The following is a 72,089-nucleotide window of genomic DNA, read 5'->3' on the forward strand; positions in this document are numbered from 1 at the left end:
TTGAGCAGAGAGACACAGCTGGAACAAAAAGAGACAGAGTCAAACAGAGATTAACATTAATAAACCACTTCAAGATTTTACACAGCAGGACATCAAAATCAACAAGGATCAATCATCTGATGTTAAACTATTATAGTTCTCATTACACACCTCACATTATCTTGCCACATAGTTTAGATTCAAACTTGTGAGAAACCAAGCAAAAAAAGCCTGAATGCAGATTTAAAAACATCTGCATTAAACATCTAATATGTTGGATTAGCAAACTCTTTTAAACCCCTCTTCTTTAGGGAAAACCTGGACAGGACAAGAACAACTTTGCAAGATCACAAGCAAATGCGATATTGTCATTGTTAACTCACTTCAGCAGAACACTACCAGTATCAGCCTGTGATGAGCTAAAAGGAATGCTGATATTAACATGTTTAATAACATTAACCTCTGCAAGCGTGCACAAACATGAAACTCCAGGTGCGGCCGGGAGACTCAAGGTACCAGCTGGCTAGATGAATAACGCATGTTTATTCACAGGACGTGACACTCCTGCTTTAAATATATCTTAGCACGCTGCGGGTGTCCCACAGTTTAACGGGGAGGTTTGTCCTGAATAGAGTGTGATGTGCTGAGCTGTTGACTTAATTAATGGGACATTCATAAAGCACAAGGCACTGAGACAAAACATCATCTCAACATTTATCAGAGCAGGAATGGATCACTGTCCACCGCAAGATATGCATGCAAAGCTGTGACCAGGACAGGGCCATTTATCTGTGTCACACACACACACACACACACACACACACACACACACACACACACACACACACACACATACAGAGACACGCTGTGATGTCACACATGGATGTCTGCACATGTCTGTCTGACTAGCTCTCTACAGTGTAGCTTCTCTGTTTCCCTCTTTTTCTTTCTTCTTTCGTCTACACTCTCACTTAAGTATAGAAGTAGCCCGTAGTAGTCAATGGGAAGTATCAATCACTAACAAGTATCAAAAGTAAAAAATATTCATCATGCAATAAAATGTCTCCTCTAATTGATTTATTATGACATTGACATATGATCTAGGAGCCAATCCTAGCAGACATTGGGGCGAGAGGCGGCAACCTGTGGTCGCCAGCCAATCAGAGAGCTGACACATTCTACGGAAACCCACTGGGTACGTCTGCGATGTGTTCCGGCTGCGGTTCGGTTTTTCTCCGTTCTCAGCGCTGTTGCCACCAGGAGCAGTGCTTTCTACCTAACTGGCTACTTGACTTGATCAGATTTAGTTGATTTGATCATTTTCCTGTGATTTTCGTGCTTCTAGCATAAACTACATTTCCTATTTTGTTAGCTGTGTTTCTTGTGCTGTAGCCTACAGACAGCAGCTAAAAGTGAAAGTGTTTTCCTCATCCAAGATTAACCTCTGGTTGTCCATGATGTTAAAACCCCTCTGACTGGGCTGGTGTCACAGATTATTAAATAATATTGATGTGCGGGTGGAATGCATGATTGAAAGGCTGCTCTGGTGCTTTGATTTTGAAAACTGAACGGATTCTCTGTGCCGTTTGTTTATCAGACTTCCTGTCCGCCTCATCTGCTCAATGGGGATTAACAAGCGAGAACAGGCACGTATCTTTAGCGGAACAAGCGTCGAGCCGCTTCTGGGACACAGTGCTCTCGGTCATAAAGCCTCGACTAGTGGGCGCAATTAGCTCCGGCAGCCGGAACGAGATGGGACGACGGGCTTTAGCTTCCAGAGACAGACAGCCAGTCACACTCACACCTACGGGCAATTTAGAGTCACCAATTAACCTGACCTGCATGTCTTTGGACTGTGGGAGGAAGTCAGAGTACTTCCATGCGCGCACGGAGAGAACATGCAAAGTCCACGCAGAAAGGTATGGAAGCCAGTTTCCGTCAGTGAAAAAAAAGAAAAAAAGATAAAAAAAAGTCATAATTACGAGATAAAAAGTCGAAATTACGAGATAAAAAGTCATAATTACGAGATAAAAAGTCGAAGTTACGAGATAAGAAAGTCATAATTACGAGATAAGAAAGTCACAATTACGAGATAAAAAGTCGAAATTACGAGATAAAAAGTCATAATTATGAGATAAAAAGTCGAAATTACGAGATAAAAAGTCGAAATTACAAGAAAGGAAATGCGCATGCGCTTCAGTTGTACCGACAGAGAAAGGGGTCCATGAACGCCTCGCTTGTCCAGCTACAGCAATGACGCTATCCTGTGGTTGAAAGGTCGCTATTACAAGAAACTTCATGACTGCATGATATAGCTTTGAAATATTAAATTAGTTCATTGTTGCAGGGAGCAAAGCAAGTTGCGAGAATCTCTTTAATGTGGCTTTGAAATGATCTTCTAATGTCTAACTCCATGGTCTTCGTTACAGTGCGTCTTATTCTTTCTATGCCAAAGGTTCTTCTTGCTTAAAATCCTTTCTAGTTTGTGTTTGCACAGTATAATCCCATGCAAATCAGAGAGTAAATGAAGTATTTCATCCGTTGTAAAGCCCCGTTTAAAGTAGTCCTCAATGTACTGGTAGTCCATTTCTGTGTCAAACTATACAGGATTCATACAAAGAACTGCTGCTCTGTCGGTACAACTGAAGTGCATGCGCATTTCCTTTCTCGTAATTTCGACTTTTTATCTCGTAATTATGACTTTCTTATCTCGTAATTTCGACTTTTTATCTCGTAATTATGACTGTCTTATCTCGTAATTATGACTTTTTATCTCGTAATTATGACTTTTTATCTCATCTTTTTTTTTTTCACTGGCGGAAAAGGGCTTCCATAGAAAGGCCCCTGGCTCAAAGTGCAAATCGCATTTCTGGGCTGTTGTTTGTACTGAAAGCGCTCCCTCAATTATTCTAATGTCATGTCTTCATTCTTAAAACTGTGATTTGAATGAAACCATGTGAGAAGTTTAGAGGGAAACTTTCTCTTTGGTGGAACAACTCTAGACATCTGAAACATGAACAGTCCCACTGCTAGACAAGTTTTCACTGGAATCACTGATGTAGTCTTTAACAATGTGCTGTATTTTAACTTTTTTCTTTTAATGTAAAATCATCATCTACAAAGGAACTATAGCTGTCAAAGCTAAGTAAAAAAAAAAGAGCATCCCCTCTAAAATGTAATGCAGTGGAAGAAAACAGTGTCATAAAATGGAAATACCCGGTTAAAGTATAAGCACTCCAAAAGTGTGTGTGTGTAATCGCAGTACTAGAATTAATATTCCAGTATAATTCACACGCACATGCATTCATACACAAACACATACAGTGAGTTCTGAGATCAGCAGACAAGAATACAGGTGAAACCCCCAAACCAGTGGATTAGAGAAGTCTGGCATCAGAGAAAAGCTGTGATAGTGATGTTTCCTGTGGCTCTACTGTAAAACCTCCTGTCTGTTAACTCAAATGTACATTCTGCTGAACAGATAACAGGAAACAAAGGCCTGTTTCACTCTGACTACATCTTGGTGGTCTTGATGACAGCCAATTCCCACATCAACTTAGAAAACATAATTATTTATTGAAATTATTGACCAACGTTTATATTGGAATATGAAGACATAGAGAAACATTTTTGCAACATTTGGTGGAATGTTAATCGTGGCCTACAGCTTGTGAGTTAACTGATATTAATTTCTTTTTGAATAAATATATACATAAGTGCATATATACAGTATATATATATATAATTGTGAGACAAACTTTCAAGCAAAATAGCATCACGTCACACTGCATGTCATCTGTATACAGGGGTGGTCATCAGGACCTTTTCAGTTCAGCACACCCCTCTACAGGGCAACGGATGACCTGAACTCCACAAATTGCACAAAGAGAAAACGCAACAACACCTGCACTGCAAATATAGACTGTGAATCCATCACATGAAGGCAGCACATCTGTAACTCAATCGCAACACAACAGATGGAAATAACTCTGAGGTGATTATATTTCTGAACAACTATTTGAATTAGTTATCATGACAGTTTCACTTATTTCAGAAGGGTAACTGAATGTGTCACTGAAAGATGATCATTTTTTTGTTGCTACAGAAAGTCAGCGAAGCGTGAGAAACTGTTGTGGAAATGAGTGGAATTATTCCATCTATTTGGGCAAAAAATAAAAATCAACATTGTATAAGAAAAGTTAGACTTATGATATACTTAGTTGCAGGCTTGCATTTTCCTCTTGTCTGTGTAATTGATAATCAACAGTGTTGATTACATTAAACTGAGGTTTATTTCTGGCATATTAGTTCTGGGATGGACTGATGAGAATATCCCATTTTAGTCCGGGTATAAAAGGAAACCGGAAAATGTGCTGTATTTGTTGTTGTTCCCGCCGTGTGCCTTGCCGCCATCGAGTTTCACATAAATCTCATCCCCGGAGTCCAGATGCAGAACCACGCTGTTGCTGGCGTAGTCATAATTCTGATCGGCGTCCTGCGCTATGGCGCTGGCTCGGACCTGTAAAATAAGAGAGAGAACTGAGACCCAGCAGTATATGCCCCCCCTTCCCCTTACAGGTATGTTTAATTTACAGCAGGACCGAGAGAACAGAGGTGCGCGAGGAGCCTGAAATAACTCAAACCATAAATCCCTGACCTTTTTGTCAGAATTCACGGTAACGCGTGAGCATGGCAGCCTGCTTTCATTTAGTAACACAACGGGATTAAATTGAAAAATTCAACACCACAGCCATGGATGTTAGATGACTTTCAGTGCGTAATTCCTCTCCATGGCCCTGTTAGTCCCAATGGGGAGATGAGTCACGCATTTTGTTTGATCAGCTCATGCAAGTATTTAGGGTACACAGAGGCTATATTTACCTGTCCATTTTTGCACAAGTCTGCCCACATGCTTGTTCCATCTCCGCCGCGCATCAGCACATGATAAGTGAAGTAGTAAATTCCAGAAACTTGGCATGTGAACTTGCCGGTTGTCGGGTCGTAGTGGTTCCCCAGGTTAGTGACAACGTCGTCGAACTTTAACACTTCATATCCCTCGTGAGGGTTTTTCAGACCCACATAAAACGCTATCTTTGCCCCGCCGATCGCAGAGCCCAGCTCTCCGCCGGTCTCAGTCCGCGCGGTGCCCACCACACCAGGATATCCCGTCTTTCCAGAATCTCCTCTATCCCCTGGCGGCCCTCTCGGACCGGGTGGTCCCGGTTCACCTGGCGGCCCCCTCGGCCCAGGTTTCCCCGGTCGACCAGGCTCGCCTTTCGTCCCTTGAACAAAGGACGGAGAGGGAATGGCACTCAGGTCCTGCATGACCTCCAGAGCCGTGGCGCTCGGTTTGGGATTGTACGGGTCACAGATCATCCGACAGGTGCCCATCATCTCGTAGTGCGCATCTGTCTTGGAAGTTTGCACCAGCAGAGGAATCGCGATGATGAGAGTTAAAACCATGACGATACCAACCACAGCGGCGACGATTCTCTTCCTCTGGAGAGTCCGAGAAGCAAGCGCTAAAAAGTCCGTTTTGCTTTGGGACGTAATGGTGGAAGGTGGTGAGAGCGCTCAAAAAATGGCAAAAAGAGAGTGGACCAAACCTGAGCCACTCCGTCCCAGGATTGAGAGAGAGAGAGAGAGACAGAGAGAGAGAGAGACAGACAGAAGCGCCTCTCTAACCTAAAGCCCGGTTCACCCTGCAGTGTTTAGCGTGGTGCCACTGTCACTTGGCTTCACACAGTTGACAGGGGAAATATTCGTTTTGGCATGGCTAGACGCGGTGGATCTCCAGGCAGACAGAGGCTTCCAGCGGTTTTTGTTCGTCTGCAACAAGCGAAAGGGGAGTCGAGAGCTCGTGACGTAACAAGTTCAGGGCAAAGCCTGTTGCAATTTGGATTAAGACTGCAACAATAATCATGCCATCTATATGTATGAATTATAAATCCTTATGAATCGGATCAGGAAGTATTACTGACACTTTAAATTTCTAGCAGACTGTGAGGCATGTCCTCTTTTCTCTCCCTCATTTTAGAAAAGTAATCATAATGCTGGCTATGTCTTTGAGATGAGGGGCTGCATTTATTACTTTAGATAAAGCCGTTGTACCAGTGTACAGTCTGCATGAAAAGTTGTGTGTAAGTGAAAATACAGAAATGTTCTTTCATCTTAAAGCAACTGTCTGAACTTTACTCAGGACATTTCCAAAATTGACTCAGACATTTTGTGCTCAGATAAAACACCCTTATTTTACATCTATGCTTATTTATTGTTTGTGTCAACTAAAGTTATATTAGAGAAGCTTATCCTGTGGGACATTTCTTGTAAACAAATACAGAACTTTATTCTGAACCAATGAAGTATAACTATATGTGTTGATGGAACAGGTTATTTAGCGTGCCTACCAAAATTCTTACTAAACAGATCTTTTAGTGGAATTGTTCAAATTTCTATCCATAGCACCCAGAGAAAGGGGTAGAATACATGAATTTCATTAGGTAATTGCAGTGTTACCGCAGCCATGTGACATAAATCACACAAAAAACAGCATTAGGAAACTTGAAGTAGTAGTGATGTGAAATAACAGGGTATGCATTTATATGCAGTCTCTCTCTCTCTCTCTGTGCATAGATTGCACAATTGCATAGATGAATATTGATAATGACTACACATTAAATCTCTATATGCACTCAATAATGTGCAGGTATATAAAATACAAACAACAAATTGTTTCCACAGACACGTTTAAAAAATGCACTACAGAATTATTTCCTGGTTGTATACATCTGTTTCCTGTTTGTATATAAATAACTGCAAATGTATATTCTTTGTTTTATTTTTATCTGTTGCAATTATTTGTGTATTCATTCAATATTTGTTTAGCATTAAGGGACCACAACTTTCATTTTGTTGCACAATTTTATGTTGTAAAATGACAAATTAATGATAAATGATATCTTCATATTTTTCTGTGTGCAGATAATTTATGTATTATACCTGTAATCATGAGGAGTAATAGTCAGCCTGCGAAAACCGTTGTAGAATGTTCTCTTTCGCTCTGGAGGAGCTTTGCTGTTTCAGTCTGACAAAAATGGCCTTGATTATGTCACCAGGCTTACCTCAGCTCCTGCAGTGTTTTAAGAGAAAGACTGGGTTATAAACTGGAGGTGTGGAATTTGATTGACAGATAATGTGGCCCTCTCCAAATAATCAATTTGCGGCACTGCAGGTACTGTATGAACAATACAAATTATAAGAATGACTTCCCTCAAAATCAGGTTGGTGAAGATGCTACTGTATATTAAGTTGCATTACGGGGAGTGTAGGATCCAGTATTTCTCGTGCTTCATTTAAATCAGAGAATAATAGTCAGGATATCCTCCATCCATTGTTTATACCGCATGTCCGTGAGGGTCGGAGGAGCTGGAGCCTATATCCCAGCTGACATTGCACGAGGTAGGGTATGATATGTGATATGATATATCTGATACATGTACTTTCACCTTTGTTTCTCCCTCATCTCATGAGAGGTAAGACTGCTATCAAAGGACACACTCCTTTTGTTTCCTGTGACCCTGCGAGAGGTTGGCCATTAGTCTTACGTCATAACGAGAAACAAACTGCTGAAAAGTTTGGTCTTGTTTAGGCCTGTGGAGTCTGCAGCTTTTACACTTCACCAGAGGAAATCGAAATCTCCTTGTGTGTTTATCATACACTGGCTTGATTCATGACGGATCTTACATCATCTGGCTTCTGGTTTCAAATTAATTCAAGCTCAGAGGTCCCTTTCTGGAGGACACCATACACCCCTGGGGGCCTCTCCCTGCCCCTCACCACCACCTTTAGCTTCTGGGTGGGAAAAAGTCTGTATAGTTGGAGTCATCTAAAAGTTGGCTGGTGCCCATTCTCTGTTTGTCTAATCTGTTACAGAAGCACAACTTCCCTTTTGTTCAGCTAATCCTTATCTCCAAAGATCCAGGATTTAACATCTCATTTCCCCTTGTCTCAGCAGGCTAAGCTAGCAGCTAACAAAGCGCACATGTCATTTCCTAGGCACTCCCCCACCCTGCTGACAGTGCCAGACACACACACACACACACACACACACACATGAGAGCACACAAGCACAGACACAAGCACTGTTGCATAACACAAGCAGATCCATGAACACAATCTATGCAGACAAGTGGACTGTGCTGACACACAAACAAGAAGCCACAAAGCCCCCATGGTGTTAGCACTCCCTGATGGGCACAAATGAAATCATCCTATGTTAGTGATTAGCATGCTTGTGGATTAGGAAAAAGTTTACATAAAACAGATCCACTCTCACTATGATACTTTTAAAAAGCATTTAAAATTTTCAAATATCATTTAAAAGGGTAAACCACAACTAAGGGAAGAATACACAAACATGCAATCAAAAATCTATTTTAGTACAATACCAATAAGCTAGATTTATGTTAAGGGTTTTTAAGATACCAACATTAGGACTAAGACCAACGTTATACATATTTCATTTAAGTTTGTATTTACATCGAGACAATTATTTCCAACAATGCTCAAACCCAGAGAAATACATAATTTTATTCAAGGTAACGGGTGATTTCATTTGATCGCTTGTCAATGACATCATATGACCTTAACCTCCCAATTTACGGTAAACACCAGGATTATGCTCACTACCAGTATGATAAATATTGTGTCTGTTTTGATTAACTGCATTCCATTTCGCATAATAGTAGTCACCTATATTAATGATACGTTAATTCAATATCGATCTAGCTTACTACAATGTGCTACTACATGGCTCATGCCAGCCACCAAGCTAATGTGTATGATAGATTTGAAATACAGGTAAAAGAGCTGCTCTACTCCACCACTATATATATATATATATACACACACACACACACACACACACACACACACACACACACATACATATATATATATATATATATATATATATATATATATATATATATATATATATATTCTATGACAACATATCACCACTTTGAAAAGTTCAGATTTATATATGTATATATACACACACACAAAGTGGTGATATGTTGTCATAGAAACAAACCCCCATGCGGTGTTTTTTTGCTCTCACCACACTACCTGACTTACCATTTCTTTGAAACAGATGTTGAGTAGATAGGTAGTTTAGCCCCTATAAGCATGTTGGAGCACTGAAACATATAAAAGATGCGGGGCAGTGAGCCCCCAGAAGCAGGTTTGGGAAACACTGTTCTATTCTATTCTATTCTATTCTATTCTATTCTTAGCAAAGATAGTGTTGAGAAAGGTCCAGGCAAGGCAAGGCAAATTTATTTATATAGCACCTTTCAGACACAAGGCAATTCAAAGTGCTTTACAGCGACATAAAACACAATACAATAAAAACAAGACACAGAAACATTAAATTGCATGTAAAATATAATAAGAGCACAAGAAAATAAATAGTTAAAGCTTAAGGGAAGATGCATTAAAAGACAATAAAAGCATGTGCATAAATAGTTACAAATTAAAAGAAAGTCATGTAGCTCTATTATTAGAAAGCCACAGTAAACAGAAATATTTTAAGGCCTGATCTAAATGCGTTGACAGTGTCAGCAGACATTAAGTGTTCAGGAAGCTTGTTCCATAGGTGGGGAGCATAGAAACTAAAAGCTGCTTCACTTTGCTTGGTTCTGTTTCTGGGAACGCTGAGTAGACCTGCACCAGATGACCTGAGGGGTTGGATGCCTCATACCTTACAAGTAAGTCAGTTATGAATTTGGGTCCAAGACCATTTACTGCTTTGTAGGCGAGTAATAGAATTTTAAAATCTATCCTTGGAAGCCAGTGGAGGGATTTAAGAACCAATGTGATGTGCTCGACCTTCTTGGTGTTCGGTGGTCCAAGTGGTTAACAACCTGCCCAGATGGACCGACAAAATAACTCTCTTAAGCATGGACATTTGTGTTCTCAGGATCACAAGTCAAATGAGATCATGAAAGACCAGCTTTCAAGCACCATTTGGTCAATGTGTCGCACATGATCCTTGATATCGTCATATCAATAAAAGCAGAACTCCCCCACTGTTCTCTCTCTTCTCTCCTGGACCCCCATGTGAGACCAGCTTTGCTGTGTCTTCTCTCCTGGACCATCCTGGGGCTTCAGCTTTGCTGTTCTTTCTCGTAGGGCCATTAACCCAGGCCATCATCTGCTGCTACCACTTTTTACTTATATTAGTCATGTTATTATTATTCATATATCAACTATTGTCATGTTTTTAACTGTTAGTGTATTGCTCATTATAAGTCATATTCCTATTGTTAGTACTATAGTTGCGCCCCCTCTCTCTGTCCAACCCCCACCCAACACGGACCCAGGCAGATAGACGCCCACTTCTGAGCCTGGTTCTGTTCAAGGTTTCTTACTGTTAAAGGGGAGTTTTTCCTGCCACTGTTGCCTAATACCTGGTGCTTGCTCATGCAGGTATTCTTGAATCCTTCATTTTGAATTCTTGAATCGTTGGGTCTCTCTCTTAATTAAAGAGTTTGGTCTAGACCTGCTCTTTATGGAAAGAGTCTTGAGATAACACTGTCATGAATTGGTACTATGTAAATAAAGATTGATTGAGTGATCAATTAACTTCTTCTCCTGGGGCTCAGGGGCCCTCAGCAGCAGGCTCTCTGCCTCAGTGTAGCCTGCACAAAGCTGACCACCTTCCTCATGGCAGGAAAACAGCAAGTCCTGCCTGAAAATAAAAGTTTATTTAGTACCAGCATGTGAGACACAAAACCAGCTGATTTTAAAACAAAACAGGAGTGCAAAAGCAAGTTAGCACTGAGAGGCAAACAAGCAAGGAACAAAGGAGTGACTGGTTTCCTCCAACCTGTGACCAGGACACAGGACGGACAAGGACCACTTTTTGACTGCAGAACTACAACCAGTCTCCAGCCTGGTTTATCCAACACCAGCTAAGGAAGCAGCACACTGGAGTACCTCTCTCTTTTTTCCCTCCAAGGACTGTTAGCAAACGTTAACTGGCCATAGCATGATGTGTTGTTTAGTTATTGTTAGCCACACCACGAAGTTGAAGTTACTGTGTGTTACTCACACAGACAAAAGGTGTTGCATGCAAATTAATCACCTTTTCCAAATCTGGCACCACCATTACACCTACATACATCTACACAAATTGGCCTCAACCTCAACCAGCACATGGATGAGGTGCTGTCACCCCGTTCGCATTTTCACACACACACTCTCTCTTAGGCACATTTTGTTAGATTGTTTTGTAAGTTTTGACTTTGTGTGTTTTGATGTTGTATAAGAGTGGAAACTGTCAACCTGTACACTGCCAAGAACTCCTTCAACTAGCTCTGGTTGTAGTTATGAAGTTAATCATAATTCCAAATTGATAGTTTCGTGTATTTGATGAGAATGAATCAGTCAAACTGGCTATCTTGGTGGTGCCCCGAGGTTGACTATACATTAAGTCCTATTAATCAAGATTGATGAGGAATCCTTCACTTGGTTTACTGGTTTGAATAGATGAAGATTCTAAGTGTGTGAATCCAGTCAGGAACAGGTGCACAGTTTAGCCCTTTAATGGTCAGCTGGTTTTCACTTGCTGAATTACTGTTACATTTACAGGTAAAGACTTTGTTGAAAGATTTTGTGTATGCGGGTATGGTTTTAATGTGGCAGTATCCTAGCTTAATTAGCTAAAAAAGAACAATCAGTAATTACTAGTAGAGAACACTAAAACACAAATAGTTAGGTTAAAGTCTGTACAACTCTACATATATCATGTCAATTAGGAACTGTCATCAATTTGTCACTTTGTCATTTAAGCACGTCAAAGTCAGCAAGGGCACACGTCCTTGGCTCATCCATAACAATAGGCTTGTGCGAGATGAGCCAGGCCTATGCAGAGTCATTCACCTGTGATCACCCCACAATGCATGCTGGTTAGATTTGTGTCTGACTTGATTGTGACTGGCTCTGGTGTCATGCACGTGCCGGCAACAATAACTTTGCAGTTGCACTGCTGCTGCTCTCCACAACTGCAAGTTCCTGTTCCTGTACTGTCAGTGGATGGTGTCGTATGAAGCTGGTCCAAAATTGTCATCTGGCTGTCTTCCACCTCTATTAGTACAGTGCGGAGAACAGTCTGTGACAGTCTCCTCTGAGTATGACTCAGAGGGCAGTTTTGATCAATTTGACCTCTCTCTCCCAAAGCCCACCAAAATTAGGTGCACTGGGAGGACTGAACCAAAATTGTATTTGTTGTTAGGCTACCTCCATTCTCAGTTGTTCCTCCATTGATTTGAAAGCCTTTTGGAGTTCATGATTTCCTCCTGTGAAGTTTGTTCCATTGTCAGAGGATTTCAAATGGTTTGCCACATTGAGAAATCAGACGTCTTAGTGACATCAAGAATTCGTCTGTGTGAAGGCTCTCAAGTTCAATTCAATTCAATTTTTCAATTAAATTTATTTGTATAGCCCAATATCACAACAGAGTTGTCTCACAGTGCTTTACAAAGTTCACTGAAATAAACAAGAAGTGTAAGCGAACAAGCAATCTAATAAAGAGTCCAGCAGTCGATGAGGCCAACGGATCGGTCCGATGGATCAGTCTGAGGCATCACCTGCCCTTTATGACCCTCCTTCTTCGGGAAGGAAAAACTCAAAAAACCCAGTGGGAAAAGAGAAACCTCCGGGAGCACCACAATGAAGGAGAGATCCAGCTCCCAAGGACGGACAGGCTGTAGCCTTGGACAAACGCACATCCATTGGCTGATGGAGAACCACATCAGCGGGACCAGGACCAGGATCCACAGGAACCAGAGAACCACATTAGCAGGACCAGGACCAGGACCCACAGGAACCAGAGAACCACATCAGCAGGGCCAGGACCAGGATCCACAGGATCCACAGGAACCTGAGAGATGAGAAAGCACAGAAAGGCTCCGGGGAAGATAGCAAGTTAGAGGCAGACATTTGACTGACATGAGACATAACAATGGAGAGGAAGAGGAGGAGAGATAATAGAGGAGCTCAGTGCACCATAGGGGTCCCCCGGCAGTCTAAGCCTGTAGCAGCATAACTAGGGGCTGGTCTAAGGCCTGAGCCAGCCCTTAACTACATGCTTTGTCAAAAAGGAAGGTTTTTAGTCTACTCTTAAATGTAGAGAGGGTGTCTGCCCCCCGAACCCAAACTGGAAGGAGGTTCCACAGGAGAGGAGCCTGATAGCTGAAGGCTCTGCCTCCTACACTACTTTTGGAGACTTTGGGAACCACCAGTAGACCTGCATTCTGGGAGCGCAGTGCTCTAGTGGGGTAGTAAGGTACTATGAGCTCTTTAAGATATGATGGAGCCTGACCCTTAAGAGCCTTGTAGGTGAGGAGAAGGATTTTAAACTCTATTCTAGATTTTACTGGAAGCCAATGAAGAGAAGCCAGTACAGGAGAAATGTGGTCTCTTCTTTTAGTTCTCGTCAGAACACAAGCAGCAGCGTTCTGGACCAGCTGGAGAGTCTTTAACGACTTATTGGGGCAGCCTGATAATAATGAGTTACAATAGTCCAAATAGAAGTGACAAATGCTGCATCATCAGTGGATATGATGGGCCTGATTTTGGCAATATTATGTAGATAGAAAAAGGCAGTTCTAGAAATCTGTTTAATGTGGGAGTTAAAGGACAAATCCTGATCATATAAGACTCCCAGATCCCTCACAGTGGAGCTGGAGGCCAGATTAATGCCGTTCAGAGCAGTTATGGTAGTAGAAAAGCTGTCTCTGAGGTGTCTGGGGCCAAGCAAAATAACTTCAGTTTTATCTGAATTTAGCAGCAGAAAGTTGCTGCTCATCCAGGACTTCATGTCCTTAAGGCAGATTTGAAGTTTAGCCAACTGATTGTGTTCATCTGGCTTTATTGATAAATATAATTGTGTATCATCTGCATAACAGTGGAAGTTAATGGAGTGCTTCCTGATAATATTACCCAGAGGAAGCATATATAAGATAAAGAGTATTGGTCCAAGCACTGAACCTTGTGGAACTCCATATCTAACTTTAATGTGGACAGAGGATTCGTTATTAGTATTTACAAACTGAAATCGATCTAATAAATAGGACTTAAACCAGCTTAATGCAGTTCCTTTTATACCAATGAACTGTTCCAGTCTCTGTAACAGGATGTGATGGTCAATGGTGTCGAAAGCAGCACTCAGGTCTAACAAGACCAGGACAGAGAGGAGTCCTCTGCCTGTTGCCATAAGGAGGTCGTTTGTAACCTTCACCAGTGCAGTCTCTGTGCTGTGGTTCGCTCTAAAACCTGACTGAAAGTCCTCAAATAGACTATTAGAGTTTAGAGTTTAAGAATTTAGAGACCTTTAATGGTCAGCTGGTTTTCACTCTTGCTGAATTACTGTTGCATTTTCAGGTAAATAGTTGAAAGACTTTGTACATGCAAGTGTGGTTCTAGAAACAATAACCAATAGAGCAGTATGTCAGTTTTCTACATGTACACTTATTCAGCATAAGTTTGAACAACCATTGAGACAATATACATTATTACCAATATTGCCATTAACAGAGTTTGTCCATGTACTTCTGCTATACAGTTGAAGTCAACTCAAAATAGCATTGAAATATTGTTTCAGTAGAAAACATATCAATGGATTGAGAACATAATGTATCCTAGTTCAATTAGCTAACTGAACAGAGCAATCAGTAATTTAGCAGTAGAGAGCACTAAAATATAAATCGTTTACAGGTTAGAATCTGTACAATGCCACATATAGCAATTCAGTGTTGGGTAAACAGGAATTGTCATCAGTTACTCACTTTCTGGCATTTGCACAGGAAAGTCAGCAAGGTCACCGCAAGCTCCTCCGTAACATTAATTAGTATGTGGTAACCACCCTGACTGTGCACTCTGTGAATAGCCAACCCAGTCTCACAAATGTTTGTGAAATAGAGACGAAATTTAATCTATGAATACCTGTCCATGGTCGCAAATTCATACATTAAATTTCTATCAAATCACTGATTAAATTCTTTTGAATCATAGAATTCATAGTAGCATGGGGGATCTGCTGCTGGTCAAAAACATGCGCTTGATAAGTCAACAATACGACTGGTTAATGCTATGACCATATATATATACCATATTTTATTTTTCCCCTTCATTCCCAAAACATCACGTTTTTTGTCTGTTTGCAGCAGAAGCAGCTCGACTGTTTCTATGGAGGCAAAGACTGTTACTGTTGCTGATTCCTGTTAAACATTTCTCAACATAAAAACAAGACAGTGTCCTTGACAGCTAAATAATATGGCTGACTATTGTTAAGGCCATCTGTTTTAATTATTTCCTTTATCTATCTGTTTTTCATAGTGAAAGTGACATCATTATCCATGAGCCTCATCAACCGTTGCTGTGGAAACTAACACATCCACTTTGCATTATATTACAAAACATTTATTATTACTATGATACTATTACACTGTTTACATATTGAATTAAATCATAGATCATCTATATATATATATTATTACTAATTCAGCTGTAGTATATATTTAATATATTCAATCTTTTAAAAAAGTACACCGTGTTGTGGCCGCGTTTGACCATTGTTTTGGGCCCTCAGCAGTTCCATTTAGAATTACCGCTGGTCAGCTGTAACTCTAACCCAAACACCCCTTTATCTTTTGAGAAGTCAACACGCTGACTCATAGGAGCTGGGGTTGAACCAACATTGAATAAGAAAGCAGCAACAGTGAGGAAAAGCAGGCAGAGGAGGTTGGACTGGGTTGGACCAGCAGAGGGCAGATAAATCTGCTGATGTCTGTATTTAATTATTAATTGTATCTCTGATAATAATTTATTATTTTTGATTGCCAAATTTAATCAAAATACCCCCAATGGATGTTCATTTTTTAACATTGTGTGAAGATTTTCCTTTAACTACGAATGCTAACATAAAGGAATAATAATGGTGTTAAAGTCTTACTTCTTACCTTTCTAATTGAATTTAACTGGTTTAACCATTTACTTTAGCTCTATCTTCACTAGAGCTGACAAAAGGATGCTGTTTCCTGATTCAGACACCTTTGTCTCCTTACTGTAAACACAGAGCACTAGCCTACTGATTTTATGGGCATTACAATTAAAAATGTTATAACAATGTTTAACTGCCTTTGTTTGCTAATGTGAGCTAGTTAAGCACACAGTTGTTATCATTGCTAAGATTGCTAACAACTGTGTGCAGTTACCGTTAGTTTTGTTAATAACGGTGTGCTAAGCTAGCTAACGTTAGCTCACAAATGAAGCAAATAAAGGTGGGTGAATATTAATTTTATGTTATTGATGTTTTAAACTTAAGTTAGGCTGTTGTGTACCATTTGAGGCTGTATATGCATGTCCTTTGTGAATCGTCAAGACATGATTGAGACCGCCAGTCACTTTTTCCCTTGATTTTCATGTCATTCACAATACTACGGTAACAAATTAGCGCTATATTGTGAATGTAGCTCTCAAATGCATATTTCAGAGCTATCATTCTGGAAACTTGTTGTTTTATATTGTACAGATATCACTGAAAACTCCACATTGACATGCCGGATGCGGGAAGCTTGACAAACTAAGCAACATTAACCTTGGGGGTGGGAATTAATGAAGTGGCTCAATTGGCCATTATCATCTATTGGTAAGGTGGAACGACCCATATTTAGGTAGCGGTGCCTTGTGGTAAAGTTATAAAGTCCACATTGGAACACCGGGGTGGTCAAATACAGGACTTTCATCCATCAGACTGGGGTCTGTATCCTGTGTGAAACCAAATTTCAACAATGATTTCCAACAAAATGTATAGTTTTAAAACATCAATCTAGTGTTTATTATTGTCGATGTAACAGACATAAAGCACCTGACATCAATTTATTTACCAACGCAGTGAGGAGACAAAAATACTGTAGAATCAGTGCCCAACCTGTCATAAAGCCCAGCAAATAAAGAGTTCATAACAGTTTATTGTAGTCACTTTCCTTCAGACAACGTTGTGCATGCCCACCGATGAATAAGCTGTTGTCACTGCTGCTCCGCCATCACCTCCGGATCCGGTGCCTCAATACAGAGGATGGAAAGTCAGGACTCAAGATAACACAGCTAACACAGATTATGGATTAACACACATGAAAAGTAAAAGTTTCCTTTCCTTAACTGGAAGGATAGCAAGTATTGACACAGAACAACTCTGGAGGTCAGCCTCACCTAACAAGCAGAGAGGATCCAGCCCATAGCAATGCACAGAGTGGAGAAGATTCAACCCACCCAACCAGACGGGGTGAGGTGAGGCAGGACAGCCACAGCGTCTTCCTTATTTGGAGTGGATTTAGCAACAGGCGAATGAGATCACCGATGTAATAGGTTAAGACACGCCCATCATGATAAATGGTCTGTATTTGTATAACATCTTTGTAGTCATTTCGACTACTCAAGGCGCTTTTACATTACATCCTCATTTACCCACTCACACATCATTCATTCAGGAGGAATCTAAGTTGGCGGAGACTATTCTTTCACACACATTCACATACTCAAGCAAGTGGGGGGGTTCAGTGTCTTGTCCAAGGACATTTCGACATTGAATTTTGTTGCTGCCTGGGATCAAACCACGACCTTGCGATTGGGGGACAACCCACTCTATCTCTGAGCTATCTATTACCCGCACAGCAAATAGATCATCCATCCATCCATTGTGTATACCACCGATCCTTAAGGATCGCGATGGGGCTGGAGCCAATCCCGACTGACATTGGGCGAGAGGTGGGTTACGCCCTGGACTGTTCCCCAGTCAGTCACATGGCCAACATAGCAAACAGTTCAATACTTGTCTATTGCCCCCATAGCGCACAGCAACACCAAAATATAATTCACACCATTAAACAGCAAAAAATTCACAATAAAGTGTTTATCACCAATCACTGTTTGACAAGTCTGTGACATGAGGTCCAATAATTGATAATATGAGATGATATACATTAGCTGATGGCTGATGGCAATTATATACATACATTACCATTAGGTACAGTTGACCCCATCTGAAGCATTCTAATGGTAGAGATAACAACTGATAATGGGGTGTTTAATGGGCCGATCGCATCCGAAGTGGGTGAAATGACAAGGATCTCCATTGGCATATTATATACTTATTGCATTGGCTTGTTGATGTACTTTGCTATACACTGTGTTCCAAATTATTATGCAAGTAGGATTTCAGTTAAATAAACTTTAGTTTTTTTGTTTTTCAATGAAACATTTTGCTTGTGTTGTTTCTCCTGTCTGTTTAAAACACTGACATCAATTTCAGACAGGTTTGATCATTTATTTGGCAGGTGAGCTTAATTAAAGGGAAACTACTTGAGGAGGTTGTTCCACATTATTACGCAAGTCACAGGTTTCATGCAATATGGGGAGAAAGAAAGATCTTTCTGCAGATGAAAAGAGTGAAATATTGCAATGCCTTGCAAAAGGTATGAAAACACTGGAAATTTTCAGGAAAACTTAAGAGAGATCATCGTACTGTGAGAAGATATGTGTGTGATTCAGAGCTGTGGGAAGTATACCTGCCTCACAGGAGGGCACCATATAATGTAGGAAGGTATATATGCCTCTCACTGGGGCACCATAATAATGTAGGAAGTATATATAGGTGCTTCACAACGTGGGCACCAAAATAATGTAGCAGGTTGACTATCATTTACTTAATTAATTAAAAGCTCTCATATCAATAGCGGCACCACCCGTCATTGGACGGGAAATTCAACTTATTATTTTATTAGCACAGATGGCTTCAGGTCTTTAACCTTAAGAATTAAACATTAAACAGTCTCAGTTCTAAATGTGTAAGTTCTCAGTGGCATTGATCCTCTTAGACCTTGTTATGAAGAAATATCCAGGCAGCGAAGTAGCAGTTAATACACCTTTTTATTAATAAATGCTAAATATCAACATAGAACACTAATGACTATAAAGGCGAATAAGACAGAAATGACACTAGACAGACAACAATCAGACAGAAGACTAACATTGCTGATAAACCTTTGGATTGGTGATAGTGAAATGAAACTGAATACGGATTTTACCGGAGGACGAGGGGAACCCGTCTGACTTTAAGAACATTGTAGTTAGAACCACAGAGGATTCACTGACTACTCTCCCTGCAGATTTAGATAGATCTCAGAGCTACACTGACACCAACTTGTGAACTAGCACCAGCTGTTATACTTCACGTGGGCCCTTGGTCCAGCAGCGATGCATCCAGCGGTGGTCCGCAGTCACACAGGCAGGGTCAGCTGTCAGCGTCCCTGGCAGGTTTCCAGGGGAGGAGGAGAGAGAGGAGCTCTCTTTGGAGGCTGAGACAGGAGGCTGGAGGGCCTTGGCGATGTCGGCTCAGTTCACTCGGCACCGTGGTTCAGGAACTTGAAGGTTCTGGGGAGCAGGATGTGCTGGTTCTTGGCGGTGGCGTCTGTCGGTCCGTTCGGACTACAGGACAGCCAGTGGCGTTCAGCTCTTAATAGGCAGGGTGCTGGATCTGGATCTGATGTCGGCCTCAGCTTCAAAACTCGTTTAGAGCTCACTAAGAAAAAGTTGTCGCTGGTCACACGCAACAGTTCAGAGTTATCAAAAACGAGAGTTGCTATCATGCGGTCCGGTTTGGGGACCGCATGATAGCATCTCTGCTTTTTGCGGATGATGTTGTCATGTTGGCTTCGTCAGGCCGAGACCTCCAGTGTGCACTGGGGCGGTTTGCAGCCGAGTGCGAAACGGCTGGGATGAGAATCAGCACCTCCAAGTCCGAGGCCATGGTTCTCGACCGGAAAAAGGTGGTTTGCCATCTCCGGGTCGGTGGAGAGTCCTTGCCTCAAGTGGAGGAGTTCAAGTATCTCGGGGTCTTGTTCACGCGTGGGGGAAGGATGGAGCGTGAGATCGACAGGCGGATCGGTGCAGCGTCTGCAGTAATGCGGTCGCTGTATCGGTCCGTCGTGGTGAAGAGGGAGCTGAGCCAAAAGGCAAAGCTCTCGATTCACCCTTAGAGATAGGGTGAGGAGTTCGACCATCCGGGAGGGGCTCGGAGTAGAGCCGCTGCTCCTCCACATCGAGAGGAGCCAGCTGAGGTGGCTCGGGCATCTGTTTCGGATGCCTCCTGGACGCCTCCCTGGGGAGGTTTTCCGGGCATGTCCCACCGGAAGGAGGCCCCGGGGAAGACCCAGGACACACTGGAGGGACTACGTCTCTCGGCTGGCTTGGGAACGCCTCGGGGTCCCACCGGATGAGCTGGAGGAGGTGTCTGGGGCCCGGGAAGTTTGGGCATCTCTGCTAAAACTGCTGCCCCCGCGACCCGACCCCGGATAAGCGGTTGAAAATGGATGGATGGATGGATGGTTAGTTGGTCATCCTTGGATATTCATGAACATGTGGGTTACCATTAGACAAAAGAACACATTAATTAGCATTAATTGATCTGTGGGCACTTTGGACAGTTCCTTTAACCACATTTAAACTTATAGCAGAAATGGAAGAATGTTCATACAGACTTCCCTCATTCCTCTCCCTGATCAGTCTGGCCTGGGCCTCAGGGGTCCACGAGTAAAAGAGAGACCACGGGGTTGCTCGATTCATAGAGAGTTCAGAACGTATATGTCGATAGAAGCTCTTTGTTAATTTTTGTAGCAGCCACTGTGAGGCCTTTTACACAATACCTACCCAGAGGCAAGCTTTGGGTTCCATCACTTCATCATCTGTCACTTATCAGTCTTTTTAGCGTTCATCACGTTATCATCCAGAACTTGTATACAATGGCATCCTGGATGAGTGGATAAGTCAGTTCAGGGTTAATTCACAGCCAGTACACTGTTAAAGCATGGGTTTGTGGCAAACCCCCCGCCCTTTCCTCTGTCACAGGACAGTCCAGGAGGTCATAGGGCAAGTGAGGCAGCCACACTACTGGTTCGACGGGCTACAGAGCGCAGACGGGTTCGTTCAGATAAAGGTGCATTGAGGAAGATTTTTGTCAAGCAAATACATCATATTAAGACAGCAGCTGTTAAAAAGCCACTGCCTCTGGAGTTCCAAGAACCTCTCGATGCAGGATCCTTCAGAGGCTTGCAGTTGTGCATAAAGCTGTATTTCGGCCACCCCTAACCAATGCTCACAAGGAGAAACGTTTGCAATGGGCTTGGAAATACATGAAGACCAATTTTAAAACTGTTTTATTCACTGATGAATGCCGTGCTACACTGGATGGTCCAGATGGATGGAGTTCTGGGTGGCTGGTGGATGGCCACCATGTCCCAATAAGGCTGTTGGGCCATGGTCGCTGGTGGTTGGTTAGCAAAGAGGTGGTGGATTGATGTTTTGGGCTGGAATAATGGGGAGTGAGCTGGTAGGCCCCTTCAGGGTGCCCGAAGGTGTCAAAATGACCTATGCAAAATATGTGGAGTTCCTAACGGATCATTTCCTGCCTTGGTATAAAAAGAAGAACCGTGCCTTCCGGAGTAAAATCATTTTCATGCAAGACAATGCACCATCCCATGCTGCAAAAAATACCATTGAGTCCTTGGCTGCTATGGGCATAAAGGGAGAGAAAATCATGGTGTGGCTACCATCATCCCCTGACCTCAACCCTATTGAGAACCTGTGGAGCACCCTTACAAGGAAGATCTATGAGGATCTATGAAGATCTATCAAAACAGCAGCTCTGGGAGGCAATTCTGGCATAATTATATGAAATCCAGGCAGAAATTATACATGGACTCGAGAGAGTTGTGAAGGTGCTATTCAAGAAGGGCTCCTATGTTAACATGTAACTTGACCTATAAAGATGTTTTTGATTGAAACAGCATTTATTTTGAGAAAAAAATATCTCCTAATGCAGAGAATACAACAGATTTGCATTTTCAATTCTTTATAACCTATTGAATGCTTTGAAACTCTGTTGTGCATAATAATTTGGAACACTGTATTTTGAGTTATTTAAAAAAAAACACTGTTGTCATCATCTGAAGTTTTGTTTAATAAAATCCTGATTATAACATAATTGTTGAGGATTTAAAAAATCGTACAGTGGACAGACTGTAGCCAGTGTCTAATGAAGCTTAATGTAAGTTCAACCAGGAAGACTGACTGTCTTCATGCTTACTTTAGTTATCATATACCCTCTATCTATCTGCTCCTGCCTCTCAATCAGTCAGTAGACTAAGGGCATTCACATTTTCTTAAACCAGTCAGATTTTGTCATGGCCTCTGTGAGAAATGATGCAAACTCAAAGACAAAGATGAATTTTACAAAATGATTTTTAATGCACTTTTGCACAAGAGACAAGTGAGGAGTCACAGAGAAAGGGAAAGGCAATGAATACAGAAGATAAGAGAGAACAGAGAGAAATTAACAATACAGAAACAATATAATGTTGAAGGCAAAAAGACAAGAGGATATGAGATATGGATATGAGGATATGAGAAAGCAAGATATGGAAATTGTAATCATTGAAATAACATCCATTTTCAGATATTTTGAATTAGATTTTGCAGAGGTTTGATAATTTTAGCCTTTTCTTCCAAATTTTCCAAATTTCCAAGTTTCCAAATTGTCATGTGGATCAGTCAACATTTATATTTACATGTTTGGATTATACATATTTAGATCAGGGAGATCAAACATTTGGAGAGGGGCACAAGTTCAGTTTTTTTACTTTAGTGTTGATAAATCCCTGCACATAGCCCTGGTGTCGACACACGTTTAGTTTGGAGGGCTTATCTAAAAAATTGCATGGACACACAAACTCTCCAGAGCATGTGTACACACTTGTCAGATCTCAGCTCAACTAGAGACTACTGACTGCCTCTGTTCCTTGCTTAAGGGTACAAAGGCAGTTTGGTGGCAATGTAATCACAAGACACCCTTTACTGAACATCACCAGCAGCCAAAGCCAAATGTTAACAAACTGTATCTCACTAAACTTTTGCGTAAATGTCAGTTTGACACGTTCGGCCAAGCAGCGCAACATGCTGCTGGCCAAGGATGCAGCACATTAAGACATCAAACACAACCACAGGCCAGAGGCCAGTTCTTTGGAGTGTGTGTGCGTGTGTGTGCGTGTATGTGCAGAGAGCTCTATTTCTCCAACACAAGCACTCACACATAATGCAAACACATGCTTCATTTTAGTTAAAATGAGTTGAGATGCAATCATTTGTTTACATTTTGGCACTTAGCACTACTAAAATCACTTTCACTTCACTTTGTTCACCAGAAAAGAGACATTTTAAAGATTACCTATGGGAAAGTCAGTGTTGTAAGACCAAAGCAAATAATTGTTTTTAAAGACAACATTGTTGGTTTTAGACAAAAAATTAGCATAGGAAAACAGTTCTTTATTTTTTCAATAGCCAGAATCCAATGCATTCAGTCAACGTGTGAGATCACGTACATTCTGCTGACATATTGTTGGAAGGTGTAAATGAAAATGGACTGAGGTCAGCCTGGCTTGCAGCTGCATGCTCCACTATGGTCAAGCCCAGCAGCCTGATCTGACACAAATAGATACAGCACTGTCAAACATCCATTTTCATTCAAGGTCATGAAGTAATTAATGCTACTATCTCATCCTAAAGGAAGTCAAGTAAACAGGTTTTTCTAGAAAGTCTAATCTTGAAATGCTGGTTGACAGTATATTTCAGCGTATAGTAATTATGTGGACACTCTGTTGGTGTGCTTTTCCTGATTGGACTCAGTGCCTTAGTTATATTGGCATCTTCTACTATCATATACTGTACAGTGTTCACATATTTCAAGAAATCAATTTCTTAGTAGAAAAATACAACAAAAGAAAAAACGTAATACAAAGGAGTAAGAAATTGAATTTAGCTGAAGTCAAAAAATAGTAATAAATAAGGGAAATAAGAAATACATATGATAATATGAAATACACATTCCCTCTCCTTGTCAAGTAAACAATACTTTGATGTCAGTTTCCACAGTTTCCAAAAGAAGGGAAATAAGATCTCATAAATGAGTCCTGTTTTTAATAGAGAACACTAGTTGCCATAGTTCAATAAACCCATTACTGTAATGCAAAATACTCTCTCCAAATGACTGTTTGTATTGTTTGATAACTGGAAACCAAAGCAGAAGATACTTTTTATTATTGTGTAAAATGGGATCCAAGGAATTTTAAGTTAAAATACAGTGAAGTGGATGTAATCTAGCCATGCATATTTTACAGACACAGATCCACACCACATACATGCCCCACCTACAAGAGAGCTTGTGGGTCAAGGTTATGACTGTTCGCCATCAAAAATCTCATTGTTAAAGGACGTTCATCCAATTCCGATGGACAACTGAAGAAAGGAAGAGTGTATGCCTCAAAATGATGAAGATGCAGACAGAGAAAGAAAAGATTATGTTTGTGCCTTCACGGTCTGGAATGATCCGTCATTCATTTGTAGTTTAAAAACGAAAAAAACATAAATCTGTTTTTTTTTTCAAAACTCAAATGGAAAAAAACGTTTTTGTCAGAATTAAAAAAACGAAAGAAAAAAAACCAACCAAAAGTGCCCAGTTTTTTATTCTTGCCAATTCCTTTTATGGTTATTCCTTTTTGACTGAAAAACAAAAGATCCCATGGTTTTTGGTTTTATGTCTCCAAACCAAAAATTATGGTCCGAAGGAGAAAATATGCAATAGTGCACAATATACTGTATAGTTCTATATTAGAATACAGCAGTCCAATGAATAGAAAGAAGATGTAACTTCCTTTGCATCCAACATGTGCTTTTGTTTAAATGTTGTGTTTACAACTTGTTCCCAAAATGAAACTACTGCTTATTTAAGGCCACTCTTTTTTTGAAGTTAATTGCAGTAACATTATGTCAATTTCCCAGTTTCCCACCTCAAATGTGATGCATACCCAGGACCAATCTGATTGGTCAAAATGTTGATATTGGCAAAAAGTTATTCAATTTGACAACAGCAAAGGTCATTTTTCCCCTTCAAAATAACCTCTATGATGTTGTTTGTCAGTTACATGTTATTAAAGGTCATTAGAATTATTTATGTGACTGTATTCTGCCACCTTTAATGCAAAAAAACAGCAAGGTTAAGGTTAGGAAAAGATTGTGGTCCTGGTCATTTTATAATTAATTCAGCAAAGCTATCATTTTTCTGAGGAGGACAAAACTCTGCATTATATTCACTGCTATCAGCCCAGTTAGTAATGGTGAAAAGACCTTGCTCCATGACAACACCACAGATGCTACTGCACTGAAGGGCCAATTTGGTTCTGTGGTTGTGGTTCAATGGTCGAGCAGGTCATCCACTTATCCATTCGATCCCCAGCTCCTCCAGTCTGCATGTTGAACTGACCATGGCCAAGATACTGTACCCTAAATTGCTGCAGGAGCTGTGAGTGTCTGTGTGGATGATTAATTAAGAAGGTGGTTGAAATGAAAAACAAAAGTGCTATAAAAGAACAGTCCATTTACCATTCTGAAGCATTGTACAGAGGCAGAAGCATTCATGAAGCATACCAATAAAAGACCTTGATTCCTTGTAAGGTGAATAATGAACCTTAAAGCTTAACCTTTTTTGGTTCCTTTCTTTGTTTGTTGTTTGCCTGAAAGCTCTAACCATCAGCTCATTGCCTTTTCTCTGCATTTTTCTCTCAATCAACCCTGTGTCACTGCTTCCTTTCCAACTTTCTTTTGAGCAAAATTGGTGTTTCATGTTTTATTCTTCACATAACAATGCAAGGGCTGTTGTGTCACATTTGACATTATGATGTGACCAGTTAAAATGTGAGCTACAGTATAATTAAATTGAAATTTCATTGGTTTGATGGGGTCATATAAACATGCAGCATACAACATGCAGCATCACCCTCACTTAAACTTCATTGGGTCAGTGGACCACAACCTCAGAGCCCAGTTCACCTTGACAGAGACATTCACCCACTGGGCCCTATTCTACAATGCAGATTAGTGTGAGAACAGAGTGGCCCACAGGCCCTCTTCTAGTTCACTGCACTTGATTCCAAAGGTGTTTCATAAAAATTAAAAAATATATAGAGGGAAAAGGTCAGAATTATATAAAATGATTTGGTTACAGTGACTAAGAATGTGTGATGGAATACATAGATACATAGATCGATACTGTGTTGTTGAATATCTACTAAGCAAGGATCAGTTGTTGTTAAGAAACGCTTTGAATCAGGAGTACTATGCAGCTGTTTGTTTTGGCCAATCCTAGCTACATGACACATCCTGCAAAGCAAAATGTATAATATAATATAATATAATATAATATAATATAATATAATATAATATAATATAATATAATATAATATAATATAATATAATATAATATGATATAATATAATATAATGTAATATAATATGATATAATATAATATAATATAATATAATATAATATAATATAATATAATATATATTTTACTAGTAGTGTAATAATTGTACAATTATGATTGCTTTATTTAAATCATACAGGTACATCACAACTATTACAACACAGGGACTGAAGAAAGGTGATCATAGATATAGAAACGTAGATACCTCATTGGCTGCTGCTATACATTGCTGCTATGCATCTACACGAGAGCAGGATTCACTGGTATGTGTATTGAGAGTCAGGACTCACTACAACATTAACTGTAACTTGTTTGAATTATAATTTACTTTCTTGAAATTTGATTTGTTAGAATCGTGAGAAACTGAACAGGATACTGATTATATTCATTTATATATATTATATATATTCATTATATTCAGTTAATGGGGGCGGATCTAATCAGTTCTACACCAAAACATTAACCTTCTGAATAGACACAACTTCTACTCAGACATGCAGGCTGTGATCTCTGAACAAGATACATCAAGTGTACATTCTTTAGAATGTCAGCTTTTGTGAGTTTCTTTATCTATTATATATCTACTATATAAAGCTATCTATTATATATCTATGATAAAGCCGTCTGGTCATTTTTATTAATGATAGAAGATATTCATTAATAAAGTAAAGATATAAATTTTTGCTCCCCATACTTCAGTAAAGAGAAGAACATCTCAAATTTCAAATATTTAATTTTAATCTTCATTAGGTCACTTTCAACATTAATACATTTCCTTGCTACAACATGATACTACGCTGCACTGTAATGATATGATACTATAATACAATACTAAAATATCATATAACACAATGAAATACTATAATATAATATAACAATATGATATAATAGTGGTTAGAACTGTTGCCTCACAGCAAGAAAGTTGCAGGTTCGAATCCAGGTTGGAACCTGGGGTCTTTCTGTTTGGAGTTTGCATGTTCTCCCTGTGCTTGCGTGGGTTTTCTCCGGGTACTCTGGCTTCGTCCCACAATCCTAAGCATGCAGGTTAGGTTAATTGGTGATTCTAAATTGCCCATAGGTGTGAGTGTGAGTGTGAGTGCATTGACTGGCGACCAGTCCAGGGTGTACCCCACCTCTCGCCCAAAGTCAGCTGGGATTGGCTGCAGCTCCCTCCCTGATGGATAAGCGGTATAGATAATGGATGGATAATATAATAATATATGGATGCATGTCACACAAACGAACGTGGTTTCTATATCTATGCGTATAGACCACCAGTGGATCACAGAGTCAGCATCAACTTCAAAATGTCGCATTGATAAGAGTTTAATTTCCTGGAGATAAAGCACCATTTCTGTCAACAAGCAGCAACACAGAAAAGAAACATAAGACAGTTTTATTTTGCTTTGGCCAGATGTACTTTGCTTTGGCTGTCAACAAATCTGGCAGGGGATCAAGGTTGACAGTTGACTTTGCAAACTCACACGTCACCAAATTGACTGAAAGGTTTGTATTGAGTAAATCAGTCTCTCATCTGGCAAAACCTCCCCATCATCCTCAGGTAGTAACAAGTTTAAGTGTCTTTTCACAGTAACTGCCATTAACACAGGTTTAACAATCCGCACATTCTCCCCTGTTCTTCAAGACTGTGACCCACATGTATAGTAGGATTTTAACAGATTAACATGGCAAACCTGAGTAGTTCTCCTACACTATAGATAAACAAGACCCTAACCCAGCAGAGACTTAAGGGTTTGATGAAACCTTTCCAAAGTCCCTTGGCACTGATCCAGATATACCGAAGACTGACTGTGACATTTGAGGCTTGATCACACTAAAACCACCTTTGGAATCCCAAAGACTGAACCAAACAGTGTGATTGCCTTGACCACAGATTTGACAGTAATGGAATGCAAAGGATAGGAAGTATGATATCTTGTACTCTACTGTACGCAAGTAGCTACTCCCAGACTTCAAACGTGGAAGAGGACAAACACAATCTATTATGAGATGTCCAAACGGCTGGGAATGGGAGACAGAGGAGCTGTCAGGAGGCAGACAAAGCACACGTGTCCAATCCAGCACCAACAGCATACAATTTAGACTCAAGGCTACAGGCTCCAACAGACTTTCCTTTAGAATATGTATCACAATCTCTTTCAACCACTTATCCCAATTGTGTAATTTTTACTAACTACTCCTGCACACAATGCTCCAATAACTCCTCCTCCTCTCAAACATTTCTCAACCATAGCCATAACTAGGGAAAACAGAGAGATAAACCTTCCAGCTGTGCGCACAACACTGACATGAAGAGAATGAAAGCACTGTCATGCGAGCTCCAGCAGCCAGAGCTCAGACAGCCCACATAGTCAAAACATTACTGCTGCTGTGTCTCTCTAACTGCCTAAACAGACTAACTAAACCCCTCTCCAAGTCTTCAGGTGCTACTTGTGGTGAGTATTTATGTAACCCGCAAGTCCACTGTTTCAGTTTAACAAGTGACAGTGTTAACTGGCAACTGTCAGCCAAATGCATCTGTGGTTGTTCTAATTATAGCTGTATACATTTTTTGTGAATGCCCCTTTGTGTAGTTAGTTTGGGCAGACACCAATATCATCACACTGTCACGCTGCAGGCCTGTCATAAAACAAATCATACAGCATATAGCCAGCTCTCTCTATTTGGCCGGTAGCGCAGTGGATAATTGCACATGCCATTGGTCTGGGGAACCCGGGTTTGACTCCCTCCCAGTCCCGGCTACCAAAAATGGGCGAGGGTTGCGTCAGGAGGGGCATCCGGTGTAAAAAACTAACGCCAAAATCTACAAGCGGATCATCCGCTGTGGTGACCCCGGAAGGGAGCAGCCAGAAAAAGGATAACAACATATAGCCAACTCTCTCTTATAGACAGGAGGAAGCCAGATCAACTCATGACCACACTGCCCATGCTCTTGACACCATTTTGTTTTTTTGCTCATTTCCTACACAAATAAACAGCCATTTAAAATTAGCTATTTCAAAACGTAATTGTAGTGGTATAAAGCAATGAAGAAAAAGATTTGTTATCAGTTGCATAATAAAAATATAAATGTTTTTCAGACAAAAATGCATAGAAATGAGATCCCTTGCATTGCTTATAACTCAGCCAAGAACACAGAGATGTCAAACAGTTATGGTACCTTTATGCAGGACAGGCCAATATTAAAATTTGAAGAAGTCCTGTAATGGTGCACTTCTACACCCCCATCGAGTATATCCTCAACTCTATCACCATGTGCTACTGCGAATGCCAGGGACCAGGGCAGACTGCAATGTTTCACCCACTGTACTGAGAAGGTGATTGGCTGCAATCTTCATATTCCAGTTCTGGTAATCCCAAACTACAGATACTACTGCCATATTCAATTCAATTCAATTCAATTCAATTTTATTTGTATAGCCCAATATCACAACAGAGTGTCTCATAGTGCTTTACAAAGTTCACTGAAATAAACAAGTGTAAGCGAACAAACAATCTAATAAAGAGTCCAGCAGTCGATGAGGCCAAAGGATCAGTCCGGTGGATCTGTCCGAGGCATCACCTGCCCTTTATGACCCTCCTTCTTCGGGACGGAAAAAGTCAAAAAACCCAGTGGGAAAAGAGAAACCTCCGGGAGCACCACAGTGAAGGAGAGATCCAGCTCCCAAGGACGGACAGGCTGTAGCCTTGGACAGACGCACATCCATTGGCTGATGGAGAACCACATCAGCGGGACCAGGACCAGGATCCATAGGAACCAGGGAACCACATCAGCAGAACCAGGACCAGGATCCGCAGGAACCAGAGAACCACATCAGCGGGACCGGGACCAGGACCCACAGGAACCAGAGAACCACATCAGCAGGGCCAGGACCAGGATCCACAGGATCAACAGGAACCTGAGAGATGAGAAAGCACAGAAAGGCACCGGGGAAGATAGCAAGTTAGAGGCAGACATTTGGCTGACATGAGACATAACGATGGAGAGGAAGAGGAGGATAGAGAATAGAGGAGCTCAGTGCACCATAGGAGTCCCCCGGCAGTCTAAGCCTATAGCAGCATAACTAGGGGCTGGTCTAAGGCCTGAGCCAGCCCTTAAATATATGCTTTGTCAAAAAGGAAGGTTTTTAGTCTACTCTTAAATGTAGAGAGGGTGTCTGCCCCCCGAACCCAAACTGGAAGGAGGTTCCACAGGAGAGGAGCCTGATAGCTGAAGGCTCTGCCTCCTGCACTACTTTTGGCGACTTTGGGAACCACCAGTAGACCTGCATTCTGGGAGCGCAGTGCTCTAGTGGGGTAGTACGGTACTATGAGCTCTTTAAGATATGATGGAGCCTGACCCTTAAGAGCCTTGTAGGTGAGGAGAAGGATTTTAAACTCTATTCTACATTTTACTGGAAGCCAATGAAGAGAAGCCAGTACAGGAGAAATGTGGTCTCTTCTTTTAGTTCTCGTCAGAACACGAGCAGCAGCGTTCTGGACCAGCTGGAGAGTCTTTAACGACTTATTGGGGCAGCCTGATAATAATGAGTTACAATAGTCCAACCTAGAAGTGACAAATGCATGGACCAATTTTTCTGCATCATCAGTGGATATGATGGGCCTGATTTTGGCAATATTACGTAGATGGAAAAAGGCAGTTCTAGAAATCTGTTTAATGTGGGAGTTAAAGGACAAATCCTGATCAAATAAGACTCCCAGATTCCTCACAGTGGAGCTGGAGGCCAGATTAATGCCGTCCAGAGCAGTTATGGTAGTAGAAAAGCTGTCTCTGAGGTGTCTGGGGCCAAGCAAAATAACTTCAGTTATATCTGAATTTAGCAGCAGAAAGTTGCTGCTCATCCAGGACTTCATGTCCTTAAGGCAGATTTGAAGTTTAGCCAACTGATTGTGTTCATCTGGCTTTATTGATAAATATAATTGTGTATCGTCTGCATAACAGTGGAAATTAATGGAGTGCTTCCTGATAATATTACCCAGAGGAAGCATATATAAGATAAAGAGTATTGGTCCAAGCACTGAACCTTGTGGAACTCAATGTCTAACCTTAGTGTGGACAGAGGATTCATTGTTAATATGTACAAACTGAAATCGATCTAATAAATAGGACTTAAACCAGCTTAATGCAGTTCCTTTTATACCAATGAACTGTTCCAGTCTCTGTAACAGGATGTGATGGTCAATGGTGTCGAAAGCAGCACTCAGGTCTAACAAGACCAGGACAGAGAGAAGTCCTCTGTCTGATGCCATAAGGAGGTCGTTTGTAACCTTCACCAGTGCTGTCTCTGTGCTGTGGTTCGCTCTAAAACCTGACTGAAAATCCTCAAATAGACTATTAGAGTTTAGAAAATTACACAGCTGATTAGCTACAACTTTTTCCAGGATCTTGGAGAGAAAGGGAAGGTTGGATATAGGTCTATAGTTAGCTAACACACCTGAATCAAGAGTAGGCTTTTTCAGGAGAGGTTTAATTACTGCTACTTTATAGGACTGCGGTACATAGCCTGTTAGTAAAGACTGATTTGTCATATCCAGTAAGGACGTGTTAATTAGGGGCAGGACCTCTTTAAGTAGTCCAGTAGGAATGGGGTCTAGGAGACATGTTGACGGTCTAGATGATGAGATTATTGAGGTCAATTCGGCAAGATCAATTGGACAAAAACAGTCCAAGTACACATCAGGTGTAACTGCTGTTTCTATGGTTCCTAAATTTGAAGTTGAATCAGACCCTGTTGAGGGCAGGAGGTGCTGAATTTTGTCCCTAATAGTTAGAATTTTATCATTAAAGAAGCTCATGAAGTCGTTACTGCTGAGCTCTAAGGGAACACAAGGATCAATAGAGGTCTGGCTCCTTGTCAGCCTAGCTATTGTGCTAAAAAGGCGGCTCTGGCATTACAGAGGGCCTTTTTATAGGTTTTAAGACTGTCTTGCCAGATTAAACGAGATTCTTCCACTTTGGTGGCCCGCCATGTCCTTTCTAGCCTTCGTGAGTGTTGCTTAAGCTCACGTGTCTGGGAGTTATACCAGGGAGCTTGTCTCTTTTCTTTAATTCTCTTCTTTTTTAGAGCGGCAATAGAGTCTAGTGTCATTCGCAGTGAACCTGCAGCACTATCGACCAGATAATCAATTTGGGAGGGGCTCAGATTAACATGGGGGTCATCCACAGCACAGGGACACACTGGCTGAAATACTGAAGGAATCACCTCCTTAAATTTGGCAACAGCACTATCAGATAAGGATCTAGTGAGGACCTCTCTGTCATATAGAGCATAGTCTTGTAGCAAGAAATCAAATGTTATCAGGTAATGGTCTGATAAAATAGAGTTATGTGGAAAGACTGTTAACTGTTCAGTTTCAACACCATAAGCCAAAACAAGGTCAAGAGTGTGGTTAAAACAGTGAGTTGGTTCATTGGAGAAGCCAATTGAGTCCAATAGTGAGACAAAACCAGTGCTGAGACTATCATTATCATTATCCACATGAATATTAAAATCACCTACTATAATCACTTTGTCCACACTAAGGACTAAATCTGATAAAAATTCTGAAAACTCAGTTAAGAATTCAGAGTACGGGCCAGGAGGGCGGTACACTGTGACAACCAACACTGGTTTTAGAGTTTTCCAGGTTGGGTGTGAAAAACTAAGAACAAGGCTTTCAAAGGAGTTATAATTACGTTTGGGTCTAGGTTGGACTATTAAACTAGAGTTAAAGATTGCTGCAACTCCATAGAAAGACACATCAAGAAAATGGCACTTGCATGCACTCACATACACAGGAGAGGAGAGGGGGGAGGGGTGTGCAGACCTGCCGGATGCCTGACTGCATTTTTAACAAATGTTGTTACATTTGAATATAATTTTCTCATGAGGGTCATCAAACATTTTACCTATTCAATCATTGGGCAGCAGTGCAAAAACATCACACCACTGTCAGAGTGTCTCACAACATGTTTTTTCGACAAAATGGATCAAGCAGTTATTACAAAACTGTTTATTCAATATATCTTTGGTGTCTGAGTCAGACTGCCGAACTCAGGGAATCACTAGTTTGAATAAGTTCATCTCCCTAGAAGCGGTGATGATGATGATGATGATGATGATGATGATGATGATTAGACTGTTGTGCTGTTGAAGCCGCTGCTCTGTACAGTATGTGTTGCTCCAGTTGAGTCACTGTCTGAGCTTGAAATGTCAAACGTTACCAACCACAGGGTTGCTATGAGAGGGACTGAGAGTAAAGGTCAAAACATGGTGGTTTGCTTCAAATAAACTTATTGGGGTTAAAGGAGTTTTCATTTTAATAATAACACACAAGTCTCAAAAATATTTCATTTCCTGAAACAGAATTAAAAACTCCCTTGAGTCTCAAAAATCTTACCAACGGTGATGCTTATTATAACAGTTTTTACTGGGCACTGCCATTTACAGAATAGTGGTTTTGTTCACACACTCACTATTTCTCTCTCTCTGACACACACACACACACACACACAATAATGTGTCTTAAAGTAATAGAGAGAATAAGACAAATGAACTTGTGAACGAGTACAGATTAACTGTAGTATTCCTAAATAAATTGTATGCATTGATTGTAGAAACACTGATATAGTGTTTAAATGTTGTTTCTTGATTAACAGTCTGTTCTGTTAATCTGTTACCATAACTGCTCTGGACGGCATTAATCTGGCCTCCAGCTCCACTGTGAGGAATCTGGGAGTCTTATTTGATCAGGATTTGTCCTTTAACTCCCACATTAAACAGATTTCTAGAACTGCCATTTTCCATCTACGTAATATTGCCAAAATCAGGCCCATCATATCCACTGATGATGCAGAAAAATTAGTCCATGCATTTGTCACTTCTAGGTTGGACTATTGTAACTTCTTATTATCAGGCTGCCCCAATAAGTCGTTAAAGACTCTCCAGCTGGTCCAGAACGCTGCTGCTCGTGTTCTGACGAGAACTAAAAGAAGAGACCACATTTCCCCTGTACTGGCTTCTCTTCATTGGCTTCCAGTAAAATCTAGAATAGAGTTTAAAATCCTTCTCCTCACCTACAAGGCTCTTAAGGGTCAGGCTCCATCATATCTTAAAGAGCTTATAGTACCGTACTACCCCACTAGAGCACTGCGCTCCCAGAATGCAGGTCTACTGGTGGTTCCCAAAGTCGCCAAAAGTAGTGCAGGAGGCAGAGCTTTCAGCTATCAGGCTCCTCTCCTGTGGAACCTCCTTCCAGTTTGGGTTCGGGGGGCAGACACCCTCTCTACATTTAAGAGTAGACTAAAAACCTTCCTTTTTGACAAAGCATATATTTAAGGGCTGGCTCAGGCCTTAGACCAGCCCCTAGTTATGCTGCTATAGGCTCAGACTGCCGGGGGACTCCTATGGTGCACTGAGCTCCTCTATTCTCTATCCTCCTCTTCCTCTCCATCGTTATGTCTCATGTCAGCCAAATGTCTGCCTCTAACTTGTTATCTTCCCCGGAGCCTTTCTGTACTTTCTCATCTCTCAGGTTCCTGTTGATCCTGTGGATCCTGGTCCTGGCCCTGCTGATGTGGTTCTCTGGTTCCTGTGGGTCCTGGTCCCGGTCCCGCTGATGTGGTTCTCTGGTTCCTGTGGATCCTGGTCCTGGTTCTGCTGATGTGGTTCCCTGGTTCCTATGGATCCTGGTCCTGAAACCCACTGATGTGGGTCTCCTTCAGCCAATGGATGTGCGTCTGTCCAAGGCTACAGCCTGTCCGTCCTTGGGAGCTGGATCTCTCCTTCACTGTGGTGCTCCCGGAGGTTTCTCTTTTTCCACTGGGTTTTTTGAGTTTTTCCTTCCCGAAGAAGGAGGGTCATAAAGGGCAGGTGATGCCTCGGACTGATCCATTGGCCTCATCGACTGCTGGACTCTTTATTAGATTGTTTGTTCGCTTACACTTCTTGTTTATTTCAGTGAACTTTGTACAGCACTGTGAGACACTCTGTTGTGATATTGGGCTATACAAATAAATTGAATTGAATTGAATTGAAAGTGAATTCTGAATTCTCTCTATATTAATATTTTTTATATATATTTTAATATTTTTTTGCACTATTTCATCTTTTGCACTTTTCGTCTATTTTTGCACTTTTTCGTTTCTGTTGTTTTTTGCACCGCCCATGAGAGCTGCTGTTTTTATTTCAATTTCGTTGTGCTTCTTGTACAATGGCAATAAAACGAATTCTGATTCTGATTCTGAATAGACAATATTGTTATCTGAATCCGATCAAAATCTCATTATTAATTGGCATGTAAACCACTGCAGAAACCCCTACTCACATGATGCAAGATACCAAGACCTAAACTCAATCCCAAAGCATCTTTGGGAAACAAAGCCCAGATTAGTATCCAGCAGTGAGTGTCATACTGTGTGTTTAGGCCCAAGACGTGTGCTATTATTATTATTATTTCATAGATTACATATAAGAATTGACATACTGACGTTAAAAACTATACAGTATTGGACAGTAAGGAAACTCCCACTGCACTCTGCAGTAGATGAGTGACATCCAGTGGAGAAATATTGCATTACATAAATTGTATAATGTCACATTTGCTTCCCCGTTTTTTTTTTTGGTTTTTATTCTTTTTTCAACATCGTCAAAAATTGCATTTGCCCACTTTCTCTGTTTCCTGAGCTCTGTGTTTGTCACCCTTTCTCTCTCTCTTATAAAACCTTCGCATAATCACTAGAGTCTTTTTCACAGGCGTTATCTTTCGCCGTCAGATGTGATGCCTTTACTTGCTGTCGGAAATATTGAGATCTCGCGTAATCGCCAAATAAAGCCAAGTAGCCTAACCACTACATTATTTACATTTAGTGTTGGCATTTTCATGAGTATGACGCTATGTCACAACTACAGGAATATAAATATATTTATGTTGAAGCATCCTATATCCCATATCCCATCCCAAACAATATTATGTCAGCGCCCCATAGAAACAAAATCTGCAGTAACTGCACACATAACTGGGGGTCAAGGGTATTTAAGTTCTCATTTTGTAGAACTGTTGCTGATATGATATCTTACACTATTAATAGTAATGAATCAATAAATAAGCAGAATTACACTATTTTGACAGGTTGAAATGGAGCTAGTTTGAACTATTTCATAGTCAATATCAACACTTGTGGCTAGCAGGACTATCAGCACTGGCAGTTTGAATTCAATTTTGAAAAATGTAATATGTTTTTTGTTTTGTTGTATTTACTAAGATAGTGAAATTCGTAAATCGGAGCTTATCGGGAACACTTAAAGTAGCATCGGACGTGACATCTTCTACACGTGACAGGCGCAGTCTTATGTCATCAAGGAGAATTAAGTGTCGTCCTGAGTGTAGAACGGCGTTGGCTTAATTACAGATCTGAGGTTTAGTTTTAGACTATGTTTAGTGTGACCTCTTACATGAATACATTTACATTGTCCTTGGATTCATCCTGAGATTATACGGTAAGTAATATTAATTTATCGTTGGCTGTTTCTATGGTCCAGAGGTAATGCTACATTGAATAAGTGTCACATCGGAGTTTTGAATTCTGCTCGGTTTTGTGTCACTCAGCAGTTGTCAGCTTCATCCTTAAAGATGTCGGAGCGCCACAACGTTATTGCTATGTTCCAGGAAGGAGTAGTGTCCTTTTATCAAAGCGGATAATAATCCGCAGATTAACTCAAAATAGTAAAATAAAAAACTTAAAAAAAAAGAGCTCCACCTCAACCAACCCCAAGTAAAATCCCACTTTTCCATGAATGCATGAGGAATGATAATCTAGTGATAAGTACTAATATTTAAAGTCCATATTCATGATTATACTTAATTACTTTTATTTGCTATGGGGTATTTTTACACTGTGGTGTTAATACTTTTACTGCAGTAAAGGATCTGAATGTGTCCTCCACCACTGAATATTGCTCATAGTCCCTTCCAAATAAATAAATATATAATAACTCACTTTGCTCTTGGCTATAGGGGATCATCATCATAATAATCATTGTCATCAATGCCTCAGACCTTCACATCAATGAGGTCATTGCTGTTGTCTTTTCATAATAATGAGAAATATGTATTCACAGGTAAAAGTTATAGCATTTGTTTGCAAAGGCATGACTTCCTATTAAAATACATCTTATATCTGTAGCACAACACAGTTTAGAATTCGTCACTATTGCGTCACTAACAGTTATTAAATATTAATACACCTCTTCATCCCCAGTGGGCCATCATGCAGAGTGACTTGAAGACACCGTTGCTGGCCAGTTTTGCATCACATGCCTCAGAGCCTTTGCTCCAGGGCCATGGAGGCTCTGCGATTGGCATCATCGGCTCTGGAGACTTTTCCCGCTCCCTTTCGATCCGGCTGGTGGCCTGTGGCTTCAGGGTGGTGGTGGTCAGTCGTGACGTCAAACGTGTTGCAAGGGGTCTGTTTCCTGAGGGGGTGGAGTTTCGGTCACAGAGGGAGGCCGAGGACGGCGCAGAAAGGATGGTGTTTGTTGCAGTCTACCCAGAGCACTATGACACCCTTTTGGGGCTGAGGGAGTGGCTGGCTGGGAAGGTGCTGGTAGATGTTAGCAATGCCACCTCATTGAACAGTCGGGAGCAATCAAATGCAGAGAGGCTGGCAGAGCTTTTCCCAAAGAGCAAGGTGGTGAAGGGGTTCAACGTCATCTCTGCATGGGCACTGCAGGTTGGAGCCCATGATGGAAACAGGCAGGTGAGGTGCAGTCAGAGGTGAGATTAGATGAAATACAAAGAGCATTAGGTCAGGCTGAGCAGATGAAGACTAAACTAAAAAACAGTTTATATGCTAGATATGGATGAAGTCAGTATCAGGGTAATTATTTTGGATTTATTTTGATATCTCTATACGGTGGTATTATAATAATAATAATAATCATCATCATCATCATATTTATTGTCCACAAAGTGGAACATTGTCACAATACAACAATATATAACACACACAGTGCACAGTACAAACAACAATAACGGACATGGTTCCAGTGTTAATGATCTTTACAAATTTGACAACGCTATTGTGTTTGGTAAAAATGTTTTTGGCTGCTACTGCTCTAAAGTGTCTTCCAGACATATAGTACAGTACATGATGGAATCATTTATATTTGTAAAGTCAAATGTTAAATCATCAGTTACATCAATTGTTGACACATGTCGCTGCATTATGATATTGTAATGTCAGACTAAACCGAAAACTGTCACATAATATCAAAATCGTATCAAGTTATTGTGCGTCAGGTGACTTATCAGAATTTGTATACCTCCCTCTGGAGCCACAACAGGTTTTATACAACTTTTTCACATATGCAATTGTACTTCCCAACACCTGTTAGTTGATGTGTGATATCAGTAAAGTTGAAAGGTGAAAGAAACATGAAAGATCTAACAAGAATTGATGTTTCATACTGGTGCAATGCACCTGAAGCCCTAAAAAAATCTTTTATCTACCCAACTTCAGATTCCAATCTGCAGCGACTGCTCCATCTCTAAAGCCATGGTGCTCCAGCTGGCCCGCCACCTTGGTTTCAGCCCCATGGATATGGGGGGTCTGTGTGTAAGCAGAGACATTGAGGAAGCCCCACTCATCCTCTTCCCCTCCTGGGGAGGACCCATCTTGGCCACCTTCCTCCTCTTCCTCTTTTTCTATGGATACAACTTCCTGAGACACATACTGCTACCTTACCTTGATCAAGGAGAAAATAATTTCTATCAGCTTCCACTGGTGACAGTGAATGAGACGCTGCCAGCGGTTGCCCTGGTTACACTGGCTCTAGTCTATCTACCAGGTATTGATAAATAGTTATTTAAGCTTCAATTTGAAAGTACAGTACTTGCACCAACTCTTACAACATGAACTGATATCAACAATTTAAAGCTATACTGATCAATATTTTTTATATTAGCTATGGATTCAGTTATTAACGTGAACGGGGCCACTCATGACAAACTCAGAGAGAATTATCTATACATATCTATATCTATATCTATACAGTGATGCCTCTCAGCACCCTTTAGGTCATTGGTTTGGTTTTACGGCCTACATTTCTGCTCTTATCAACCTTGTGTCCAGCAGCAGGCAGCTGTTTTCAGCGATAAAGCTCTGATGAACTCGTTGTATGCTATCTGCTCAGCAGCAGAGACAGTTTGAAACTAGCTGGTGAACATAGTTAAGCATTTGGCAGCTAAAGAGTCTGATATTTTTCTCAGGAGACCAAATCAGAGAAGAGTGCATATCGGACTTAAATTCATCGGGTGGAAACAAGCGCAACTCCAAATGAAAGTTAATGTTGTAGTGTGACTGTTAGACATGTGAATAGCCAACATTTTGCTAACGCATTATCTAGTTTCTGTTCAAGTTGTGATATCAAGTGGCTGAAAAAGTCCCCAACATAAAAACGACTTTAGAACTTTAGATATTTGACATAATGATCCAACTAGTGTTGCTTTACATATTTAACACTACGCTACTTTAATGTCTCAAAAACTCTATGTGCAAGTATTTGTTTAAGGTAGCATTACTTTTTTTGGCCATCATCATGTGACATATTGTGGCCTTGTTACCATGTTTACCCAATGGACACAGGGCAACATTAGCATACAGACTTGTATTGCTCGCACAAGCTCAGCCTGTAGGACATAATTTGGATGACAAAGGTATGAAATTATCAAATTGTATTTCATATCCTTGTTAAGCTGCAAGAGCATTTATAATAAAACATTTCATTAGATATTTTTTTATCAGAAATTCCCCACACTGCTGCCTCTGATATCTTGTTTAAAACATGGTGGGCAGCATGAAAATACTTAATTTTCTACTAATTAATACAATGAACAAATTTAACATTTGGAAAAAATTAAAAGAAAGCCCTTGAGAATAATTAACAGTTAGAACTAACACATAAATACATATGATATATATATATTCGATAAGAAGAGAGCAAAATGTAAAAGGGTCCGTTTCTCTTATCTGAATTCATAGGTACCTGCAACTGCAAGTGTGTGCATTAGGCTATAAAGAAGTGGCTATTATGTTATTCATTTTTCAAGACATTTGGCAGAACAAATTTATATTATCAGACAGGGCAGCCTGTTAGACCAATTCATTCTCCAAATTAGTTGGATGTGAATCAAGTTGTATGAAAAGTTCTGTGATTTCTCAGGTCTGGTGGCAGCTGTCCTTCAGCTGAGCAGGGGAACCAAATATAAGAGATTTCCTCTCTGGCTGGACTGCTGGCTATGCAGGCGGAAGCAACTCGGCCTGCTGAGCTTCCTCTTCACTGCTCTCCATGCCGTGTACAGTATGTGTCTGACTCTGCGGAAGGCTGCAGGGTACACACTACTGAATGCAGCCTACCACCAGGTGAGCACTGGGCAAATATACACCTTGGACTTGCATGTGCATACAGTGTTTGGGTCTCTGTATGGTATTGTGACCCTGGTCCTGGAGATTACGACCTCAGCTCTGATGTTTTGGATTTTCTTTTAAAATCAAAAATCACTTGCAGGTGAAAGCTGGTGTTGAAAACTCCTGGGTGGAGCAGCTGGTATGGAGGTCTGACCTTTACCTATCCTGTGGAATTCTGGGATTTGGAGTCCTCTCTCTGCTGGCTATTACCTCTCTTCCGTCTGTGGGAAATGCTCTCAACTGGAGAGAATTTACATTTGTCCAGGTCATCAGATTACTATATGATAGATGTTTTTTAATTAGTTTCTGCCCTGTCAATTTATTAAATAGGATAGGGATAGTGGGCTGTGAAGTCATCCCTTCCTAGTGTGACTACACCAGGACATATCCCCCTGCCAAGGCTCATAAAGAGAACAATTAAAAAAAAAAAAAAAAGACAAACTTCTTCAAGTTGCACACTTGATGTGTCTTTCTGAGACTGTCAGCAATCAGCAACAGCAATTAATAATTAACAAAAACTATATATGAAAATGAAAGGGCACGTAGTTACAAAATGAATTATTATCTCCTCTCATTTCTACATAACATTTTAGCTACCAATATTTCCTTTGCTCCATGTCTTTTGGATGTATAAATACACATATACAGTGGGTACGGAAAGTATTCAGACCCCTTCACTTTTTCCACATTTTGTTATGTTACAGCCTTATTCCAAAATGGATTAAATTCTTTTTTTTCCTCATCAATCTACACACAATACCCCATAATGACAAAGTTTTTTAGAAATTTTTGCAAATGTATTAAAAATAAAAAACTGAAATATCATATGTACATAAGTATTCACACCCTTTATTCAGTACTTTGTTGAGGCACCTTTGGCAGCGATTACAGCCTCAAGTCTTCTTGGGTACGATGCTACAAGCTTGGAACACCTGCATTTGGGGTGTTTTTCCCATTCTTCTCTGCAGATCCTCTCAAGCTCTGTCAGGTTAGATGGGGAGCGTCGCTGCACAGCTATTTTCAGGTCTTTCCAGAGATGTTCAATGGGGTTCAAGTCTGGGCTCTGGCTGGGCCACTCAAGGACATTCACAGACTTGTCCCGAAGCCACTCCTTCGTTATCTTGGCTTTGTGCTTCGGGTCATTGTCCTGTTGGAAGGTGAACCGTCACCCCAGTCTGAGATCCTGAGCGCTCTAGAGCAGGTTTTCATCCAGGATGTCTCTGTACTTTGCTGCATTCATCTTTCCCTCTATCCTGACTAGTCTCCCAGTTCCTGCCGCTGAAAAACATCCCCACAGCATGATGCTGCCACCACCATGCTTCACAGCAGGGATGGTATTTGCCAGGTGATGAGCGGTACCTGCCGCTTGGACGTGACGCTTGGCATTCAGGCCAAATAGTTCTATCTTGGTTTCATCAGACCAGAGAATCTTGTTTCTCATGGTCTGAGAGTCGTTTAGGTGCCTTTTGGCAAACTCCAAGTGGGCCGTCGTGCCTCTTACTGAGGAGAGGCTTCCGTCTGGCCACTCTACCATAAAGGCCTGATTGGTGGAGTGCTGCAGAGATGGTTGTCCTTCTGAGAGGTTCTCCCATTTCCTCAGAATAACGCTGGAGCTCTGTCAGAGTGACCATCGGGTTCTTGGTCACCTCCCTGACCAAGGCCCTTCTCCCCCAATTGCTCAGTTTGGACGGGCGGCCAGCTCTAGGAAGAGTCCTGGTGGTTCTGAACTTCTTCCATTTACGAATGATGGAGGCCACTGTGCTCTTCGGGAGCTTCAATGCTGCAGAAATTTTTCTGTACCCTTCCCCAGATCTGTGCCTCGATACAATCCTGTCTCGGAGGTCTACAGACAATTCCTTTGACTTCATGGCTTGGTTTCTGCTCTGACATGCACTGTCAGCTGTGGGACCTTATATAGACAGGTGTGTGCCTTTCCAAATCAAGTCCAATCAATTGAATTTACCACAGGTGGACTCCAGTCAAGTTGTAGAAACATCTCAAGGACGATCAGTGGAAACAGGATGTACCTGAGCTCAGTTTTGAGTGTCATAGCAAAGGGTGTGAATACTTATGTACATGTGATATTTCAGTTTTTTATTTTTAATACATTTGCAAAAATTTCTAAAAAACTTTTTTCACTTTGTCATTATGGGGTATTGTGTGTAGATTGATGAGGAAAAAAAAGAATTTAATCCATTTTGGAATAAGGCTGTAACATAACAAAATGTGGAAAAAGTGAAGGGGTCTGAATACTTTCCATACCCACTGTATATGTCCAATGTATGTGTAATGTTCAGGTTGTTGAGGGGTTCTTTCCTTAATTGGCCAAAAACGAAAAATTGAATTGCATTGAATTGCAAAGTTATCAATGTAATAACTTGTCAAGACTTTTGAAAATGAGATGATGCATCAAGTAAACAATGAATTTTGCTATATTTTATCATCCCAAATCCTTTGAATACTTGTCTTTTTGTGTTTCTCCAGTCAGGACTTGGTTATGCTGCTTTGATTCTCTCCGTCATGCACACTCTTTTCTTCGGCTGGGACTTTGCCTTTTTCCCTGTGGCATACGCTTATTACCTACCACCGGTGTACCTGCTGGCCCTCATCTTGCCTTGCATAGTTCTGGTCGGACGGATCCTCTTGGCTCTTCCATGCCTGGCGCTTAGACTGACAAAGATCCGCAGGGGTTGGGAGAGCACACAACGCTGTGGCCCAAATAACCGGGAGCCAGGGTCAGCTGAGGTGCGTCTTCCTCAGAACTCTGGTGATGTCTAGTGTTCTAAGTAGTAGGTGAAAGAAAGGTGATCAATCCAGAGGTGTCTTTTCTCTATGAGAGTCCAAACTCTACTAATCTGTGCTTTGAAAGACGATAGTTGGATGTTTCTTCATGACGACTAGACACAGAGCGAGACACAGAGACTGATTGTAAAACAGATTGTAAAACAGTGATCTTACCCGTCAATGATCCGAGTGCAGCCTTAATGACTTATAAACAAGCTTTTTTACATGTACACACTTATTTTTTGAAAATCTTTTTGCACTTGATAATAGTCTATAAGGGCATGACTGTCAGGACACTAGGACAAATAGACATTCTTTGAATTTGACTGGAACATTTGGTCACATTAGTGATGCATAAGGACTTAAAGATTACAACATTCTGAAAGAAAGTAAAAGTGCTAAAGAGAACTGTAAATGTGTGGTGCTGACTTTGATCAAGGCAGTAGAAGGCAATTTCATACTTTCAACAGCCCTGAAGGCAAAGAGACATAAAACAAGTGCCTGAATTTCTGAAACAACCCAGACATATTTATCGTCTGGACACACAAATAAGCCTTGTTATCAGTGGTGATTGTACATTTGATGTACATGAGGGAACTGTGTAGTACAGCACAGGTCCACTGAATTCAGCTTTCTGCATTAGAGCTGCAGACTTTTTGAACACAACAATTAAATCATGGCTGAAGCATAACCTCATGTGAACATTAACCACAAAGTACAAAATATAAAGTATTTTATTTTTGTATAATGTTAAGTTTCAAATGGAAAGTGCTTTTACTTTTGTATGATACAATGTTTATTTTCTGTGCCTCTGTCTGAATTATGCCTGAATTATATTGATGCCATGATTCTGTTGTGGATTGTCCAGGGACTGCTGATGAGATGTAGCGTCTAGCTAATTGTGGAACAGTCTCTGACTGTCCAACTGACTGTCTAACCCTAACCCTTTTTAGATATTTGAGTAGATTATATATATATATATGTATGTGTGTGTGTATGTATATATATATATATATATATATATATATATATATATATATATATATATATATATATGTATATATGTATGTATGTATGTATGTATGTATGTATGTATGTATGTATGTATGTATGTATGTATGTATGTATATATGTGTGTGTGTGTGTGTGTGTGTGTGTGTGTGTGTGTGTGTGTGTGTGTGTATGTATATATATATATAAGAATTATATATTATTATTATAATATTATTTTTTATTTACTACATAATTTCAAAAATAAAGGCAAGTAAAGGAATGTAACCGAACTGTTATTTTACAGCTCTGTAAAAAATTATTACTTGAAAGTGTCCAGGATGGTTTCCTGAACTGTGTAAATTGGTACTAATTACACAGATTGTAGGCTTTAAAACGGATATAGGTCTTTAGTACTTGTCATTACCCCTATCTGTTCTCGCTAAATGATAAAGGTATAAATTGACCTCCCACAATAATTCTAACAGGAAACTTCTAGGAAATTGTGTGACCAAGAGGTTTAGATGAGTCTTTCTTTTGACATTCAACCTCGATAGGAAGAAGAAAAAAGTGTCATTAAATCAATCTTTATCAATCGCAATCAATCTTTATTTATATAGCGCCAATTCATAACAGCGTTATCTCAAGATGCTTTACATAAGGAGCAGGTTTAGACCAAACTCTTTCATTTAGAGAGGGACCCAACAATTCAGGAATTCAAAATTAAGGATTCAAGAATCCCCACATGAGCAAGCATCAGATATTATATTAGGCAACAGCAGCAAGGAAAAACTCTCCTTTAACGGGAAGAAACCTCGAACAGAACCAGGCTCAGATGTGGGCAGCTTTCTGTCGAGGTCCATGTTGGGTGGAGGTTGGAGAGAGAGAGAGACAGAGAGACAGAGAAAACAAACAGCAACTATATTACTGACAATAGGAATATGACTAATAATTAGCAATATGGTAACATTGAAAAACATGACAATTATTAATATATGACAAATAATAGCATGACTAATATCAGTAAAAAGTGGCGGTAGCTGACGATCCGCAGCAGTGATTCATGAAGCCAGAGAACCACAGCAGGAGAACCATCACAACGATCCGCAGGAACCTGAGAGATGAGACAAGCACAGAAAGGCTCCGGGGAAGATACCAAGTTAGCAACAGACATTAAAGAGACATGAAGCATAAAGATGGAGAGGAAGAGGAGGAGGAGAAGAAGAGAAGAGGAGAGAGGAGCCCAGTGCATCATGGGGAGTCCCCCGGCAGTCTGGGCCTATAGCAGCATAACTAGGGGCTGGTCCTAGACCTGAGCCAACCTTAAACTATAAGCTTACTCAAAAAGGAAGGTTTTTAGCCTACTCTTAAATGTAGAGAGAGTGTCTGACCCCCAAGCCCAAACTGGAAGGAGATTCCACAGGAGAGGAGCCTGATAGCTGAAAGCTCTGCCTCCTGCACTACTTTTGGAGACTTTAGGAACCACCAGTAGGCCTGCATTCTGGGAGCACAGTGCTCTAGTAGGGTAGTACAGTACTATGAGTGCTTTAAGATATGATGGAGCCTGACCCGTGAGAGCCTTGTAGGTGAGGAGAAGGATTTTAAACTCTATTTTGGATTTTACTGGAAGTCAGTGAAGATGGGAGAAATGTGATCTCTTCTCCTAGTTCTTGTCAGTACACGAGCAGCAGTGTTCTGGACCAGCTGGAGAGTCTTTAACAACTTGTTGGGGCAGGATGGGGCATCAGAGTTAAAGGACAAATCCTGATCAAAGATAACGCCCAGATTCCTCACAGTGGAGCTGGAGGCCAGAGTATTGCCATCCAGAGTAGCTATATTGTTAAAAAATTTGTCTCTAAGGTGTTTAGGGCCAACCACAATAACTTCAGTTTATTAGAGTTTAGCAGCAGAAAATTGCATTCCAGGTCCTCCTCATCACCCAAACTTCTGTGAAAGTTGCTGGTAAAATTCCTTGGATCCACGCCAGCCACTGCAAGCGCATTCCAGGACCCAATGACGACTCCTATCCTCCTGCTGGACCGGGTGGGGAGTAGCGTGCCAAGCTACCAACAAGCACATGCTGTGAACCAAGCACCTCACTCATTATTTGTGGCTGGGGAGAGAGAGGAGGGTAGCAACCCGAGTCTCTCAAACTGCAAGTAAGTCACATGTATATGAGTGTGGTAGAAGGGTAACTCACGCGTCAAAGATGGCGCCATCGCAACAACCCCCCTTGGCGTTCATGACAAATCCTATGGCACCCATTCAGACAGCCAGGTTTTTGTGGCCTGCGAGGTACAGTCTTTTTCCTTGGCATCATGGTTGTGTTAGTCGTTGTTCCATTGTTATGGGTAGGGGTACAAAATACATCACTGAAACCAATTGATGTGCCTGACTTAACAAGACCTGGAACAGACATGACTAAATCAAGGCCACGCAGATTTACTTCAGGTCACTCGTCACAAATCCATTTCAGGTCACAGCATCAATCGTGCACAACATGTAGATGTAGAATCCATAAAAAACCGTAATGCATGGTATTTAAATGCCGACCTTACAGCCAAGCTGCATGTGTTGTCTGACTGTATAGTGTGCTCACTCGCAAATCTGCCATTGTTGGTAGTCCCATCACCCCCTAAATTTCTCCATATGCACGAAGGGAAGCGTTTGTGCCGCATCCTGTCTACAATGGCTCTCCAACTCTGATTTTCAAGAAAACATACTGACAACAGTATGTGGAGAGTTTTATCTTAATATACTGCCCATTACCACATTGAGTCCACCACACACGACTTTTGTTGACTTTTCCAGAGAATATGAATGCTTCTACAAACCTGAAGGTACAAAACACCTTGGTAATTTTACTGGAAAATGCTCTACAATTTGGCTGGTCAAAAAGGGGGTTATTGCAATTTTGGAAGTGATACATGGTCATTCAAACTACACCTCTCTAAAGTTGCATTTGAATCTTTGGGTGAACAGTTGCGAGCTACTTCTTTAATGACCTGGCAAAATAGAATGGCACTGGACATGCTGTTTGCAGAAAAGGGTGGGGTTTGTGTTATGTTTGGAGAAGCATGCTGTACCTTTCTCCCTAACAACACCACACCAGAGGGCACTTTCACTGAAGCCCTCACCAAACTGCATACTCTGTCCCATGAGTTGAAGGCCAGTTCAGGAATTGATACTTCTATGTGGAATTGGGCGACTAGAGCATGGGGGAGATGGAAATCCTTCATTGTCTCTGGTCTGATTGGTTGTGCCATTGTTCTAGCAACACTGGGCATCATTGTTTGCTGTGCCATCCAATTGTGTTCCATCCAAGTGTTATCTTAAATCTAAACGACTTGATATCACTGATGATAGATTGCCTGTGAAACATATATGTGTTCCCTTTTACAACATATATTACTCTGATTGTCACTATAGCTGACTCACTGATTGTCTAACTTACTGATGCTAGTTACAACATATAATAAATTACTAATTAACATAATCCGATGTTGTGATACCTATCTATTATCTAAAGTGATCATGTATGATCAAAAGAGAGGAGGTGTAGGGAAAAAATCTATATTAAATATAAAGACTCCTACACTATCATATTTGACTTGATTTTACCATGCTACTGTCAATATTCTGTTCTATGAATGAATGAATGAATGAATGAATGAGCCACTTATGTTGAACCCATGTAAGACAGAAGTTGAACTGTACATGATCTCCAACATCTGCTTGACCTAATTATCTAATTAAATAATGCGTACTGAAGTATGCATTAATGATATATGTGATACTCTGCTTGAACTCGGGAGAACAAGAAGTGCTGCCAGCTCAGATGCAAAGCCTCATCTGTTTTGTCAAGTACATGTATTGTTTAAGTGGACATGTATTAACAACTGAACCATAAAGCTGACCTCTAAGTGTTCCTTCCTAAGCACCTCATGTTCTACTACCTCGTGATTAACTTTATATGCATATTGTTTAGCTTGATTGTAATAATCCAATGCTGTGTATCCAATTGATTTTTATGACTTCCTCTTCGAGTGTATAAAGTTCTGGTGGACGTGTACTCTTTGCCGATTCCCTCTGCAGCGGTTGACTGTATGGTTTCGACCCTTGGTGCAAAGCCTGAGCTGCATTAAAACACTCAGGGACTAATTCTTCCTCGTCAGTTTCTTTATTCATTCTAGATTTTCCTCCACGCTATCAATGAGGAGTAATAGGCGGCATTACAGAGCGCCTTTCTATAGGTTTTCAGACTGTCTTGCCAGATTAAGCATAATTCTTCTAGTTTGGTGGCACACCATGTCCTTTTAAATTTTCGTGAATTTTGTTTAAGTTTGTGGGTCTGGGAATTATACCAGGGAGCTTGTCTATTTTCTTTAATTATCTTCTTTTGCAAATTATTCCCAGAATTCTTAAAACTGAATTCTGAGAATAATTAGAAATGAATTGGGTCAGAGTTTATTCTCAGAATTTTTGTAAGCCAGGGATTTTTTTTCACATGTGGCTCTAATCTTCTTCCTTCAATTTAAATTTGTGTATATCTTGCTTTCATTTGTGGACCATACATTTTTCACAGGTAGTTTTCCACATTCCCAAACTCTGATCCAGTAGGCAGCGGTATTCACTGTTTTCAATGGTATGTGATATGCCAAGAAGAAGAAAAAGAAGAAGAACTAATATACCGTGTGGTAAATGGGAAGCAGAGGCAATGCTAAGTATAGAAACGATGAAGAAATGGAAGGGAAGCTGGGACAGAGACCACAGTGGAAGGAAACAAGAAACGGAATAGAGGAGACAGTCTTAACTAGATTATGGTTTGACCACACAGAATTAATCAAAACATTATTTCTGCTAGAGAACAGTATATCAGATGAGTGTTCTGCATGTAGAATTACAAAAGAAGCAGAGCACATGCTCATACAACATCAAAAGTATAGTGTAGGGAGCTTAAGACAAGCTCAGAAGATAAATAAGGCAAGAAAGGAATGGAACGTTGTGGGTATTCTGGGAACAGCAGGAAATGTACATAAAATGTGTACAAGTGCAGTGTTTCCTCTTTGCAGCCTGCTACCCGTTAAACAAACATCTGTACATGAAGAACAACCTGCTCTTTGTATTAATTAGGTGGACTGAGTCTCAGGAATCATTTCTACTGGCAGAATGTGTTTATATTAATCATTCATTATCTGCGTCTGTACTTATTGATATTTGATTGTGAAGATATTTAATAACCCAGAATATTATTATGTTGTCTTTTGAACACTGGACTGGGCTATTAAGTGTTTCAGGGAAAAATAAAATAATGTAACTCATATCACACCGACCCTGAGGAATGATCAGCTTCAGACGTGACTGAATAGAAATGATTAATGTGGGAAATAACATGAAAAATTATTCTAATACATATGAAAATATAGCAGTATGTATTTAGTTTTGTGTTTGTTGTAAAGGGCAATGTATCCATGTGCTGATTGAATTCAACAAGAAATGTCAATCTTATCAAATGCCCAGTGGTTTAGCATATGTCCCAAAACCCAAAGAGCACTAAAAACCAGAATAGCAGGACAAAGGAGTAACATCCAGACCCAGGACGAACATAACCCTGTGGCAGTGCATTTCAGGGAGGCAAATCACCCAGTGGACTCTCACATACATTGCCATTGAGCATGTTAGAGCTACAAGAAGAGGAGGTGATTTAAACACCCTCCTACTCCAAGAGAGAGTTTTTATACACTGTTGCCCATAAAGTTGGAATAATTGTTCAATACCCCCAATTTTGTTAAAGCGATAGTGATATGATATGTTTGGAAGAGTTACACTTTATTTATCAAGAATTAATCACATTGTCACAATCATTTCATGAGAAGAGGTAAAAAACATTTTATTCCAACTTTATGGGCAACAGTGTATTTTCACCCTCCAGACTACACCTTGAGGTCTAAATCAGGAGTATGAGATCAAACATTTTCTATAAAAACAGAAAATGGTGGCAGTGACATGATGGTTCTCCCCTTTGTAGGGATGTGTGTGTGTGTTTGTTCTGAACCTCGACAAACACAGTTTTAAGGAGGATAACCATTCTTCTGTTTTTCTTCTTTCTGTTCCTCTTTTTCCTTTTTTCCTTTTGATCAAAAAATCCCTTTTCTAATAGTAGTATGTCTAGATGCAATCCATTATATTTACTGAGTTTGTTCTATTTTTATGAGCCTGTTAATTCCTAATTTTGCACTATTGCCTCATTATTATGTTGGTAGTGTGTTTTGTTGTATGAGATGATGGATGTGCCTAGTATTGTGTCTGTGTATTGAAGATATAGTTTTGAAGAATTGCTTTTAAGTGTTGCTTTGCCTCATGTACCTGATTTTCATGAATTATTGGATTTCTAATGATGATTTAGAAGATTTTTGGTCTGGGGTGTGGTTTCCGTTATTAAAGTATGTTGATCAGACGTGAAGATCCAAGTCTGATTGAAATGTTGTCAGTAATAAAAAATTATTTGTGGCATGGAGCAAGTATGCAAGTTACCTCTTTTTCACTTGTTAACTTTATCCTACCATTTTTTTTAAATAAGGTATCTGTAAATCAACATTTTGATAGCCGAGGTGACATTTGTTTAACTCAGTTATAACTGTGGGAATAGCTCTTATCACAGGAGCAAATTCTTTGTATTTGACCAGTAAAGATTTATTATAACTATAAGGAGAGCCTTTATTATCAAACAATTCTGTAACAAAAAGTATACTCCTCTCTATCCAGTTCTCTTAATACATACTTTTATTGCTAATAGTTATATTACCATTGTTTCAAATTATATCTTTATGTTGTGAAATGTTGTGAACATGGCACAGTTTCCAGGACAGTAAAGCCTTCTGATAGAAGCTTGGTGGTTTTACTGGGAACTTAGAGCATTTTACCTTATGGTACTGGAGACCAAACAATGATTAGCCGCTGAGGGCTAAGATAGGGTGATCTGTCCGACACGCTTTGTCAAAGGAATCATCACTCCATAACTATGTTTGTGCGGTTTATTGTCACACACACATACACGGTTGGACTTACTTGTGGTGATTGAAACGAGACATTTGTTGCGGTCAACAGAGAATAGCGCCACCCTACTCACCCCTCTCTGTAGCAAACAAATAGAACCCTGGACTACAAGCAACAACAGGTAATATAGATTATTGACACACACCCCCCATGGCTGACGCACGCACGCACACACAGACGCAGGCACACAGCTTCCACACCAGTGACAGGAATAGAACCTCACACCCACACTGATGATAGATTGAGTGTAGTTAAAGAGACTTAAGAGCAACTTCTCTTTAATATCTCTGTTAAACATTTTGTTAAATCACACAGCAATTAAATGTTATTCCTAAAATTAAGAAAACTAAGTCAGTCTATCCTCACTCCTGTGTGATGTCACATCAGCCACAGGGGCAGGGACGTGTCGGCAAGTAAATGGAGTGTATCTATCCAGTGAACTGTTTGAAATGAAGCCAGTAAGCTACTGATCACTTTTTCCCCCATTTTTTATTATGAAGCTTTATGGCTAGATATACAGGTTCTTCATCTTGAAACTTTTTCTCAGAAGGATATTATGTCTGGACTTGTCATGGACGATAACAAAAATGAAATTTTATATACACAAATCCAAGTATCTGAAAGTGAAACATAGGTTTAGTGTGTTTCACAGTGAATTTTGTTTCTATGTAAAAGCCCTTAGAGTCATAAAAAATAAAAACGCAGTGCAGCTGTCCTGCATAATAGAAGAATATTATTTACAGGCTTTTTATTTATATTCTTGAATTATTTCTATTTCTGTAGTTTGTTTTTGATACTTGTTACACAAAGATGTTCAGCCATATTCTTTATATATGTAAAGTGTTTCAAATAAATAAACGTATCCTCGCTCATAGCTCCTCAGACATCCCTCCTCGCTCCTCCCTATGCCCTCTTCAGAGCAGAAATAAGAGCTATGGAATGGCTTTGAAGATGGTAGACCAGAACGACTTCCGGTTCAAGCGAAGATCGAGCAGCGAGGAAATATCAAATAAGACATGGGACATGGATGTATAAGAGAACTGGATACAGCGCTAGAGACGGGGCTCCGTTCATGCCTACGAAAGTTGCTCAGTGGCGCATAAAGCCCAAAAAGTTCGACTTCCCGGGTGCAAAGTACCCGGATCTTCCGCATCGTCGGGCCCATAGAGTGTGCGCGCTAGCGTCTCGGCTGACCACCAGGCCGAGCTGGTGGTCAGCCCTTCGATGATTTACAAAGTCTCTTTCTTCACAGTGTAAGTCCATGGAAAAAGTGTTTTTGCGCCCAATGGCATCATATGGCGAACGCTATTGTTGTAATTACACGGTTTGGCCGCTACGCCTAATCCTGGCGCACTTTCTGGGACTTACTTGGGACTACCCATCGAGTCTTGATAGCCGGAAGTTATCGACAGATCTGGTCTCACCGGATGCTTGGTTTCCTCAAAACACACGCATGCTTCTATAGTTACTCGTGCAAACAACGCAACACGCCAGCAGTTCACGAAGCGCGCCTTTCTAACTCAGTCTGTCGGAGCGAATCAGTGGGAGTGGGAGTGGGTGTCGGTGTCCACAGGAGGACATGGCCGGCGATATTGTCGTCACTGTTCGTCTGGTCAGGTCCTTTGAGCACAGAAACTTCAGACCAGTAGTATTTCATGGAATCAGTATGGACCAAACCGTGCAGGACTTTGTGCATCTGGTCAGAGACGGTGAGTCAGTAGAACGGCAGGCGGTATCATATCACAACGTCTCATATTGTACAAAGCACTGGAAATGACTTAAGCCTCTAGGCTAAAGTCATTCTAAACAATACAATTTCTTCCAGACATTGCGACGAGACCAGGAATTCCTCCTCCTTTCAAGAAATATGCTTATGGTATGTATGCCCAGGGTTTGGTCAGATCACTTGCATATATACTAAATATAGGCCAGTCAGGCACAAATACATCAAAATGTGTCTTGATACAAATTACAAATTCTTCCTCAGTAAATTTTAATGGTAAATGGTCTGTATTTGTATAGCACCTTTCTAGTGATTTCAACTACTCAAAGTGCTTTTACATTACATCCTCATTCACACATCTGGAATCATGCAGAATAACAAACACACTGCACAACCGTGTCTGTGTTGAGGAAGACCCGATGACAGCAAAATGTTTTTTTAGGGTTACGTGACTTTGTTTTGCTCCCATGGCAAAATGTTAGCAGAAACACTATGTGTTGTAGTGATGAGGGTTTGTAATGATGTAGTTTCAGCAACTTAACTTGGTACTGAAGCGTCTCATATGATGATTAACCACAACATGCCACAGTTCCATGTCTGACGTAGCTGGTAAGCCAACCTTACTTGCTAGAGCCCATGTTTGTTAATTACTCTTAACTTCTGTTGTATTTTAACATCATTCGGTAAGCTTGCTTTAGCATGCAGTATCTGATTATTTTGAGTGCATACCTTTATCTTAGAGGACATTTGCACCTAACATCAAAGCAGTTTCTTTCCTTACAATTTTGTTACAATGTTTCATAATGCTATATTTTAAAGTTAAAATTTATGATCTAATTTTATTTTTTTTACAAACATAATCTGGGCTGATTGTAGTTACTTAATTTGTACAATAGGATGTAATCTGTCACTACCCAACTCTGTGTATGCCTGACAAACCAAATGAGTGACAAACCAATTTTCTTTTGTAATTTTCTACATTTTCCCATGAGAACTCACATGTTGCAGCTTTCAAGTGTAATTGTTACTTGTTAATTGTTCTTTGACAAAAAGATGAGCCATTAATCGGATGATCTATATGCAGAGTCTGTAAATGCTGTCAAGGATGGTCTGAGAGTAAAATATATGCTCTGCATCTGATTCTATTCCCTTTTCTTTTCAGACACAATGAAGATTATCCACCAAGCACATCGAGCAAAGGTATCTATCTAAAGGAAGCTTCACACTGCTTGGCCAGAAACTAGGTAACTCAAGCAACCAAATTTAAGCAGCACCAAGACTGACTCGTGGTATGCAGCTTTTATTTTAATGGCATATGGCACATTATATGTCACTGGTTGATAAAGACCACCATTGTAAACTGCGCTAATCAACAGACCTTTATCAGTACTGAATATGAAACTTGGACAGCAGCATTCTTGCTTACACCAGCTCAGTGCTGCTGATCACACTTCAACATAACTCTGCCTCAGTGTACAATGCCAAAATAATCTGTAATACATTTTTATTATATCAATGTAATTTGATATAAAACATACGGTCTCTGTTCATTTTCATTGACATGTGGCGATAACTGTACATAAGGGCATGAACCTTAACTGCACGTTGACACAAACCAAAATTCATCTTCCAGAAGGAATTGTGTCATGCTACACTGTTTACTGACATGTTTGCTATAATAGTGGCCAAAAAATCTATTGAGGCAGTTTTGACAAAAAAAAGACATTTAGTTGACATTCACTATTTACACAGTGGCGAATTGTTGTAATGGTCCAGTGTTCAAACCATCAACTCTTAAAAGATCATTTAAGTAAAATATAGTTTAATAGTTGATATTGATAACAGAGCTAACCATACAGGGATAAAATTGTAGCCATTAAAAGACACTACTAGCGTTGCCACCACAAATACACTACTCACAAAAAGTTAGGGATATTCGGCTTTCAGGTGAAATTTCAGGATGAACCTAAAATGCATTCTAAACTTTCCAGGTGAACTTAATGTGACCTTCTCTAAACTTTTGAATGCACATATCCAACTGTTCAGTGTTTCAGTACTTTTGTTCTCTAACAAGAAGCTTAACAGCAAAATTCACAACAGGTTTGATCCATGAATCGACCAATACATTTCCTGCTTCAGTTAGAATTGGTATTTAAACAGTCCTCCTCATCATGCTGTTCACATTCTGACATCATGAGACCGAGACGACACCTAACAATTGATCAGCAGCACCTCGCCATTGCGAGGCTTCAAACAGGAAGTCCTCAGACGGAGGTGTTCACTGAGCTTAGAGGGTCACAGAGTGTCATCAGGAGGTTGTAACAGTGATACAGAGACTGGAAGAGTCACAGAAAGGAGAGGAGTGGACGTCCTTTGGCCACATCCCAATTTATTGAGACACTGAAAATTTTTTATTGTGGTATACCTACCACTGATTTTCTTTCAATAAATTGTTTAAGATGAATAAAATTACCATTGCATGCTTCTACTTAAATGCCCTACTTTCATGATATAATATCACTGTAGCATTCACTTTTTACATTTTCCATATATTTCACCTGAAAGTCGAATATCCCTAACTTTTTGTGAGTAGTGTATATAACCACATCTATCAGTGTAACACTAGTGACATGGTGACATTTTAAAAGCCACATTCTTGTCAAACAGCAGCTAACTAAGAATCTGCGTATGCCTCCAAAACAAAAGTGTCATGCCATTAGCCACAGTATGGTCACAGGGTCCCTCTACAAATTGTACTGAAATGAAGAATGGTTACGTAATGGCCAGACTTGACACACTAATGATTCTGTGATTCTTTGAAATTCCATTTAAGCAGAAACTTCTTTTTTGGCAGACCAATGAGTTGGTGATGAGTTTAGATGATGATGAAAAGCTCGTTCTGCAAGATGGCCAAACCCTTAAAGCTGCTGGTGTTGGTAAGAATTTGACATTGCTCTTAATTAAGCACTCACTAAAAACTGTGTAGCAGGGGTGTCCTTAACTGAGAATTTTCATAGCTGAATCTAAGGCCAATTCTAGTTTATGTGTATCTGAGTGTGTAGGATGAAGGTGCCAGGTTAGAAAGGGGATAGTTTGCATGCTAGACCTTCTTTCTGTGTAAAGCAAAACCAGCATCACCTTAGTGGTGTGGCCAAGCAATAACCACATCACAACAATAAAACTCATTGAATAACATTAAAGCAAATCCATAATGTACATTAACAAAGTTAAACAGTTACAGTACACATTGTGCTATGCTCAGTTTATGACAGTCTTTAGAGGGAGAAAGCAATCCTTTGGTAACTGGTGTTTGATGAGCCAGGCTGGAAAAAGTTGTAGTTCTGATGCAGATGAAGATGATCTTTGCTCCGTGGTGTACTGATTGCAGGTTGGAGGAAACCGGTCTCTCCCTTGTTCCTTGCTAGTTAACCACTCAGTACTCCTTGCTTTGTGCTCCTGTTTGCTTGCAGTCAGCTGGTGGAGTTTGTTCACAGCCATCAAGAAGGAAGTCTGCTTTGTATTGGCAGACGGCAAGAGAGCAGCTGAGAGCCTCCTGAGTTTTTTTAAACAGCCACACACAGTTGAATTGTTGAAAATTTTTTGGCTATAATTTGTTTCAATTTACACATGCCCCTTATTTGAAAGATAATACCTTTTTTTTTCTTTTAAATTATTATTATTTAGTCTCCTTATGGATGTAATTGGGGTGGACAAATATTAGAAATACCTTTAGTATAATACAGTATAACTGTGAACAGTAATTAAGTGATAGTTGTCTGTACATCTATGGGAGCACTGAAAATAGAAGCTGCTAATAGTAATACTTTTAATGGTACCACTTTGCTAAAACAATGTATTAAAACATGTCTCACAAGTAGTAGCCTTCAGCTATCCGATTCAGTGTCAGTATACTGTATTTCATACTCACATCCCCAAAGGCCCCAAATAAGAGAATGATTATGCCCTAAATTCCCCAGCCACGGAAGCAAGAGCATTTCCGATTGTCGGCAAAGCAACCCTTATATAGGGTCGCTCCCTATCAGCTCAACAGTGCTTACATTGATTACTGTATGTGGAAACCTCTAAACATTCGTCTGGTTGCATCAGGTCATCAAATGTGGTAATATTATGGATGCATAATTTGATGCACAATAGTATTAATTCTGTTCTCCCTCTCCCCTTTGTTGTCCCCCCCCCCCCTCCCTCCCTCCCTCCTTGCCATTGTTGCCAAGTGCATACTCGTGGGGATTTCAGAGTCCTTAACTTTGAATTCTTAAATCATTGGGTCTCTTAATTATAGAGCTTGGTCTTGACCTTGTGATAACATTTGTTATATAAATAGATTGATTGAATAGACATTAAGAATGTTCTGTGTAGTATTAGAAGTCCAATAAAATAAGTTCCAAGCAGGACTTAACTTATATTGATGAACTGCTGCTCAAAGTATAGTTGAATCACAATGTTAACTCTACTATTTTTGTGTTTGTTGTTTCAGCAAATGAAACGGAGGTGGCCTTCTTCAGGAAAGAGGACTACCAGCTCTATAAAGCAAATCCCAAAACTGCTTGGTGACAGTATTTTACTTTGTAGCAGGAGTCATTCTTGAAGGACAAGGATCAAAGGTCAAACATGACAGAAATCCTGCCATCATGTTGATACACGAGAGTTTTAATTTGTGGGCTTGTTTTAAAACTGACCTAAATATTCACCACATGCCTTTTCATTTCCATTTTTTGTTTTGTTTTTTTCATCTTGCAATTGTGACAAGAGACATTCCTTTATAATGTAGCTTTGAAATATGCTGAGTAAAGTTTTCTTGCAACTTTTTTGAATGTTGTTTTTTAAAACATTCTTTCTACATTGTTTTTTTTTTAATACTGTTAAAATATAATAATGCTACATCCTAATGCATTCTTTGTGCCAATGGCAAGATATCAGTTGTCCACAGTTGTCATTTCAGATATCCACAACTGCATTCTTCCAAGGAGTAATGACATCACTTTTGTCATTCATGTGTTTTGACTGTCAGTTTTAGATATAAAACCTTGAGACTACACTGCGTGTACAATTATTAGGCAAGTTGTATTCCTGAGGATTAGGCCTTCTTGAATGATGTAGACTTTTTCCTCTTCTAAAAACTGGCAGTAGGTTTAGGAGTTGATTTTAAGTCCATCTTCAACCCAAAAAGGTCCAACTAGCTCATCCTAATAATAGCAGCCCATACCAGTACCCCACCTCCACTTTACTGGCATCTGAATTGGAAGTGGAGCTCTGTGCCTGTTTGTGATCCAGCCACAGGCCCATCCATCTGGTCTGTCGAGAGTCACACTCATTTCATCCGCCCATAAAACCTTTGAAAAATCAGTCTTCAGATATTTCCTGGCCCAGTCTTGACGTTTCAACTTATGAGTCTTGTTCAGTGGTGGTCGTGTTACAGCCTTCCTTAGCTGGGCCATGTATCTGAGCACCGAACACCTTGTCCTTCTGGACACTCCAGGTAGGTTGCATTTCTGGAATATGGCAGCACTGGAGGTTAATGGGTTCCTGGTAGCTTCACATTTATTTTTTCTCAAGTCTTTAGCAATTCATTTGCATCTTTTTCTTCTCCACACGTTGCAACCCTGTTGACTATTTGCAACAAAACAATTGTTCAGTGATCACGCCTCAATAGCTTGGCTGCTTCAAGAGTACTGCATCCCTCAGAAAGGCATTTTACAATTTTTGACTTTTCAGAGTCAGTTAAATCTCTCTTTTTGGCCCATTTTGTCTGAGGTAATGAAGCTGCCTAATAATTATGTACACTTTGATATAGGGGTATAACCACCCATCATTCACGTTAATGAGGACATCATGGCAAACAGCGTTATGACATCAAAAAGAAATTAAAGCTGCAAGCAGCATTGGAGGGCCCTCGCACCTCCGTGCACGTCAGGGCATGCGGCGGCTTTGTCCCGTTGCCGGACTCCGACCCTTCCACGCGGCTCAGATTTTTCATGTATTTTGGACAGTGCATGAAGGAGTTACATGTCACTTCCTGTGTCCCCTCGCCACGCCCAAACCGTTAAAGTTTTGTAGAAACCTTTAATAACTTTTCATCGTTGATATTGTTTCTACCAGCTGACCAACTTTGAAGTCGATCACTTCAACCCCCTCGGACTAGTTCGCTCATTTACGACCCCTATAAATTGCTGAAATTTTGACACTTAATTCAAAATGGCCGACTTCCTGTTGGGTTTAGGTCAATGCTTCAAGAGGGGGGCGCCGTAGAGCCATTTTGCCCCACCCAAACCCATGAACTTAATCAGATGACTTATTTTGGGGCCCCTGACATCTGTGCCAAATTTGGTGAGTGTGCATGGATGTGTAACCTTCAAAACTAACTTCACTTTTCATGGCAAACGAGGCGTTGCCACAGTGACAGCGTTTGATGAAACCTCAAGAGCTTCATAAATTTGCATCATCCACATCTTGAGAATGTTTGGCCCAAATTTGAGGTGTCTCTGATTAACCTGCTGAGAGAAAGATGTCCGAGAAAGAAGACATGCACTTCCTCCCGCCACTGGGTGGCGCTATGACTATGGTTCAAAATTGGCATGTTACAGCACTTTTAATTCTGATGGCGAAGGAAAATTTCCAATCGATGTTTGCTGCGTTGCCACAGCAACAGCTTTTGACGGAGACTCATGGTGTTCGCTCCGGATCAACATCTTGAGGCTTTCCTGACCAAATTTGAAGTGGATTTGATCAACCGGCTGGTCTTGAGCCATCATAGCGTAAAACATAGCATTTCCTGTCACCACCAGGTGGCACTATGACTGTGAATGAATATTGACATGTAGACGTCCTCAGGGCGGGACTCTCATCAAATATGTCAAGTTTGGTGCTGATTGGATCATATACAGTCAAGTTATTAACAACTTCCTGTTTCACTGCGAGGCACTGAACTTTGACAGCTCGCCACGCCCAAACCGTAAAAGTTTTGTAGAAACCTTGAAGAACTTTTCATCGTTGATATTGTTTCTACCAGCTGACTAAGTTTGAAGTGGATCGCTTCAACCCCCTCGGACTAGTTAGTGGGCCGCTTGCAAGCTTGCAAGCGGCTATGCTTTGCATAGCTGGCACAATAGTGGGCCTTGCGAAGTGCAGGTCAAAGACCAGCACAAATTGAATCAGCCGGACTCGCTGTGACCTTTTCAAAATAAAAGCCCTGTGTTTTTCAAAACACATTTCATCAGATTGTTCCTTCAATTGTTCCATCCTTCAACTGATCTTCAACCAGCACAAATTGAATCAGTCACACTCACTCTCTCACACACACACACACACACACACTCACTCACACTCACGCAAGCACCACGGTGGCCCACGCCTAAAATTTCTGCAGGAAATTTTCTAGTTCGTTCATTTATAACCCCTATTTATTGCAAAATTTTGACACGCAATTCAAAATAGCTGACTTCCTGTTTTTTGTAGATCTCCTCGTCCTGCATATATGTACCAAATTCTGTACATGTAGGTGAAACGTAGCCCCGGGGTTAGTTCACCGAAATTTTGTAGGGGGCGCTGTAGAGCCATTTTGCCACACCCATGTGTGAGACCCATAAAATATTAAATTTTTCGCCAGGACTGATGCTTTTGTGCATGTTTAGGCACCCAGATTTGCATTTGTTTTGTCTAAAGAAGAAAAATAATAATTCCTTGCATTTCAACTATGTTTTCGTCCACCTGGTGCTTGGGTTCGACCCCTTGGTGCTCGGGCCCCATGGGGTCCTCACACCTCTTGATGTTTGTGCCCATGATATATTTCCTTCCTCGCGTGTCTTGCATCCACAAATTTCAATGGGGTCCTCGCACCGCGGGTGCTTGGGTCCTAATTATCCTAATGGGGCAGAAAAACACAAGAAGAAGAAAACGGAGGAAGAAAAACAGCCTCCAATTAGAAGTGCGCTACCGCTTTATAATACACTGTGACTGTGATGTTAAATATATGTGTGATGTTGATGACTGTTGGTTTGTTTTCATTGTTGCACTTTAAAATAGATGCTGGCTTATTGTAATTTTATTCCAGGCTTTCAAAATTTAAAGTAAACATTTTTTAGAAACACTCCACTGAGTGGCTCAACTTAAGATGTTTAATTTTAACATGAGAGGTTATCATGACTGTAACCTGTTTTACTCATGAAGTGTAATAGATTGTGGCATCTTTGTGGATCATCTAAAGAGTTAGGAATCTCTCCATCGTAGTTTGACAAACTAGGGGCCCCCAAACAGCATCTTGCATAGGGCCCCCACGAAGGTAGAAACAGTCCTGAATACACATCACCTGATAATGCTTAAATCCAATTAGCATTAAAGTTTATATAGCTTGGAGGTGGAAAATATGCATGAAAATTCCGATAAGGTAAAGATACTCATTTGCCTAATAATTGTGCGTGCAGTGTAAAAACTGGAAGCTAGCTGTCAGAGTTATAGTAAAGGTGTGTCTCTCGAGGCGGTCTCAAGTATGTAAAGTCTTTATTTAGAAATCACACAGTCAGAGTGGTGGACTGAGGAGCTCAGTCTTATAAAGAGAGGGTACAGTATTTATACTTTCAGGCAGCTACTGAAACATTCTGTTCCAGCACACCCACACATGAATCACAAGATTAAAGATCATCAAGAGACTGCGGAGATGGGACTACACAACAACAAACACAACAAAGGAACTAAGAAAGCAGTCAGAGTTGATAAAATGACTGCCTTCCATCTACCGAATATCTTTTCCATCCATGACTCAATCAGGAATCAAGAATCAACACTTAATTGTCACATCCTCAGCAGTTGCATGAAGTAATCACTGGCAGTGAAATTCTTGTCTTTTGTTCCCTCACACAGCAAGAAAGTAATATAATATATAATAAACACGGTATATACAACTATATATAATAATAATAATTAAAATAAAATAAAATCCCACTAATTGTCAATACCAGAAATTCAGCTAGCTCAATATTAAGAAAGTTGAGACCGAAAAGAGCTTTAGTGCCATCTGGGGAGGTGTTGTTAGGAATGTAAGTGCAACACATATCCCTAAACATTGTGCAGACTCCTCCCTTATCTGCTAAAACCATATTCAATGCCTGGCTATTTTGCCAAGTAACTATCCATATCTATGTTTCTGTATCATCTTCCTTAGTAATCGTGATGCAACTGCAGAAATTGAAAGACTGATTAACCATTACTGGAACAAAGCCCTATATGAAAATCTGTGTAGTAGTAATTGAGAATCAGTAAAACATGAGAATGCTAAATATCTTGGGAAATACAGTAGTGAATTAGTGAAAAGAAGAAGAGCCTCGACAATTCTTGGGATTGCTTCTTTATTGTAAGCCAGTGGATGTCTTCACTGAGTCAGAGATGATTGAGCTTATTGATCAGTAGCATAGGCTGGATAAGATATTCAAGTGTAAAGATGAAGGAGGAGATGAAGGACTACATAGAGGATGGCTCAAAGGAGAGCTGAATTCTGCATGCTTTTGTAGACTTGAAAGACATCAATCTAAAAGCCATACTATACAGCGATTTAGAATTGATGGGACAATTACTGATGATCAAAAGAAAATAGGAAATTGCGCTTAGTTTTGTAGAAATCCTTACACCTACAAGTACTACCATCAAAGTTGCTCTCACTTTTTAAAATTCTATTCCTAGCATTATTCACATGAATTAGGCTGAGGGATTTCTGTGACAGACCCATTTTAATTAAATGACACCAGTGATGGTATAAACCTAAAAAAATCAATAAATCAAAAGCTTTAAAGCTTTACTGCTGAATTTTCTAAACATTTTCTGTAAGCTTATCCCTGTTCCTGAAAGAAGTATTTACAGAAAGCACTGACATTCCGCACTACATTGTCAGGGTCATAAATACTCAGTTTAATGGCACCCAATTTTCTTATTAAATAAGTACTATCTGTACTTTAATACTGGCTAATATTAATTGAAATCTTTCCTAGATGTTGATGAAGGTTAATCAGGTGTCTAACAATATTCTAACAATATAAAATGAATATTAGATTTTGTTCAAGAGAACAGTTTTAATCTATTTTTAGTCTTTTATAAAGTATTTGATTCTTTGGAACATGATTTCATGATGAGTGTTCTTTGCAATTCAGTTTTGGTCATTTCTGTAGCATAATGGGAAAGGACACTGTTCCACAGTTTCACTATTCAGTCTGTCTGCGAAGCATCAGTTTGCCTTGTCGTACCCTTAACTAAAGATGGCTGATCTCCAGGTGTGTGTTTATATGTATGGAAATTAGCATTAGCTAGCTAGCTAACTAGCTGTTAGCTAGTGTTATATCTTCAACTAATGTAAAACTTAATTATAGTGAGCTTCACATCTTGTTTCTTTCAATGAGAACATAGCTACTAAACAAAAGTGTTTTTTCTTGCCGATAACTGATACTCTAATGTGGTAGCCATTAGCTAGTGTAGATAAATGGTAGGTGTGATAGTGTCAGGGCTTACAATTCATGTCGTTTACCCCACAAGTTCATCAGGACAGTGAACAGTTCATGTCAAGTGTTAACAGTTTATGTGTTGGGTTTGTACAATCTCTCAACATTGCAATTTATGAGGAAGAGGTGTAATTATCTATTTGAAGAATAAAATCAACATGGCTGCCCTTACATAGCTGTGCACGGCCAGCCACAAGTTGGGTTGAGTATGTATATGTAAGTTCATAAATAGTCATGTCTTGTCTCCCACACACAAATTTAGAATTTAGAGTGTTGCAATAGTGTTGGCATTTAAAGCCTCTTACTTGACCTTTGACCTACAACTATTCTTAAAGTGACACAGCCTGAGGGTAGAGAAAGACATATATCCATATTGTTAACAATATTTCTACAATCCTTATTCCTCCTATGTGATCCCATCTTGTAGTTCTGATGTAGATTTAGTCTCATTGAGGTTTCCTCACTTATTCTGCAGCATTCTGGCAAATATTACTCTTTTTTTTTTTTATTGATGACACACATTAGCAGAGCATTTCAGTGTGTCAACTTTTCAGTGCATATTCGTCTATTTCATGCAGTGTTTTACATGTTTTTATTAATATCATCTGTATTGCTTCTCTGCCAATAAGCAGATAATGGGCTATTCATTGCATGAATCCAAACCGCTAACAGCTAATTTATACTTTATAGTATTCAGACACTGGTCCTCCCTTTGGGCCCAGTTGGTACAGAGTAACCAAGAGAATCAATAACTTTATTTTATTTGAAGGCATTTCACTTTGCCTATTTCCAGTAACACTAAATTAATATTAAGACTGCCACATCAATTTAAAATTCAACACACTAAACAAACTGTAGTCTTGCTGGAAACCCTGTGTGTGGAGGAATGAACATTTGTTTTATTGTGGTAGAGGCCCATGTTAAAAGTTAAACTAATGACAAAGGCAGGCCATGCGTGATGCAAGCTTAGGAAAAAAAAGACCTGCACCGCACAAATAATGGCCAGTATGTTAGCAGAGGTGCGTAAAGTTACCAAACATGCTCTATTCACTGTCTCCTTTACACACAAAGCATTTCCTGTTTGAAATGTTTCTCCAAAACATGATAGTTCTCTATTATACGTAACGTTAGGATAAAAGAAATGCTTCCATCATGTTGCAGTTACATTATAACTGCATATGTATCTACCATTGGCACTTATCATGCTCTTTCCCCTAGATGTTTTCATTTACCAGTGACATCATCTTTATTACAGTGTAGAGTTACTGAGCTACAATGTAACAATTAACAGACTACTAGAGAAAGGTGAGAATAATATGCTACAAATAAAAACATGTCAGCTAGCTAAAGTTACATGGTTAACTAACCGCAGATCATTGTTGTAGTTTTTCTGCTTTAGATGAAGATAAATGGCTGATTGATTGGGCAGCAACAACAGGCATTACTCAAAGGAAGCAACAGAGTTTCCTGGCTGTTTAAACATAAATTCCAGTAGGGATTCTCTTTTCATCTTTGTGATTTTTTGGGGGGTGGGGGGCATTTTACCACTCCAACAAAAGCATTGTTGCTAGTGAAAAACTCCCACTCGTTCAACAGACATCAGGAACCGCTTAAGCCCCACACATAAGTTAACATAATTGCTAAAACAAAAGGGTTCACCCTTACTGTTTTGAACACTGGCCTAAAACTGACAGAGAGCTTGATTAAACTGCACGTTGCTCATTACTTTTAAATCAATAGATCTTTCTCAGCACACCATGTGAACAGATCACATATTGTGTGTATCAGATATTTTTAGCTTTGTTCTCAAAAAAGTCAGAGGTTAAGGCTGAGAGGAGAACAGTTACAGTTGGAGAGTTTTGTTTGGACTTCTGTGGAAGAGCAGCGTTGACAATTTAAGGCACCATTTGTGTTTGTAGGCTAATTGGTCAACAGTGACCTACCATAAGTGATAATTATCGAAATATAACATTTTATATGACATAACGTTTTTGGCTTTATGTCCAGCCCTTTTAACAACACATTACATAATCATGTTTTCAAATCTTGACATGGAGATCTTTGTTGAAAATGGTTAAACCTACACGAAACATATTTCATGCTGAGTTGAGGCTCTGTCTCAAGTCAATTTGTACAATTGTATATTGTATATACCCAGTTATTTATACACATTTACACCCAGGAACACAGAGAAGAGTAAATCATATGGCATACATCTTCATATTAAAAGTTTGACACCTGAGAAACTTGATTCAATTTAGTTACTAGATGATGAACTAACATAAATGAGGCCTTTCCCCTGTGTTACATTTGAGAAAACTAATTTGCTATTTACATTCACTAAAAGACCAAGGGTTTTTTCTTATGTGTCATAACTCAAGTTTAGATAAATGTGCCCTACGTTACTACGTTGCCAAGTTTTAGGCTCTGCAGTCCTCTGTTACAATCAATCTTCCAGGCTTCCTCCTAGAGGCCCTTCTGTACTGTCAACAGAAGTCAAAGTCATCCATTTATCACAAATTAACATGCTGTGGGAAACTGTTATTACCATCTTTCAGTGTAGAGCTCAGTACTATGGTTAGTTTTGTTGATGCAGGAACAGATATTTAGGGCCAGAGCACCAAGCGGTGCAAGGACCCTATTGAAATGCTAGGAAATGCATCCGAAATAAATTGCAATTTTAAGGGCCTAAACATACTCAAAAACTCATGAAACTTTGCACAAGCATCAGTCGTGGTGAAAAATTACATATTTTATGGGTTTTGCATATGGGCGTGACAAAATGGCTCCATAGCACCCCCAAAGTTCAAGCCCCAGAACTGCATTTTATGTACATGTACGAAATTTGGTAGGTATATATATCTCCTCAAAATATACAAAAAATCTCTGAGAGCGATGACCTAAACCCAACAGGAATTTTTGGCGATTCACAGGGGTCATAAATGAACAAACTAGTCCGAGGGGGTTTGTTCGATCGACTTCAAACTTAAAGTGCTGTAACTCCACTCTACAAGCTCCTATCTTTACCAAATTTATACTGTTTGATGACAGTCAAACAGACAGTCTGAAGACATGTACAGGTCAATTTTGAACCATAGTCATAGCGACCCCCACCCTGGCCAAACGGAAAGACGTAGCAACAGCAGGCACTTAATGTGGCTCCAGCTTTAAAAGCCTCACAAGGACTATTTCCATGTTTTTCTCTAATCTCTCTGATCTTAACTGTTGGCCAACTGTAGTCAATGGGAATCAAAAAGGTATCATTTTATTTGGTATTATTCTGAAGTTGCTGTATTAAGTTGCTGTCCTCTCCTTTTAAATTTGATACAGCTGCAGCTAAGGTGAAGCAGCTAAAGGGGACCCCAACAGATGAAGAGATGCTGCAGATCTATTCCTGTTCAAGTAGGCCTTTGTGGGTGATGTCAACATACTGTAGGTGCAGTATGTGCTGCTGTTGTAAGTTGATATGAGTCAATAACTACTAGTGGTGGGCTGATTGATCTGAAATATCGATAGATCGATACCAACGTTGGTATCGGTATTGATGAATACATGCGTTATGAGATTGATACTTAAGATCAGTTTCTCTTCTCCATGTTCAGTACACAACTCCTGTTACATCGTAGTGGTTGTGCATGTGCAAACACCGCTCCTCTCACTTCAATCATGCTCACTTTACCCCTCCCCCTCCTCCCCTGCTGTGCTGTGAGTTGTTGCAATGACATGACTCAGCATGATGGCTACATGATGGCAGAGAGGAAGGGGAGCGTCATTTAGAGTTATTTTACAGCTGCAGACAAAAATACTGCAAGCTGCAATGTTTGCAGGAAACGAATATGCTACTATGGCAACACCACACATTTATATGAACACATAAAAACACAGTCAAAAGAGAAGTCCGAGCTGCAAACTAAACGGAGGGAGGAAGGGGGGGATCCCCAAACCAGAACCAGACCCCAGGCGCCAAGACAGAGGTCACTGGCAGAGGCCTTTCAGCATGGTCAAGAATATCCAGGTAGCTGATTTATAGAAGTGAAAGTAAGATTTAGTCATCTCCAGCATTAGTTAATGTCATTCAAAGTGTAATTGGTCGTCATACTTGTAATTTTAGCAGACTGATCAAATATAGACTATTCAGACAGTCATAATATATTTAGCTAGTTGAAATAAATCGAAATGAATTATTTTACCGGAACTGAAAAATACAGTATATACCCATATGAAGATATATACCTCAAACCTGAAATATGAATATGGCTGAAGGGTTATCATCCCTTTTGTGTTCACTGTCAAAGGAACATTAGTATTCCTATATTTAGGCTACATGCAGATAGGTTATAGACTTAATTATTTTATTTCACCTAGGTGATTCCCCATTGATTTTTATTTGCCTAAAATCTTTGTCCTGTGTTTTATTATGATCATAACCATGATCAACTAATTAAAGGAAAAATCACAAAATCATTCAATGATCATGAAAATTCAAATTTTCAATTTTCATTCAAATGTGCATATTGATGATGCATTCACTTCATAAATTATGAAGCATTGCTCTCCCCCACACGAAAGTAGATCATATTTTTATCATATACTCACCTACAAGGCTCTTAATGGTCTTGGCCTTGGACCAGCCCCTAGTTATGCTGCTACAGGCCTAGACTGCCGGGGGACTCCCCATGATGCACTGGGCTCCTCTCTCCTCCTCTTCCTTTCCATCTTTATGCCTCATGTCTCTTTAATATCTGTTACTAACTTGGAATCTTCCAAGCCTATCCAGCCTTTCTGTGCTTTTCTCATCTCTCAGGTTCCTGTGGATCGTTGTGATGGTTCTCCTGCTGTGGTTCTCTGGCTTCATGAATCACTGCTGCAGATAGTCAGCTACCGCCACTTTTTACCGATATGAGTTGTGCTATTATAATTCATGTTAACTATTGTCATGTTTTTCAATGTTACAATATTGCTAATTATTGGTCATATTCCTATTGTCAGTATTATAGTTGCTGTTTGTTTTCTCTCTCTCTCTCTCTCTCTCTCTCTCTCTCTCTCTCTCTCTCTCTCTGTCCAACCTCCACCCAACACAGACCCCGACAGAAAGCCATCCACATCTGAGCCTGGTTCTGTTCGAGGTTTCTTCCCATTATAGGGGAGTTTTTCCCCCGTGGGAATCATTGGGTCTCTCTCTTAATTAAAGAGTTTGGTCTAGACCTGCTCTTTATGGAAAGTGTCTTGAGATAACGGTGTTATGAATTGGCGCTATATAAATAAAGATTGATTGATTGATTGAAGGTGCTTTGAGTGCAGGTTTCTAGGGTTTCTATTTTGTTCTGAGATTAGCTAGTTCTGTCCAATAACCTTTTCTGTGTGTCACTTGTTCAGGTGCGGTCTGAAGTGTAGCAAAGTAGAATCTTTGAGATAAAAAATACTTGAGCACAAGCAAAATTATTAAGTTTTAAAAATACTACTTAACAAGAGTCCCTCCCCCTGCAACATTTACATACTAGTAGTTCTTTGTTGATCTAGAAATGTTAATAAATGCTTTAACCAAATGATATATGGTCAAACATGATCATTTGAAAATTACTGAAACTAATTTTTCTCATTGAGTTCAAACGGTGACACCTAAACCAGCTTCATTTCAAGATTGAAAGATGGTTCAAAGAAAATCTAACTTTTGAACTTAGATTATTTGGTTACACATGTATTAATTGACAGTCTAATTAAGATGTGTGGTCATTATGACCAGCCTCTCAATGTCTCATGTTTTATTGTTGTATCAGTCATGGTTATGTCTCAAGTTGTCGCTGGCAGTGCAATCTGACACCACACTTCCTGTCATGTGGGTTGAGTTTCTCCATCAGTGTTCACTGCAACTGTAAACCACAGATGACAGCTGCATCTTCCTGTTACTGGTAAGTTTGCTTTAAGTTTTGCTAATAGTTTTATTAAATTCTTTACAACCCTCCTCAATTTTAAGTTGTGATATTCTTACATCAATAGCTATACTGTATTTGGAGTAGAAATATGATGTTACTTTCCGCCAGCCAGAGAACGGTTTCACTTTAAAATAATAGGATGTAAGTAACCTAAACGGAAGTTAAGGCGGGTGTGGTACATTTTAATTGCTTAGAAATCTAATTCTAATCTAATCTAATGATTTTTAAGTTATGATTTAGAATTCATGTTATGTACATTTAAGTTACATAGTCTTGCTTTAGTCTTTCGATTCAGTTCAGTACTGCATTTTATGTAAACAAAAGTGTTTATTTAAATCTGTCGTCATTTCTGAGTCCATTGTTAGCAGTGTTGTATTGGGCTACATTATGTAATGTAAGAGTTTATATCCACAATATCCATCATCAAATGCTGCCTCAATATTTATCCATCTAAACTCTCACTTCTCACTAACCAAAAGAAGGAATTAGAATTACCAAAGAAACAAATACCAATATAAGATAAATGCTCTCTGCTCAGCCTGCGTCACAAAGCAGAAATGTACTGATGGCACAACACATCACCGTTCCCTTCTTCCTTTTATGGTGTTGATAGTGTTACACAGGTTGCAAAAAAAGCCTCTGCGTACAGAAAACTTTTTATACTACTAATTTTAAATATGACCAAAACGCTCATTAAGGAGTAACTTGCAGATTCATTTTTTCATTTTGTTGTCTCATCGAGTTCAGTTAGTTCATGTTTTTTATGTATTTCCTGTTTTATTGTGGCTTAAGTATTTTTAGTACTAAGTTTGTTGGTGCCTTGTATTGTTCTTGTACAACAATGAACTATGCCTTTTTACCATCTGTTTGCCTCACGTCGAGCATTTGAGTCCATCTTCTTGGGTGTGCCTCTGGTCGTAACACATTTGTACTTAACCATGTCTGAAAATTACAATTTTAAAAGGTAATGCAGGATTTTATATGTTTTACGGTGTAAAAGCTGAAATTCAGAGGAGAAAGTGGCCCTTTTCCGCAAAGCTCCTGAAAATCCTCTTTTTTTTCAACAAAGCTTTAAATGACGTAACATAGGGGAGTAGGAGGTAGTGAGTCCCAGCAGTCACATTGAGTTAGTGTCTTCTTCAGTAGGTTTTCATTGCATTTCATGTAACATCAAGTTAAATTATTGTGTTTGTGCAGGTTGCAAAAATTGTAACCTGTTAGGACATGGAGTCCATGGGTTTCGTATAGCTGTTTAGCCTGGGTGTGTGTTGTGCAGGTGAAAAGAAGGAACTTCACTGCTTCATCCATTACGTAAAACAAGATCATTTGTGGTGCTCATTTTAGACCGGAAGATTATCTTCCCATCGATATGATGGAGTTTAGGATGGGTTTGGAAGCCAACTAACTGAGAGCAGCAGCTTCTGGTTCTGTCACTGCAGCGGCTAGATGCTGTAAGTAAGAATGCTTTCAAAAATATAAAATTTAAGTCTTTATTTTTTATCAATTTACAAAATGCAAAGTGAGCGAAAATGATGTTGAGATTGGGGGCTTTGTGGGGGACATACTATCACTTCCGGGACACCTTGTTCTTGTATACGCTGAAATGCATAAATGCAGCCCCAAACTTGCAAGAACCTATACTATGCATCACTGTTGCCTCTAGATGCTCATTATTGTACTGCTCTCCAGCCCTTCAACAAACTGCCTTATATTTCAACTTACTGCTGCTACCACCTGCTGTCATTTTTCTGCACCCCAGTTTCTATATTTGTGTGCATAGTTGAGTCACTTGACATGTTTCCACGTCAGAGGTATGGTTTTTTGGCTGCAATTCTTCCATTAAGACCACTTCTGGCTAGACTTCTGTGGACAGTAGATGGGTGTACGTGGGTCCCACTTTCTGCTAGTTCTGAGCTGTTGGCTGTTGGACATCTTCCAATTTCCTTCAAAGGTTTATTACTTATCAATAATGGACAAAACAGTAACTATACAGGGAAAGAAAAACCTTCTCATGCAACACCAAACATACAGACATAACTGACAGTCTATTCTCAGGCATGGAGAGATAACTGCATACAACTGTAGTAATAGGAAAGAAAAATGGATAGCTATGACAAAAATAGATAAATAAAATAAACACACTGACTAAAAAATAACCACAACAAATACTTTAACGTTTAAAAAAACAAATAAATAACATAAATATATATACATATATACAGCC

General features: G+C 40.0%; 4 protein-coding genes across 7 annotated transcripts in view; 3 read left to right on the forward strand and 1 right to left on the reverse strand.

The window, feature by feature from the left end:
* Nucleotides 1-4,318: 4,318 nt before the first annotated feature.
* c1ql2 (complement component 1, q subcomponent-like 2) lies at nucleotides 4,319-5,448 on the reverse strand. The gene is made up of 2 exons (XM_070838202.1): nucleotides 4,861-5,448; nucleotides 4,319-4,498 (listed from the first exon to the last, which is right to left on the reverse strand). Exons 1-2 carry the CDS (start codon nucleotides 5,440-5,442, stop codon nucleotides 4,319-4,321), a joined length of 762 nt encoding a protein of 253 aa, XP_070694303.1. The 5' UTR covers nucleotides 5,443-5,448.
* Nucleotides 5,449-36,821: 31,373 nt separating this feature from the next.
* On the forward strand, nucleotides 36,822-44,902 carry steap3 (STEAP family member 3, metalloreductase). Of its 2 annotated transcripts, none has more exons than XM_070838608.1 (6): nucleotides 36,822-36,912; nucleotides 37,674-38,171; nucleotides 38,934-39,261; nucleotides 40,636-40,835; nucleotides 40,981-41,145; nucleotides 43,365-44,902. In XM_070838608.1, the coding sequence occupies exons 2-6, from the start codon at nucleotides 37,683-37,685 to the stop codon at nucleotides 43,656-43,658; spliced, it is 1,476 nt and encodes a 491-aa protein (XP_070694709.1). In that variant the 5' UTR covers nucleotides 36,822-36,912; nucleotides 37,674-37,682; the 3' UTR covers nucleotides 43,659-44,902. The 2 variants fall into 2 exon arrangements, with proteins under 2 accessions (XP_070694709.1, XP_070694710.1); XM_070838609.1 differs by having other exon boundaries at nucleotides 43,369-43,523.
* Nucleotides 44,903-52,649: 7,747 nt separating this feature from the next.
* c10h2orf76 (chromosome 10 C2orf76 homolog) lies at nucleotides 52,650-58,230 on the forward strand. 3 transcript variants are annotated; one of them, XM_070838474.1, is made up of 5 exons: nucleotides 52,650-53,419; nucleotides 53,536-53,586; nucleotides 54,596-54,633; nucleotides 56,267-56,369; nucleotides 57,929-58,230. In XM_070838474.1, the coding sequence occupies exons 1-5, from the start codon at nucleotides 53,290-53,292 to the stop codon at nucleotides 58,003-58,005; spliced, it is 399 nt and encodes a 132-aa protein (XP_070694575.1). In that variant the 5' UTR covers nucleotides 52,650-53,289; the 3' UTR covers nucleotides 58,006-58,230. The 3 variants fall into 3 exon arrangements, with proteins under 3 accessions (XP_070694575.1, XP_070694576.1, XP_070694577.1); XM_070838475.1 differs by having other exon boundaries at nucleotides 56,270-56,369; XM_070838476.1 differs by having other exon boundaries at nucleotides 56,288-56,369; nucleotides 57,929-58,226.
* Nucleotides 58,231-69,810: 11,580 nt separating this feature from the next.
* The window catches only part of itgb2 (integrin, beta 2), a 32,151-nt gene continuing 29,872 nt past the window's right edge, over nucleotides 69,811-72,089 (forward strand). Inside the window, exon 1 of the mRNA XM_070838605.1 lies at nucleotides 69,811-69,841. The gene's annotated coding sequence lies outside the window, so the exon portion shown is untranslated. The remainder of the gene's footprint in view (nucleotides 69,842-72,089) is intronic.

Source organism: Pempheris klunzingeri, chromosome 10, assembly GCF_042242105.1.
Source record: "Pempheris klunzingeri isolate RE-2024b chromosome 10, fPemKlu1.hap1, whole genome shotgun sequence".
Lineage (NCBI taxonomy): Eukaryota > Metazoa > Chordata > Actinopteri > Acropomatiformes > Pempheridae > Pempheris > Pempheris klunzingeri.

Bases quoted from the DNA above. Each gene is read 5' to 3' on its own strand.
- c1ql2 (XM_070838202.1), bottom strand. From the start codon at position 5,442: ATGGTTTTAACTCTCATCATCGCGATTCCTCTGCTGGTGCAAACTTCC. The intron at 4,499-4,860 runs GTAAATATAGCC...CTTATTTTACAG, and splicing joins ACTTGTGCAAAAATGGACAG to GTCCGAGCCAGCGCCATAGC.
- c10h2orf76 (XM_070838474.1), top strand. From the start codon at position 53,290: ATGGCCGGCGATATTGTCGTCACTGTTCGTCTGGTCAGGTCCTTTGAG. The intron at 53,587-54,595 runs GTATGTATGCCC...TTTTCTTTTCAG, and splicing joins TTTCAAGAAATATGCTTATG to ACACAATGAAGATTATCCAC. The intron at 54,634-56,266 runs GTATCTATCTAA...ATTCCATTTAAG, and splicing joins ACCAAGCACATCGAGCAAAG to CAGAAACTTCTTTTTTGGCA.
- steap3 (XM_070838608.1), top strand. From the start codon at position 37,683: ATGCAGAGTGACTTGAAGACACCGTTGCTGGCCAGTTTTGCATCACAT. The intron at 40,836-40,980 runs GTGAGCACTGGG...AATCACTTGCAG, and splicing joins TGAATGCAGCCTACCACCAG to GTGAAAGCTGGTGTTGAAAA. The intron at 41,146-43,364 runs GTCATCAGATTA...GTGTTTCTCCAG, and splicing joins GAGAATTTACATTTGTCCAG to TCAGGACTTGGTTATGCTGC.